The sequence below is a fragment of the Anguilla rostrata genome, chromosome 18 (genome assembly GCF_018555375.3).
Source record: "Anguilla rostrata isolate EN2019 chromosome 18, ASM1855537v3, whole genome shotgun sequence".
NCBI lineage: Eukaryota > Metazoa > Chordata > Actinopteri > Anguilliformes > Anguillidae > Anguilla > Anguilla rostrata.
In genome coordinates, this window is record NC_057950.1 from 31,449,303 (window position 1) to 31,521,391 (window position 72,089).

General features: G+C 48.5%; 6 non-coding genes and 2 pseudogenes across 6 annotated transcripts; 1 reads left to right on the top strand and 7 right to left on the bottom strand.

The window, feature by feature from the left end:
* Window positions 1-10,180: 10,180 nt before the first annotated feature.
* Window positions 10,181-10,297, bottom strand: LOC135245380 (U5 spliceosomal RNA). The gene has a single exon (XR_010327212.1). It is a non-coding gene; the product is annotated as a U5 spliceosomal RNA (small nuclear RNA).
* An 8,259-nt stretch (window positions 10,298-18,556) lies between these two features.
* On the bottom strand, window positions 18,557-18,670 carry LOC135245381 (U5 spliceosomal RNA). The gene has a single exon (XR_010327213.1). It is a non-coding gene; the product is annotated as a U5 spliceosomal RNA (small nuclear RNA).
* A 376-nt stretch (window positions 18,671-19,046) lies between these two features.
* LOC135245403 (U2 spliceosomal RNA) lies at window positions 19,047-19,230 on the bottom strand. The gene has a single exon (XR_010327225.1). It is a non-coding gene; the product is annotated as a U2 spliceosomal RNA (small nuclear RNA).
* Window positions 19,231-23,700: 4,470 nt separating this feature from the next.
* On the bottom strand, window positions 23,701-23,876 carry LOC135245398 (U2 spliceosomal RNA; annotated as a pseudogene).
* A 20,695-nt stretch (window positions 23,877-44,571) lies between these two features.
* Window positions 44,572-44,685, bottom strand: LOC135245421 (U5 spliceosomal RNA). Its single transcript, XR_010327238.1, has one exon. It is a non-coding gene; the product is annotated as a U5 spliceosomal RNA (small nuclear RNA).
* Window positions 44,686-45,057: 372 nt separating this feature from the next.
* Window positions 45,058-45,265, bottom strand: LOC135245410 (U2 spliceosomal RNA; annotated as a pseudogene).
* Window positions 45,266-49,584: 4,319 nt separating this feature from the next.
* Window positions 49,585-49,767, bottom strand: LOC135245397 (U2 spliceosomal RNA). Its single transcript, XR_010327222.1, has one exon. It is a non-coding gene; the product is annotated as a U2 spliceosomal RNA (small nuclear RNA).
* Window positions 49,768-50,260: 493 nt separating this feature from the next.
* Window positions 50,261-50,445, top strand: LOC135245407 (U2 spliceosomal RNA). The gene has a single exon (XR_010327227.1). It is a non-coding gene; the product is annotated as a U2 spliceosomal RNA (small nuclear RNA).
* Window positions 50,446-72,089: the final 21,644 nt, after the last annotated feature.

A 72,089-nucleotide genomic window follows, 5' to 3' on the forward strand; every position in this document is an offset into this window, starting at 1 on the left:
TGCTCCTAGCCCTGTTCACGTACGAGAGGGGGCAGTCTCTAAAGAGATGCCCCCTCGCTCCGCAGAGATTGCAGGGCTTTGGGTCACGGCATGCCCTGGTCTCGTGCTCGCCGCCACACGTCTTGCACTTGACCACTGCGCAGGCTGCGGCTAAGTGACCTAACTCGCCGCAGTTCCTGCACAGCTTGGGCATGCCGTAATAGAACACCACACCCCTATGTCTCCCCAGCGTGGTGGAGCTGGGGATGTGGCATACCCCCCCTGGTGCAGAGGGGTCAGGTTTGAGCTGGACCAGCCATTTCCTGGCTCCGGTCCAGACTCCGTCCTCATCAAGGACTCTCCGGGCTTTGGACTTAACAAGACCATACCTGCCCAACCACGTACTCACGTCGTGGTCCTGTACAGCCTCATTATAGAACTGTACATTGACCACCTTGTTTTTCGTGTCGTACAGGGGCTCTACATCGAAATCACTGAGGGGAGCCTTGTCCTTCCCCTCTCTATAGAGGTTCCAGAACCTCTCCAGGATATTTGCAGTTCTAAAACTTATTTCAAAAATATCTTCATTACCCGGAACCTTCACCAGGCAGTTCAGGTCGCCAGGCACAAAGCCCATAGCTCGCTGGAGCACTGCCCGGCTAAATTCTAGGCGGGTCAAACCTGCCACTCTCCTGTTTGCATTTGGGGCAGCAGCATTGCTTGCCCCCCAGTGGCTGCTGGCTCAGTGGCGCCCCCTATGGCTGCACCATTCGCCCCTTGTGCCACCTGAGGGGGGCCACCGCTGCCCCCTTCTCCGCTGTTTTTGAGGGTCATGCGGACGGCGTTGTGGCGTCTGACTCCTGGCTGTCCCCCTGAAGCTATCCTCCCTCTCACTCAGGCCAGACCTAAGTAGGAGAAAAGAAGCACAGGAACACCGCTTAGACAGTTGCTGGTCCGTCCCAGGGGGACCAAGCAGTGCTGGAATAGAGGGCGCCCTTGTCATTTTGGGGGGAAGGTCCTCGGGTCCCCCTATCCGTCTGCTCCTTGGCCTCGTCCTCCGGGTCCACCTGGTGGTTCTGCTGCGGCCTGGAGAGCAAGAGAGGGGAGCCAAGGAGCAAGGCTCAGCCAGTCTGGTGTGGTGTGGCCCAGAGAGCAAGCCCCTACGGGCAGCTCTGTACTCCCCTTGGGACTCCGGCAATGGGCGTTCCGCAGCAGTGGTGTGGTCCCCAGATGGCGGGAGTCTTCTGGCAGGGGGGCCTCAAAGCGCTGTCCTGGCTTCGGCGTTGGGGGCTCAGCAGGACGTGGTCACTGGTATCTGCCTAGCCCCTATGCTAAAAGGGTCCGGCCTGGTCCGCCGGTCTGGTGCTCAAGACACAGCCGCGGTCAAGCCACAGGTACTGCGCTATCACACCAGACCTTCAGAAAGAGAGAGGAGCATAGAAGAAAAAGAAAAAACTAAGCGATTAATTTTCAACTTTACCCTGTAAAGCCTGACATATCAAATAATAGCCAGAAAATTCTATTTTTTTGAAATTGAAGAGTTTATTGGATCCTTTGACAAAATCAAAAATTCAAAAACTAATTTGCATATATAATATTTTTTATGTATCATACTTGATTCACCAGGCATTTAAGGCAATTTATTGATTTTCAGTTTTTTTTTTTTTTTAACAAAAACATACATTTTTCATTGCATTTGGATCCTTTGGAACATTTAAATTGGTTTTGCTCTTTTTTTTCTAACATGAACCATTTACAACCTTTTTATTTCACATTGTGGTAGGCAACAAAACAGTTTCTGTCCTTGTTCAGGCAAAGATGGACTTTACATTTCCCACAGTAGACATGCGAGAAGTGATTGCCTGTGCAGTGCTTGCATCTCTGTCGGGTTTCCCATGTTGGGAAATGATCAATGCCATCCTTTCTCACATCAGCAGGTACACTAGCAGTTGGCCTTTTGCTGCTTCTGGTACTGGAGAGGATAGTGGTCTGCCACACTTGATTTTGGCCTTTCCTGCGCTTGTGAGAGAAGTGCCAACAGAAGCCTGAAACCTTTGCAGGGCCATGGGTTTCTTCTGGGGCTCCAGTTTCTTCTGGTCTCTTCTGTAGAGGTTCCATGCATTGATGACTGCCACTGTGACAGTGTGCCACCAAATGTACAAATACCATCTTCGGGATTTGAAGCTGAACTTGTAAAGTGCAGACAGCATATCAAGGAGGTCAACACCTCCCATGAATTTGTTGTATGATTCAACAATGGCTGGTCTGGGAACCATTATGTATCCCACTGGTTCGATGCCAACAAAAGAAGAAAGTAGGTTCACAGCTTTGTTGTCACACCATCTTACAATGATGTTGTTTTCCTGGTTTACTCTAAAATCGAGTGACCCTCTTCCCCTTTTCTTCAAATCATTTTCATCCATCATGTTGCATTCTTTTAGGCCTGCCCTGTTCATTTGTACTGTGCCTATGTAGCAACATAACTGATTATCATGCTTGTGCCGGTTGGATATAAAAAATACATCAAAATATCTCAATTTCCACTCCAAATATATCTTCATTTCAATCTTTAATTAGTTAAATTAAATAATCAAAATAGTGTATTTTACATTGTGGTAGGCATAATGCATACTGCATCATGAAATGCAATACAATGACGATTGAGGAATTTACAGATAAATTACCTTATATACCTGCTGTATTATATTTAATACACACATTTTCAACACGATTTTACTATAAAATAATGTACAAAATATTAAGTAATTATAAGTTTCTTCAGTACAGTGAATATTCATATTGAAATATTAGTAACAAAATAAATGTTATTCTTACCGTAACTTTTTCAAAATTAGAAAAGATTCCCCAGAAAAACACATGCCCCTCCCTACATGGAGGTAGCCATTTTCGGCATTACAACTGAAAGACCCCCTACTACCTGCAGTGCACCGATAATCCACCAGAGGGCAGAATACATGTATTAGGTTGTCTACAACAGGTTTTTCAGGAAAGTATTGATTATGTTGATGACCTAGAAGTCTCAGAAACTCATGTATCATATGTGATACAAATGGCGATATAGGGTTAAATAACATTGGGAGCGGAAACACTCTAGCCAAATAAATAAACGGGGGTAAAATATCTGCATTAATCGCCAGCACCTTCCTTGGTAATGTGAGCCTCCTTCCTCTCCACAAGTCTAACCTTTTCTTTACGTTTTCAATACAGATGTGTTTTCCCGTTGTTTTCCCGTTCTTCAGTGAGAACAGAGCTGTCCTCACCTCCTCCATCTCAACAGCTTTTCCCAAGTCCTCCTGCCTGCCAGGCCCAACCTCCCTCCAGAGTTTGACCACTAGGTGGTCCCCCTCCCTCACGTCGCGCTCCTCCCTCCTGAATAGAGCCGCGTAGAATTGGGCTGCAGCATCCAGTTTGTCCTGCTGCAGCACCGCCTCCCCCTGCTCTGTCACCAGAGCCTCTATAAAGGCCGCACCCTGCCGCGGCCGCACCGTTTATAAAGAAGGCCATCACCTGCTCATCCTTCTCCCTCGCCTCCGCCCCTGCCAAAAATGCAAATTTCCCCGCCCTACAGGAAAAGTACTCCCTGATTTCCTCTTTAATTGCTTTCACCTCCCCCATGTTTACCCGCCCTCCCCTATTAGCCACTCCCATCCAATACTGCAGCTCCCGCTGCAGAGCCCAAACCTTCTCCTCCTTCTCCTCCTTCCTTTTAGCTGCACAATACTTTATGCAGAATTCCCTGATCCTTACCTTAACTATCTCCCACCAATCCAACACAGAATCCTACCTTTCTTTAAAAGCCTTCCAATCTAAATAAAACTCCCCAAACTGTTCAAAAAATATGTAATCTAACAAAAATTCAGAATAAAATTTCCACATGTCTCTCTTCCCAGCCCCACCCCCCTCCAAAACAAACTGAATTTAATTATGATCTGATGACCAATTAGGCAACTCCCGGAACTTGCCCACATGACACTTTGCTGGGGTGAATAAGTAGTCCAGCCGCTTCCAACACCCCCTTGAATTTCCCCATGTATACCCTTTGTCTTTGTTTCCACATTCCCGGAACACGTCCACCAAATTATATTTCTTCAGCATGTCTTTCATAAAATAAACAGTAAAATCCCTCCTCCCTCCCAACATGCCTTCATCCAAAGAAAAATTAACCCCCCCCCTGAAATAATACACCTATTTGTCGCTAGTAAATCATAAAAAAACTTTTTAAAAGCCAAACGCTCAGTCACATTGCATGGTGCATGAGTATTAATTAACCTGTACTTACCCCCCTCCCATATAACATTAACACACACAAGTCTTCCTGGAACTACCGTTATGTATTCCTCAATAAACACTCCCCCTCCCTTAAACAAAATCCCCAGTCCATCAGTGTGCAGATGCCCCACGCTCCAAATTGATGGTCTCAATGTCCAGTCCTTGGTATACATGGCTACATCTCCCCCTCCCGCCAAATGACATTCTTGCAAAAATGCAACTGAAAAAGGGATAGAGCTAAAAGAACAAAAAAGCGCTGACCTCTTCCCCTGGTCCTTGAGACCTCTTGTATTTAAAAAAATAAATGTCTTAGGTGCCATAACTTGAACTAAACAAGGAGAAACTAACTCCCGTATCCACAAAAAAAGGAACCAAACCCTACCTGAACCCCAGCACATCCACAATCTCTTCTGCATCCTCGAACATGAGCTCAGGCTGCCGACCAGAGAAATCCCGCTCCACCTCCTCCGCCCAGTCGAAAGGCTGAGCCTTCGCCTTTGAGGGCCTCTCTCCTGCCGCCTCCGTCCTCTCCTTCTTCCTCTTTCCACCCCTCACCGGTCCTTCTCCATCTTCCTCCATGCCGGAGCCCACGCTGCCCTCATCCGCCATCTCCATCTCGTCTGAGTCAGTGTCCTGGACAACACTGTCCTCCTCCCCCTGGATAATAATAATAATAAGCTTTATTTATATAGCACCTCATACATAAAATGTAGCTCAAAGTGCTTTACATTCAGCGTCAAAGCAATTACAAAGAATTGAAAAGATAAAAATACAGAAATACAGAAATAAAATTTAAAAAATAAAATAAAATGCAGACAAAGAAATCAGTAAAAACAAAAATAAAAAATAGAGTAAAAATAATAAAAACTGTGCTAAAAACAGTGCTGCTAGATATAAGCTAGATTAAAAAAGTGTGTTTTCAGTTTCCGCTTAAAAATGTCCACAGAGCTAGCCTTTCTCATATGAATTGGCAGGGTGTTCCATAGTTTAGGGGCATAATGATTAAAAGTGGCATCCCCAATTTTCTTTTGTGAACTATTGGAAACCATTAATAAACCAGCTGCAGATGACCTTAGGGCTCACGAAGGGACATAAAACAGCAGGGAATCTGAAATGTAAGAGGGCAATAAACCATTTAGAGCTTTGTATACAAGTAAAAGGATTTTAAAATCAATTCTAAGATACAGGGAGCCAGTGCAGTGTAGCTAAAACAGAAGTAATATGCTCTCTCTTCCTTGTTTTTGTTAAAAGTCTAACAGCAGAGTTCTGAATTAGTTGTAATCTTTCAATTGACTTTTTTGGAAGACCAGTAAAAAGAGCATTACAATAGTCCAACCTACTTGAAATAAATGCATGGACTAACTTGTCAGAATCCTGTCTTGATAGAAATGGCCATACCTTGGCAATGTTTCTTAGATGGAAGAAAGCAGTATTTGTCACCTTGTTGATGTGAGGTTTAAAACTTAGATCAGAACCAAATTTCCTAACCTATTAAAGAGTGCATCCCTTTTGGCTTTGGGGCCAACTAAAAGTATTTCTGTCTTGTCTTCGTTTAACTTTAAGAAATTATTGCTCATCCATTGATTCACTGCGGACAGACAGGTAGTCAGGGAGAATAATGCATTCAGATCATCTGGCTCAACTGCAATGTATAACTGTGTCATCAGCATAGCTGTGGAAATTAACATTGTCTTAAAGGAAGCATATATAATGAAAAAAGAAGGGGACCAAGGCAGTTCCCTTGTGCAACACCAAAAGATATGTCACATTTTTCTGACACGTGATCTCGAAGATTAATATAAAATTGTCTCCCTGTAATATGTGTTCGGAACCAGTTAAGAGCGCATTCGGAGAGACCAACCAAGTTTTCAAGACAATTGATTAGGATATTGTGGTCAATCGTGTCAAAAGCTGCGATCAAATCTAAAAGAATAAGAACTGAAACCTTGTTAGCATCAGCACTAAGTCTAAGATCATTCACTATTTTAGTTAGAGCTGTCTCTGTACTGTGATTCGATTTAAAACCTGACTGGAACTTCTGTAGAGTACCGTTCTCATTTAGAAAGATGTTAAGTTGACTAAAGACTACCTTTTCAAGTATCTTGCTCATGAACGATATGTTGGATATAGGTCTGTAGTTACTTAAGACATTTGAATCTAAATTTGATTTCTTCAATGGGGGTTTCACTGCCGCAGTTTTGAAAGCGTTGGGAAAGATTCCAGTCTCCAGAGATGTGTTAATTATCTTTAGAGCAGGTGCGGAGACACTCTTAAAAACATTTTTAAAGAATGCAGTAGGAACTGGGTCAAGATGACATGTTGAAGGTTTACTCTGTGCTACTATCTTACAGAGCTCTGCCTCAGAAATGCTTGTAAAGTTTCTCATCATGGCTGGCTTATTACAGGGCAGATCATATAAGTTACCTGTGTTTCTAACAATACCAGCTCTAATGGTTGTTATTTTGTTATTTTAAAAATGTGCAAATTCCTCACACTTTGAGGTAGAAGCTTGGTTGAGAAGATCAGAGGCTGGCATGGGATTTAGTAATCGATCAATAGTTGAAAACAGTACCCTAGAGTTAGTACCATTCTCTACAATGACCCTTGAAAAGTGGGCTCTTCTTTCAGTGCGTACACCATTATTAAAGGTAGTAATGCATTCCTTAAGAATGCACCGATGAACCTCTAGCCTGGTTGTTCTCCATTTTCTTTCGGCTCTTCTACATAATTGCTTAAGCTCACGGATCGTGCTATTTATCCATGGTGCCACTTGATCACAAAGCTTCTTTTTAACCTTAACTGGAGCGACTTCATTCAACATGTTACCTAACTTGCTATTAAAGGCATAAACCATCTCATTTATCAAGCAGTTATCAGTACAGATATCCAAGGATTTTGCAAGCTCAGAAAACTTGTTCTGCTGTACCATCTAAATATCACTTCTGAATTTGAATTTCTTTTTTGTTACTGGAGATGTTTAACAGAACATCAAAGTACTCACAGTAATGATCAGAAACAGTAATGTGTCAGACATTGTCGATGCTTATCCTTAGCGATACTACCAAGTCAAGTATATTACCATGCTGATGGGTGGCTTCACTGACATGTTGAATGAATTCTAAGCTGTCTAATAGATTTATAAATTCCATAGTCTTGGAGTCAGCACTATTATTAATATTCATGTCTCCATTAAAAATTATTCTGTCATAACTAGTGAGCACAATGGACATAAGCTCAGAAAACTCAGGAATAAATATTGAGGATTGCTTAGGCGGCCTGTATAATGTTAAAATAAGAACGACTGGGTCAGCTTTAAGCACAATGGCAAGATATTCAAAAGATGAAAATGTACCCAAATCAATCTCAGTGCAGCTAAAATGATTAGAGAAAATAGCAGCTATTCCACCCCCTCTTTTGCCCTGCCTTACTGACTGAAAGAAGTCATAGTTCGGGGGGCAAGCTTCGATAAGTGTTGCCGCACCGTCATTGTTAAGCCAGGTCTCAACCAGAAACATAAAGTGCAGATCCTTATCCGAGATAATATTAACAAAAAAACTCTTATTTGTGAGTGGCCTTACATTAAATAATGCCATAGTAATAGGGCCTGAAACAGACAGAAGCTGACAGGGAGAAATCGGGCTCAGGTTGGATAGATTAGCAGTGCGTGTGGGATGTGCTGCTCTGCGTAGTCTGTGGGTGATAAGAACAGGCACTGACATTGAAGCAAGTGGGGGAATGGGGAGAGGGGGGAGGGTGGAGGGGGGAGGGAGACAGGCGGTCCTGGATAGGGGTCCATGCCTGGTAGAGGAGATGTAGGGTGGGGTGCCAGTGTCAAGATAGGGACCCTGAGGACAACATATTGCAGTCCTCGTGGCTCTGGTGTGATGGGCCACCCAGGTGGGAGATGGCCAAGCCTCTAGCAAAACATTAATCTCCAGAAGTTTTGACTTGAGGCAGTCAGCGACCTGGCGGACAGGAGAGATGGGGGGAGGCTCGGGGGGTGAGGTTCGTGGGAAAGACAGAGATAGTCTTTCCAGGCCTGTGGTCAGGTCTAGGACAGGATCAGATGAGTGGGAGGTGGGAGAAGCAGAGGGGAGAGAATGCATGCCCCTGTTGGTGATCCTTGAGGGAGAGTGCCGCTCAGCCATGGCCTTGTAGAGAGATTTCAAGCATTGCCCGTTGTTAACTCTGGGAGGGGGGGGGGGCATATGTTTGTTATCAGCATCCTTGGAGTTTGTGTTTGCGCCATAGATTAAGTTGGCGCTAAGGAGCCGCGTCCAACTCCAGTTTGTATTAATACCATCTTGTTTAAAAACTCAATTTCGGAGCCAAAACAGGTTGAAGTTGTCACAGATGTGGCACAGGCTGTTGTTAGCCAGGTATTAAGGCTGAGTAGCCTGCTGAAGGATCCAACTCCTCTGTTCAGAGTAGGAATTGGGCCTGAGATGAATGTCTGTATAGGAGGCTTAGAAAGTAGCTTCAACAGGTTGGAAAAATCATTTTTCAATAGCTCAGATCCCTGTGATTCCTTAGGGAGGATATCGTATAACCCTGCATGTACAATAACCTTCTGTACATAGGGTTTGGTGGAGAGGATTTGCGGTGTTAAGTCTGTTACCCGTTCAACTGTTGCATTTGGGATGAAAATATTTTCTATCATCTTGCTCTTTATGTTTCTGGTTATTGAGTCCCCAATGAGTAAAGTCTTATTTTTGTGAGTGTTAGTAGTCTGCCATTTCTTCACATTAGACACCGCTGGCGCTGGAGCTGGCGCTAGTGGGCTGCTTAGGTCCAGTAGGGCAGCTGGTGTTAGTGTTCGGACTAGCATCAGCAGACAGTTTAATATTCAGCTTTTGGATTTCACCAAGTAATTCATAGCTGTTTTCCAGTCAAAGCTGGATGGCCTGCTCCGCAGGATCGCCTTCTCTCTCCAACCCTGCTAATGTTGCCACCACCTCCTTCTCTAACTCCTTCTTCCCACTCTCCTCTGCAAGCTTTTCAGCATCTGCTGGGCCAGTTGCAGGCTCAGCCCTGGCCTTCTCCTTGCCCTCGGACTCCCCCACTCCTGCTGCCTCGTCCTCCTTGCCCACCTCCGCCTTCGCCGCCTGGGCCGGTCGCTGACCCTCCTTCTCACCCCTTCTCAGGGCATCGGCGTAGGAATGCCGGCGCTCTGGGCAGGCCCGCATCAGGTGCTCTTCAGAGCCACAGATGTTGCAGGTCCGGGACTCCCTGCACTCCGCCGCCATGTGACCCTTCTTTCGGCAGTCGTGGCAAACCACCGACTCGCACTGGTCGCTTGGACGGCCCAGGCCCTCTGAAAGCAATGTCCACAAATTCTTCCTTTCCATTTCTCTGAATACCCAGGATCTCTGTATCCGTCAGGTTGAAACGCCAGATGACGAAATCCCTGACAAAATCTTCTCTCTGCGGCAGACCGCCTGTCACTCCATTCCACTTCACCCTCGCCGTGTTCTTGATCGCTCTCCAATTCCCTGCCGCCATGTTTTAAGCTCGTCTGAAAACAGCTGTCATTGCAACTGGCACACTTGATCTTAGCCAAAAGGCCGAGAAGCGATGGCCTGAAAATTGACCACAGCTGGCTGCCGCCGCCCAGGGGGCCGGGAATCCGATCGCGGGGTCCGGCTGGACCCAGTCCCCGCTCTCCATTGGTCCAGGCCCCCTTAATGCTTCCCCCGGGACCTCTGGTCGTCACCTCAGCTCCACCCACGAAGCCCCTTGTCCCCTGCCACAGTAGCTACCTACATGCTGAAGACTCTATCGCTGTTTAATTACACAAACACTCACAGAACAGCTATGTAATTGCCTAGCTAAGTAAGCTAGGAGGCAGTCTATTTTCTATAACACATACAACTGATAAGTCATTAACAAGCTCTCTTAAGAACAGAAAAGTCGCCCCGTCTGGTGGACGGGGCATCCAAAAATAGCACAAACTCAGGAGCGTTCCTCTCCACGGAAATCTTTAGTAAAAGGCGAAAGATTTGTGCGTGATGAAGAGAAACTCGTGCACACATGGCCTCTCACAGTCACCAGCTGCCGTAGGCCCTCCCCGCCTGTGTTATCTGTAAAAGAGGGCACCCCTGCCTCACCCCACGACCTGCTCCACTGCTTCACCCAAGAAGCCATTAATCCGCACACTGCTATCGACCTGTCTGTACAGCGTGTGCAGCCAACTAAGAAAGAAAGGTCCAATCCCAAGACGCTTCAGTACCCTAAACGGAAACCTGTGCTGAACTCGGTCAAAAGCTTCTTCCTGGTTGATAATAACCACCGCTAGAGGTAAATTCCTTTCCTCCACCCAATCCAGAACATCCCTCATTAGCAACAGGTTCCACGTACATGAACGCCCCGGGACCCCGCACGTCTGATCTTGGCTCACTAACCTGCTCATTACTTGCTTTAGGCGGAGGGTTGCACCTTTGCCAAGATCTTATCTGTTGTGAGCAAGGTTAGTGGCCGCCAATTCTTTAGCTCCACACGATTCCCTGATTTAAATAGAAGTTCCAATATCCCTTTCCTCATGGAGTCAGCTAATAAACCTCTCTCCAAGATGGTCTTATGGACTTCTAATAAGTCAGGCCCCAGTAACTCCCAAAAGGTGACATAGAATTCTTTAGGAAGCCCATCATAGCCTGGTGTCTATCCATCCCTCATTGATCTCACAGCCTCTGTTACTTCCCCCATCATCAAGGGTGCTTCCAAAGACTGAAACCCCTCCTTCCCCAGTCTATTCCCTATGCAGTCCAGAAGGGCTGCCTCAACCTCCGGATCTCACTCACGCTAACAAAAAAAGGTCTGAAAAGAAGTCTCTAGTTATGTCCAGCATTGCCTGTGTCTCTGTGACAAGGCCTCCAGTGCCCACCAGACCATGCATGAAGGAGGCATTATGCCTCACCTTAACAGCCTGAAATAAAAGGCTGTAGGCTTTTCTCCCTCCTCAAACTCCCTGACCCTTGCCTGAAAGGCCAGGGACCGAGCTCTCCCCTCCCCTTTTTATCCTACTCTTTACCCCCTCATACATGGCCCACTCCACTGTCACCCCTGCATTTAGCTGCGCATGCAAATATGTAAGACATTTAGTCCACTTGCCTTACCTCCTTCCGTTCCCTCCTCTGCACAGAAATGCTGTGCCTCCAAAAGAACTCTCGGAAGCAGACCATTGCTGCCTCCCACCACTCCGCCACAGAGGGGTAAAGAGACCGCAAGGCCCGAACCGGTTGATAAAGGGCAGAAAACGTTGTATTAATATTACCAGATTTTAACAAACATTCAATTGCCAAAACCCTGGCCCCCAACTGTGATCTTTTACCCTAAAGGACATCTGAACCGCATTGTGGTCAGACATCCATAGGGGAAGAAGCCCGCACTTTAACCCCCTCTGCTCCTTCCCAACAAAAAAGTAGTCCAAGCAACTGGCCACCCCTCGTGAATTTCTCCACGTATGCCTTACACTATTTGGGTGAACCGCACAATACACATCTATGAGGGAAAAATCTCCCACTAAATTCGCCAGTGCTTTCCCTGAATAGTCTGTTTCCCTTGCCCCTGAGGCACTTACACCGTCCAGCGAGACATTAAAATCTCCCCCCAAGATGACAGTCCGGGCAGTGGACAGGCAACCTGACAGTTCGCGAAATAATTCTAGCTGTCTCCCGCTGTATGCATGAGCATGCATTGATGATTCTGAATTTAGCAGAACCAATCTATAACTATAAAACTATAATCTATAAAAATCACTCTGCCTGCTACCACCTCTACCACTTCCTCAATAACAAAAGAATGACCTTTGAACAATATTCCCACCCCATCAGCATTTACATTGCCCACCGACCAGCCAGAAGGCCCCCACACCCACTCCCTAGAAAAAGCCACAACATCTTCCTCATCCTTCAGATGGACCTCCTGCAGAAGGAAGACCTCCCCCTGCATACTTGCTAAAGATGCAAACGCTGCTGCCCTTTTCATGGGGTCCCTCAGCCCCCATATATTAACTGTAATAAAAGACAAATCCATTTAATCTAAAAGACAAAATTAACACGTCAAAAGTGAAACTCACTACAATACCAAAAATCAAACTCCCCCATCCTTCCCTTCACCCTGCGTGATCCCCACCTCTGGAGACATCCCCATTGCCTCCACTAAGCCCTCTACATCCCACCCTTCTAACAAGCCTGAGGGAGAACCAACCTCCATTTCCATTTCTCCCCCCACCCCAAGCTCATCCCGCTCTGATGCCCTGGCCAAAGCCGCATAAGCGATTTCCCACCACAATTTGTGGCTGCGCCTTCGCCCCACTTTGACAAACGTCACTCCCTGATGCTGCCCGCTTCCAAACCCCAACCATAGCCCATTCTGCCCCAGCCCCCTCCTCTGAAAAAAAATCTCCCCATGAAACTGGCGTCTGCAGATCCGCTGTGGTCAGTAGTGGCACTCCCTTTTCTGATGCAGTCACTTTCCCCTTTGGGACTTGCTCAGTTACTGAAGAAAACAGCTCTGGAGAAGAAACCTCACTTGAGGCTGAAAGCCTGGATCCTGGATCACTAGATGCCCCAGGTCCAAACATCCGGACATACCCCCTCGCACCAGTCATGTTATGACTTGGCACTGAAGCAGGGCTAACCCCAGCATCAGCAGCCACCACAGAACCCGGAATAGGAGCCGGTTCACAAATGTCGCACTGATGACAGAAACCAAAAACGAACAAAGTACTGATACTTGTGATCCACCGGCCTTACCAAAGAACTACACATATTACAAAAAAACAACACGTCAAATTTCAAGGGAAGACAGGGAACATCCCGCCCACCCTCCTCCACAGCCTGATACATCAGTACCCTCTGTACATACTCATATGACCCCCAAAAAAATTTAAAAATTGCCTTTGATAAGCCCTTACGCAAGCGCGCCGATAATGGGAAGATGTAACTGAGGAAAACTAAGGAGCGCAAAATGTCAGCCTTTAAAACCAAGACCTTCCCTGTCAATGTAAGTGATTGCTGCTGCCACAACCCCAGCTTTGTTCTTACCTTTGCGATCTTCTTGGTCCAGTTTATCTCACTGCTGTCACCCTCTACAAACTCAGCCCCTAAAATTCTTATGGGCCCATCGCAAAGAGACATGCCTCCCAAATTATCTCTCCTCCCTGCCCATGCACCAAAAAACTTAATCTGAGATTTCCTCAAATTAAGTGCTGACCCTGATGCTCTGGAAAAGTCCCCCACTACCCTCAATGCCTCGTCCACACTGCGGTCTGATGTTAGGAACAAAGACATGGCATCGGCGTACTGAGATACCTTCAAGGGGGCCCCACCACCTCCTGGCAACCACAATCCCTGCACTCTGTCACTTGCCCTTAGGGCTGCAGCCAATGGCTCAACATACAATACATAAAGGAAAGGGGAGAGCGGGCATCCCTGTCTGACCCCCTTCCTCTGCAAAATAACACCCCCTAAATTCCCATTAATCTTCACCCTACTACCCACCTTGCTGTACAAAATGTGTATCCAACGCAAGAAATTTGAACCAAACCCAAAATATTCTAATACACGAAACAAAAATGTGTGACTAACTCTGTCAAAAGCCTTTTCTTAGTCCAAATTAACCAACACCAACGGGATTCCCTTATCCTCCACCCAGCTCACCACGTCCCTGACCAACTGCAAATTATAAAAAACAGACCTGCCCCCCACCCCACAGGTCTGGTCCTCATGGATTATATGTGGCATAGCCAGCCCCAATCTGAGTGCCATAACCCTTGCCAGTAATTTAAAATCTGCCCCTAATAGTGTCAGAGGTCGCCAGTTGTTTAAGTCCTCTGGGTCTCCCTTTTTAAATAAAAGGGATAACACCCCTTCCCTCATTGAAGGGCATAATTCCCCGCAGTTAAAAATATCTAAAAAAAACCTTCAACAGGTCAGGCCCCAGGACATCCCAAAACTCCTCATAGAATTCTTTAGGAATCCCGTCTTTCCCAGGGACTTTTTTTCCCTTCATCCCTTTCAAGGCTGCCGTAAGCTCCTCCAGGGAGATGGGGAGCTCCAGCACAGCCCTGACTGCCTCAGGCACTTTGGCATCCAAATGCCCCAAAAATAACTCCCCCATCCCACTATCCACCTCCTGCCTCCTAAACAACTGCCTGTAAATGTCAGTGGCAATCTCCATCATGCCATCCTTGTCAGTCCGCAGTACGCCATCCTCTCCCCTCAAACCAGTCATTGCTGCTTTAACTGCAGCGGCCTTCACGGTTTTAAAGAAAAACGCACTGCATTTCTCGTCCTGTTCAAAGGCCACTTTTTGTGCCTTAAACTGGAAGACTTGTGCCTTCTCTTCACACCAGCGCCTTTGCCATAGCATCAGCCTCTCCACCCGCCCCGTATCCAATTCACCTCCTTTGTTCCAGTCCCCATATAGAGACTGCAACTGCTGCCTTACAGCCCGAAACGTGCTGAATTCCCTCTCCGCTTTCCACTTACCGAAACTCCTGGCAAAACTCCCAAACCTTTCCTTCACCCCGTCCCACCATTCCACCATTGTGCCAAAATAAGGCTGCATCCCTGCCCACCCTTTGTACAGTTCATAAAATTGTGCCTTAAACCCCAAATCTAACAAAATTCCTGTGTTGAACTTCCAATACCCCCTACTTGTCAGGAGTGGGTGCGGGAATGGACCCAAGCGCAGAGTAAAAAGCCAAAAGTCAAAAAATGGGGAAAACCAAAAGACTTTAATAACTAAACAGGGAACACAGGGAGCCGAACGCCTCGCAGGGCGACTAAGAAAAACACAACAAAAACCTCAAAAATTCACAAGGAAACAAAAATACAAAATACAAAAAACGTGGGGAACAGGGCAGGCAGGCAGGCAGGCAGGTAGCAAAAAACTCACAGGTAACAGGCAGGAACAGGAACAAAGGGTACAGAAACAAAAGGATCCAGCGCCTGAGTGAGGGAGAGGGAGACTTAAATAGGGGCGACGCAGACGAGACACAGGAGGGCACAATGAGCAATCAAGCACAGAGAGGGAGGGGAAACACGAGACAATTGGAAACTAATAAATGGATAATGCGAACCAATAAAACAATTAACAGAACAGAAAACCGAGGTGCCGCCATCTGGCGGCCCAACAGAGAAACAACACAGGGGGAAGACACAGAACCCTGACACTACTGAACCCCAAAACAGAAATATTCACACTAACTGATAATAACAAGTGGTCTGTAAACCATACCGGGACAACATTCGCCCCAGTGATTCCCTGCCCCTTAGGCAAAAAAATAAAATCAATACGACTCTTGCTTCCCCTGGTGTTCCCCCAAGTGAAACCAGCACAGGAGGGATGAACCACCCGAAAAGAGTCACACAACCCAAACCCATCTATAACGGAACTCAAAGCTCTTAAACTAATATCCCTCCCCTTATCAAAGGAAATATTAAAATCACCACCCAAAATTAAAGTTCTGTTACTGCACAAAATAGTTTCTAAGAAAAAAGGTCTTTCCTTCCCACGGGGTCTGAAGGAGCATATACATTTATTACCCTAAATTTGACCCCTTCCCAAACAAAATCCACCAACAAACCCCTCCCTTGCACAACAGAAAAACATTCCTCTTTTAAAATCCCTCCCACCAAACAAAATACCCACCCCTGTGGAATGCACACCTCCAACCCCCCATCTGGATTCATCCTTCCCCCACTCTTTGGTGAACGTCTTGATATCCTGTGCATCCCTCAAGTGCACCTCCTGCATTATACAAATCAAACCTCAAAGTAGACAGATAAGCAAAAACCCCTCCCCTTTTAACTGTGTCCCGCAATCCACGAACATTGACAGTGATAATATTAAAAAGTACCATGATAATGATAATTAGCCAATCCAACAAACCATGAAAATAACAAAAAAATTCACACCCCCAAAAGAGAAAATGGTAAATGGTAAATGGACTGCATTTATATAGCGCTTTTATCCAAAGCGCTTTACAATTGATGCCTCTCATTCGCCAGAGCAGTTAGGGGTTAGGTGTCTTGCTCAAGGACACTTCGACACGCCCAGGGCGGGGTTTGAACCGGCAACCCTCCGACTGCCAGACAATCGGTCTTACCTCCTGAGCTACGTCGCCCATGAAAAAAAAACTATTCATCCTTTTTACCCTCCTCCCCTAAAGCCTTAGACCCGGTCAGTCCCGGAGGCATCCCCATGGCCTCCACAAGCCCTTCAACATCCCATTCCAGAAACCCAGAGGGAGACCCTACCTCCATATCCACTTCCTCCCCTTCCTCTGCCAACACTACAAAACGGTTAGCCAGGGCAACCTGGTGTTCTACTTTTAACACCTTATGACTTACCACTTCTTCAGAAGCAGCTCGCTTCCCCAATGCCACCTTCGCCCATTCTGCAACCGAGCCCCCCTCAGGAGCCTCGACATCTCCCCAGGACATAGGAGATGCCAAGTCCATGGATGTCAGCAGTGCCGCCCCCTCAGCTGAGGGAGACAGATCCAGAGCAGGGGCCGACTCTACCACCTGGGAGAAGAGCTCCTGGGACTCCCCTGTCGTGGACGATGTAGGGATAGGCACCCCCACCTCAGCAGATGCCTCCCCCACAGGTGCAGCTGAGCCCTTGGGCCCAAAAATCTGGATGAAACCAGCACTTTCTGCCGGCATCTCCCTGGCGACTGGACCAGAACCAGCAGCTGCCGCGCTCTGCGCTGGAACTGGACCACCCTTAGCCCCAGGACTAAGGAGCCCTGCAGCTGCAACAGCCGCAGAAGAACCAGGCCCATTGGCTGCATCTGGAGATGAAACTGGAGCAGGAGCAGGATCCAAAACCGTAGAGTCCTGCGCGGGGACTCCAGAAACCCACGGAACAGGCAACAACAATGCAGCAGGGCCAGGGACCTTTGCAGAAACAGGAGAGGGCACTGAGGCAGATCCCTGCATCCCAGGAACCACTGACTCCTTGACCGCCTTCTCAGGACTCTGAGCAGAAACAGCATCCTACGTAGCTCTTGTAACCAGAACCACTTCTCCTGCCGCAAGCACTCCCACCGCACCAGGGGGCGCCCTTTGCTCCTTCGCTCCCCCGTTTGAAACACCACCTGCCCCTTCAGGTCGCGCCATGTCAGCGTAGGAGCGTGCTCTTCCTGGACACACCCGAAACAAATGCTCTGTGCTACCACACAAACTGCACTTTTTCAGGGCATAACAGTCTTTTGTTTGGTGGCTCTCAGATGTGCAATGCCTGCACTTTTCATTAGTGCAGTGCCCTTTGAAGTGGCCAAAGCTCCCGCACTTCCTGCAGTACACAGGCTGGCCTGGATAAAACAAATATCCCTTGTCAGGGCCCAAAGAAAAGTTTCCAGGCGGGTGTGCAAAACCCCCCACACCTAAGGGATCCTGCGGAAAGCACACCATGTACCGCCGCCTGCCATTCCAAAAGCCATACTTATTTTTTCGCTTCAGCCCTTCCCGCACATCAGCACAATACCGATTCAAAAAACACAAGATGTACAACCCCTTTGTTAAAGAGGAAGACATGTGCACAGTCAGCAGCCTGAGAGGCTTAGAATAAAGTAGGAAAACCAAAACTCCTTCCAGCAAGGCTTAATTTCCATGTAAAGTGTGAAAAGATTAAAGCAATCAGGCTCAGAACAAAAAGTGAGGTCAAAAAAACCATGGTTGGAAAAATCTTGCAAACAAAAAAGATTCCAGCTTGACATAAAATAAACTTTTAAGTATTTTCTCCACAAAAAAATCCAAATTAAATACCTTGCGGCGCCTTTCTTCCATCTCAAATCTTACCGTGTTTCGAAGCCGCACCCGGTGGGCCGGCACGCCGTTGTCATGCAAGTCCATCGCCTTCTCTGATCGCTCAAGAATGCACTTGATCTTAGCCAAAAGACAGAGAAGCGATGGCCTGAAAATTGGCCATAGCTGGCCGCCTCCGCCCAGGGGGCCGGGAATCCGATCGCGGGGTCCGGCCGGACCCAGTCCCCGCTTGCCATTGGTCCGGGGCCCCCTCAACGCTTCCCCCGGGACCTCTGGCCGTCACCTCAGCTCCACCTACAAAGCCCCCTGTTCCCTGCCACGGTAGCTACCCACATGCTAAAGACTCTATCGCTGTTTAATTACACAAGCACTCACAGAACAGCTATGTAATTACCTAGCTAAGCAAGCTAGGAGGCAGTCTATACTCTATAACACACGTAACTGACAAGTCACAAATCAGGGACACGCGGCAACAAGTCATCAACAAGCTCTCTTAAGAACAGAAAAGTCGCACCCGGCGGACGGAGCATCCAAAAATAGCACAAACTCAGGAGTGTTCCTCTCCACAGAAATCTTTAGTAAAGGGCGAAAGATTTGTGCGTGATGAAGAGAAACCCGAGCACACGTGGCCTCTCGCCGGCACCAGCCGCCGTAGGCCCTCCCGGCGCGGAGGTGCAGGCCCAGAGCTGTCCGTTGGCGCCCCCGCACGTTATCTGCGGAAGAGGGAGCGGAGACACAATAACCGCCCGACTGGCAGAGGGCGCAAGCGAGCCACGGACCACTGCAAACCAGCTCGCTAGCTGACTCACTTAACCAACTTCACTTACCCAGCTAGCGAGCTAGCTAGCTAAGTAACTAACAGAGAGAGAGAGAGAGAGGATAAAACTATTTCTTTAAAAAAAAAAAATAAAAAAAAACCCGCAAGGACTCTGTTGCTTGCCTACCCATGAAGAGCAGCAGCAGCAGCAAGATATTTTGCCCTTCCTTTGCACTCAAAAATCGAGGCGCACCGTTCCCGGACGTACTGCAATACCGGGTCGATGCGTGGAGCGGACGGAGCAAGCTCCTTCTCCGACTCCCAGTCCCAAAAATCCGTTTAATATGTAGTCCCCATATAGGGGACGTATCAGATATTAAACTGATAACAGATTTTTTAAATTTTTTATTTATTTATTGAAGCACTTCACATAATTACATACATTCCACATTACATCAACATACTCATGATACATACGCATAGCATCCATACCCCATCCACATTGCACACTTACTACTTTCACCTTACATACATTTTGCAACACCTACACATACAACACATACCTCTCATACTGTACACTATTAAAACATACCAATTACCCAGTACGCTCAAGACTTATAACACCCCAAACCAAATTACATTCAAAACTTACATTAATGCAAACATGTTATGCACTTAACGCGCATATAACTACGTCTACACATACAACAACACATGCAACAAAAAATCCTCACGTACACAACTAACATGTTAATAACACCACTACACTCAAACGTAACACAATGCACATCCACACAAATCAAATTTATATGCTTAAGAAACGTTCACTACCTAGAAGTGCTCTGCAACAAAAGGCCAAAAAGCAACCCAAAAAAATAAAATAAGTAAATAAATAAACACAGTGACTTAGCATCCTAGCCACCTCGAATGTTACCTCACCTTCATTGTGCAAACTCTAGTGCGAACCATTTAGAGTATAAAACCACTTTCCAATCCTCCCTAGTATCCCTTTACCCAATCCCACCGCGCACCACCCTGTCCACCCTTATCCGTTCTGCTACCCTCCCACAGAACCTGTGGAAGAGCTGGCTGGGACTTAATGCCCTTACCCTCGTCCCCACTGCCGCCATCCTGTCTTTCCACAGCCACTTCACCACTACCACTCTCCCAGTCAGTGACAGCCGCCTACGTGCCCACATCCCCAGCCGCGATCTCACCAGGGCCAAACTTGGGGAAAGAATTGGACACCCAACACTTTCAGCCCTCCCTCGCACCTATCAAATCCCCCACAAATCCCCCAGCTCCTCTCTCCACTGCCCGCAGAACAAACCGAGGACTTTGCCAGGTTCACCTTTGAACCTGTCCCCGCTGCAAACTTGTCCACCAGAACACGCACCCTCACCAGCGACCGGGAGGAAGCCACGAATATATTGAATATTTAAAAAATATCCCCAGCAGCCCCTGGGATCCTCACCCCGTCGATGCCTGGATCCCGACGCACCAGCTCTGCGAAGGGCTCCATGAACAGGGCGTAGAGCAGCGGGGAGAGCGGGCACCCCTGCCGCTTTCCCCCAGCCTGCTCCACGGCCCCACTCACGAACGCGTTGATCCGCACAAAGCTATACACCCTCCTATATAGCATGCGCAGCCAAGCCATAAAACGGGGACCGAAGCCCATGCGCTCCAATACACGGAACAAGAAAGCGTGCTGGACGCGATCGAAGGCCTTTTCCTGGTCAGTGCTGACCAGGCGCGCCCAATCTATGACGTCCCGCAGCAGAACCAAGTTCCAGCTGTAGGAACTCCCGGGCACACCACAGGTCTGATCAGGACTAACTAGGCCGTTCATCACCTGCTTCAGGCGAAGGGTGGTTGCTTTAGCCAACACCTTATAATCCATCGTCAGCAAGGTGAGAGGGCGCAAATTTTTAAGTTTCGCCTTTAAACAGTAGTGCCAGCACCCCCTTCCTCATGGAGGCCGACAGGCCCCCCCCCCTCCAAAACAGCCTGAAACACCTCCAAGAGGTCAGGCCCTATGAGGTCCCAGAAGGCACCATAGAACTCCTTCGGGAGCCCATTGTGCCCCGGTGCCCGCCCGTCCGTCCCTCAATGAGCGCAGTGCTATTGTTACCTCGTCCAAACTGAGACCTGCCTCCAAAGTCTGCACCACCTCCTCTCCTAACCGGGCTGCCACGCAGTCAAGGAGCGATTCCTGCACCTCCGGGTTGCGCACTCTCCTGCTGAAAAGATCAGAGTAAAACCCCTCCGCGATTTCCAGCATCTCTGGGATGCCTGTTACGAGCCCCCCTTCCCCCCTCAGACCAGAAATGGTAGAGGTGTTCTTCCGCGCCCTAGCGGCCTGAAAGAAAAAGGAGGTGGGCTTCTCTCCCTCCTCCATCTCTCTCAGCCGTGTCTAGAAAGCCAGAGCTTTAGCTCTGTCCTCTAGAAGGCTCCTGACCCGCTCCTTCACCCCCTCATAGGCCTCCCACCTCACCACCTTACCGTTATTGAGCTGTGCGTGCAGGTACGCCAGCGTCTCGAGCCACCATCTTATTTCAGCGCGTTCTCTCCACCACTGCCCGACGCTGAAACTGCGGCAGAACTGCCCAAAACGCACCTTGGCTGCCTCCCACCACTCAAATATTGAGGTGTAGAATGGCCGCAAGTTCTGCACCGATTTATAAAACCTTTTAAAGGCGGATTTAAAGGCCTCTGAATTGAGCAGGGACACGTTCAGCTTCCAAAAGCCTGGGCCCCACTTGGTCCCGTCCACCCGGAAAGACACCCGCAGCATATCGTGATCCGATGCCCACGATGGGAGAAGTGCGCACGAAATGCCTGCCCGCTCTTTCCTAACAAACACGTAATCAAGGCGACTTGCCGCCCCTCTGGAGTTCCGCCAAGTGACCCCAGACCCCCCAGGATGTACCAGTCGGTAGGCATCGACCAGGGCGAAGTCCCGCACTTGCTCTGCCAGGGCCCTTGCGGAGTAATCTCCCCTACTCGAGCTGTCCCCCACCCCATCCAAAGAGACATTAAAATCCCCGCCGAGAAGGATCTGTCTTGTTGTGGATAGACACCCTGTGTCAGTCCTTTAAAAATGCTCAGGCGTTGTCCACATTGCGTGGGGCCATACACATTTATAATAGGAAACTTATAATTATAATTAACATCTATGTACATCACCCTGCCCGCGTGCACCCACACCACCTCTATGACAAAATTGTGCCCCTTAAATAAAATTCCTACACCATCTGAGTGCCCACTGACCACCCCGATGGCCCTCACACCCACTCCTTTGAAAAGGCCGCCACATCCTTCTCATCTTTCAAATGGACCTCCTGCAGCAAGAAAAATTCCCCTCGCATTGCAGCCAGTGAGGAAAATAAAGCAGCTCTCTCTTCATGGGGTTCCTCAAACCCCGTACATTTAAAGTGATTATACTCGCCTCTATAGCGAATAACCAAAAATGCACTCACCAAAATAAATGGAACCCAGAACCCACCACCCCTGTGCTCATTCTGGTCCCTTTTTGAGGAACCCTCTCCACCCTCTGCCCCCACTCCCATCCCCAATGCCTCCACGTCCCAGCCCTCCAGCAGACTGGATGGAGACCCGATGTCCATTTCATGGTCCAAAACTGACTTCTCCCCCTCCGCTGCTCCCCCTAGAACCTCAAAACGGTTCTTCAGAGGGATGCCAGGACCGTCCTTTGGCTCTCTCGCCCTCTCCGGGTCTCCTGAATGGGCACGCTTGCGCACAGCCACCTTTGCCCATTCTGCTACATCCCCCCCTTCTGGGGCGGGACTGTCCTCCCAAAGCATTGGTGACTGCACGTCCACAGAAGACGAGGATAGAGACAACCCAGGTAATGCTGGGCTTGGAACTGGAGGTGGAAGCAAAACCTGCCCCGGAGCCGAATCCGGAGCCGGAGCCCGCGCTGGAGCTGGAACCGGATCAGGAACCGGAGCCGACGCTGGAGCAGGGACCGGAACTGGATCTGGAACTGGAGTCAACGCTGGAGCAGGAACCGGATCTGGAACAGGGACCGGAGCTGGAACTAAGACCAGATACTGAACCGGAGGCGGATCCGGGGCCAGAGTCAGACCCAGAACCGGAATCAGAACAGGAGCCGGATCTGGAGCAGAAGCCGGAACTAGAGCTAGAGCTGCTTCCGAATAAAAGGTTACATCAAAAAAATCTCTATTAAAAAAATCCAATCCAAAATCTTTTCTTCTATCCGATCCATCATCAGCAATGAAGCGAACGGTGTTCCTCAGCCGCACCCGGTGGGCCAGCACTCCTCCCTCATAGGTTGACATCGCCTTCTCTTCTCTTGTCTTGATGTTAGCCAAAAGGCCTAGAGGCGATGGCATGAAAATTGGCCACAGCTGGCCGCCGCCGCCCAGGGGGCCGGGAATCCGATCGCGGGGTCCGGCCGGACCCAGTCCCCGCTCGCCATTGGTCCGGGGCCCCCTCAACGCTTCCCCCGGGACCTCTGGCCATCGAAAGATTTGTGCGTGATGAAGAGAAACCTGAGCACACGTGGCCTCTCGTCGTCACCAGCCGCCGTAGGCCCTCCCGGCCCGGAGCCGCAGGCCCGGAGTTGTCCGTCGGCGCCCCCGCGCGTTATCTGCGGAAGAGGGAGAGGAGACGCAATAACCGCCCAACTGGCAGAGGGCGCAAGCGAGCCACGGACTGCTGCAAACTGGCTCGCTAGCCGACTCACTTAACCAACTTCACTTACCCAGCTAGCGAGCTAGCGAGCTAGCTAACTAACTATTTCTTTAAAAAAAAAAAACCCCACAAGGACTCAGTTGCTTGCCTACCCATGAAGAGCAGCAGCAGCAGCAGCAGCAGCAGCAAGATATTTCGCCCTTCCTTTGCACCCAAAAATAGAGGCGCACCATTCCCGGACGTACTGCAATACCGGGTCGATGCGTGGAGCGGACGGAGCAAGCTCCTTCTCCGACTCCCAGTCCCAAAAATCAGTTTAATACGTAGTCCCCAGATAGGGGACGTATCAGATATTAAACTGATGAGAACAGATTTTTTTGATTTTTAGATGTTTTTATTTTTATTTTATTTACACAAGACGTATCTCCACATCACAAAAACACGGGGCATACCTGCCTTTTATTTTGCGGCACTGGCGGCCAAAACAAACCAAAAACCAAACTAAACCTGGCCTTCACCATACAATTCTAACTTCATCAAACATTTTGGTACATGATTCCTTACAGTTAATCAGAGCAGGCCTAGACCCCCCTTCCACCGCTCTCTAGCAGCATGCTGTCCCCATTTCTTTACATCCCATCTGATTCTTTCCCTCAAGTCTCCCTCCACCCTTCTTACCACCCCTTCCACCCCCCAGTCCTTCCCGGCCTTCACCAGCCCCTGCCGAGCCTCCCACAACCCTCTTTTGAATAAACTGATTACCAGCTAAATCAGGTTTCTGGTCCTCCTATTTCCCACCACCCTCCCGATACATCTCTCTATTCTGGCCCATGTGAGGTTAAAACCTCGCTCCACCTTGCCTATCGTGCTCGCTGCTCTTGCCCACACTACCCCAGCAAACGGGCACCCCTAAAAAACGTGCCTGATTGTTTCATCCGTGCACGAAGCTCTCGGGCATGCCGGAGACCTAGTCAGTCCATGCCGGTACAGTACCTCCCTCACCGGTAGCCTTTTGTGAAGGCACAACCAATTAAGGTCCCTCAGACCGTTGTCGAGGCCCTTTGGCTGTATCTCGACCTACACCTTTGGGGCAACCCCTGGCACCGCACCCCCTATCACCCTCTTCCTGGTCTCCTCATAGAGCACTTTCACCCCCTGCTCTGCCCTCCATGACAATGCCTCATGCGGTCGCCAGCAACTTGTACTTCACGGTGAGCATTGTGAGTGGGCGCCAGTTGGCCAGCTCAGTTTCCTCGTCCTTTTTATGTATTAGGGAGATGACCCCTTTGGCCATTGTCTCCCCCAATCGACCAGTGACCAGCACATCCTGTAACACTCCCAGGACAACTGGTCCTAGTATGTGCCAAAATGTACAGTAAAATCTTGCTGGCAACCCATCTATTCCTGGGGCCTTCCTCTTCCCCATCCTCCTAAGTGCCCCCTCTAGCTCACCAAGAGTGAGTGGGGCCTCCAGGCCCTCCACCAACTCTGCCGGCACCCTCTGTTTTAAAAACTCCACATACTCCCTCCCTTTCTCCCCACTTACCTGTCTTTCCTTAAAAACTTCCTTAAAAAATTCATTTGCCACCCTGGTCATCTCCCCTGGTTCCGTTGATATTTTCCCAGCCCTGTCCCTAATTCCCGTAAAAACTTGTCTCACCTTTCTGGCTCTTGCAGAGCTAAAAAAGCTTGCAGAGCACTTCTCGTTTCTCTCTAAGAACTCATGCCTTGAACGCCTAATGTAAGCCCGCGCCCTACCTTCATAAATCTCCCTGAGCTTGCCCTTGAGCGTATCACAGCCCGCCTGGTCCATGGCACTCCCCTGGTTGCCCACTCCATATTCCCACTCTAACTGGCGCTGCAGGTCCTTCACGCCTTTCTCGCCTCCTCGCCCTAGTGAGTTACGCCACGTGGGTCCTTCTAGACGGGGTGACACAACCTTCCCCCCGTCCACCAGGTCCAGTTTAGCCAGGAGACTTCTGAGGCTCTTAGCACTAGTATCTCCCGCTCTGCCCAATTCAACATTAAAATCCCCCCCCCCACAATTAGTTGCCTGTTAGTGGCTAGATGAGGCACCATTCTCTCCACTGTGTCCTTTCTCTCTGCTGAAGTTTGTACACTCCCACCACCCTCAACTTCGTATTCCCCGCTGTGGCATCAACCCCCATTACCCTCCCCTGCACTACAGTAAAAACCCTCTCTACCCTTACCTGCCTGTCCCCAAATAATATTCCCACCCCCGTGGAGTGAACACCCCCCACACTCCACACCGCGCCCCCCCTCCTCCACTCCCTCGTAAACACTCTTATATCCCACTCATCCCTGAAGTGTGCCTCCTGTATAAAACATATATTACATCTTACAGAGGCTATGAAGTCATATACCGTCCTTCACTTAACACAGTCTCTCAGTCCTCGCACATTCAGTGTCATAATGGAGATCTCCATCAGTAATGGGGAGTCACTGACGAGCAGGGTTCTTCTCTTCCCCTCCTCCGCAGCCATTTTTTTGTTCTGGGGACATCCCCATGGCCTTCTTTAACCGCTCTACATCCCACCCCTCTATGAGTCCAGACGTCGAGCCCACCTCCATATTGAGGTCTGAGCCTGACTGCTCACCCTCCCCCCCCCAGCATCGCAAACCTGTTTGCCAACGCCAGTTGGCACGCTGCCTTTTGGGCCTGCGGACCTTCCTTTGCCCCCGACCTGTTCCTCTTCCTCCCAGCCGGTCGGACCCAGATTCATTTTAGATCCCGTTCCTGCCGCAAAACGCCCAGCCAGTTCTCCCACACGTTTCAGGGAGGCGGTGGACGACACGAACAGTGTGGTATCATCCGCATATTGCTGTATTTTCAGCCGTTCGCCCACTGCTCCCGGATCAACACTCCATCCACCCCTGGGTCCTGGCGCACTAACTTGGCAAAAGGCTCCTGTGGTGTGGGGATGGCTGGTTTAAGCAGCCACACCTGCCCTGGGTCAAGCTAATTAGACCTGGCCAATTGGATAATTGGTTAAGAATTAGATAATTGGCCAGGCTAATTGGGCCCAGGAACAGGAGTGGCTGCACCTGTGCGTAGTGAGGTAATCACTGCGCACAGGTTAAATCTGCCATCCCCACTCACACGGGGAGCTTCGGTCATAACTGGGTTACATCTGCTCACTTTGGCTGTTACCATTTTGCCAAACCCTCGTGAAATAAATCTGGACTGTTTGAACATCTTCTCCCTGTGTCTCTGTGCTGGAGGGCCCCAAGGAAAGCCACTTCGGTGGCCTGTGGCAGGCGTGTTTGCCACAGTGGCGCCCAATGTGGGGCTGCTCCGGCACAGCAAAGAGGCACAGGAGGGCCAGCCAGGAAGCACACTGGAGAAGGGGCAGCTGAGGTGTTCCCGACAGGGCTTCGGGCGGATCCTCCGGGCCAAAAACAGGGAGCGGAAGATGACCAGGGAGGGGAAGGAAGCGATCCTGAGCTGGGACGCTGAGGAGCTGCACCTGGCCGGGAAGGCAGGTCAGCTACGGGCGGTGCACGAGAGGTGGTCGCGCCGTGAGCTGGACTTGGCCGGGAAGGCGGGTCAGCTACGGGCGGCGCACGAGCGGTGGCCGCGCCGTTTTGCTTCCTTTCTCGTCCGTTTGGTTGTTTTTAGTTCTTTGTTTAGCCTGGTTGGTTTGCCCGGAGCCCATGAGGGGATAAGCCTGCAGCCGCCCGCCAGCAGAGCCGACTGGCGGCCACCACAGCCACGAGGGTTCCTGGTCCCCAGCGCCACAAGAAGGCCAGCCCACCAGCCCAGCCACCCCACCACAGCCCCTGGAACAGCCCAAGCCGGTGACGCCCCCACCAGCCAGCAGAGCAGCCCAGGACTTCCTGTGCTCCGGGAGGGAGGAGGAAGAAGGGCTGCCTTGTCGTCCGGGGGAGGGTCACAGCATGTACTGGACTGTTCCAGGGCCACCCACCCTGACTGGAGTGGTTTTTTTGTCTTTTTTTGTCAGCAAGTTCGAGCTGCACGACCTCCCGGGGACACCGAGCGCCAGAACACCCTTCCTCATGGAGTCCAAGGTCCCCTTCTCCAAGAGGACCTTATAGACCTCCAGGAGATCGGGGCCCAGCAGCTCCCAGAAGGTGCAGTAAAACTTCTTGGGGAGACCATCGCTCCCCGAGGCTCTCCTATTCCTCATGGAGCGCACTGCCGCCGTGAGCTCCCCCAAAGATAGGGGCGCCTCCAGCAACTGAGCTTCCTCCTCCCCCATTCTCTTTTCAATGGCCCCCAACAGGGCCTCCTGCACAGCAGGGTTACAGTCCCGCTCAGAGAACAGGCCTTTGTAGAAGGTCTGTGCCACCTCCAGCATCTGCTGCGGCCTGGTGACAAGCCCTTCGTCCCCCTCCAGGCTATGCATGGCTGCGGAATCCCGCCTTGCCTTCATTGCCTGAAAGAAATAAGCAGAGGGCCTCTCCCCTTCCTCCAATTCGCGGACCTGGGCTTGGAAAGCCAGGGACCGCACCCTCCCCTCTAGGAGCTCTCTAATGTGGTCCTTTACCCCCTGGAATACTTCCCACCTAACGCTCACCCCAGCATTAAGCAGTCCATGCAAATACGTCAGGGAACTTGTCCATCTACTTACCTGAGCCCGGGCCTGCCTTCGCTCCGCTACAGCAAAACCAATACAAAAGGCCCTGATGCAGTCCTCCCACCACTCCGCCACAGAGTGGTAAAATGGCTGCAAGGCCCGCACGGATGGAAAAAAAGCCTCAAAGCTACCCCTAAAACTCTAACTTTAAAAGTGACACATTAAGGCGCCAGAAGCCTGGCCCCCAAGCCTGCTCATCACTTACAAAGGACACAGAGACCGCATCATGGTCTGGCATCCACATCGGCAGCAGGGCTGCATCCAGCCCGGTTTGTCCCTTTCCCACAAAAACATAGTCCAGGCGACTGGCAGCCCCCCTCGAGTTGCGCCAGGTGTTACCCGCCACTCCCGGATGTACCTCCTTCCATACATCCACCAGACTTAATTGTTTTACCAGGGCTGCCAGGGCCTTATCCGAGTAATCCGCCTCGGCCTCCATCCCCCCAGCACCTCCCCGCCCGTCAGCCCTATCCAGAGAGACATTAAAATCCCCACCCAATATTATGGTCCGAGCAGTACATAAAACGCTGGGCAAATCTCTAAAAACCTCCAACCTTCTCCCACTCTGTGCTGGTGCATAAACATTTATGACCCTAAATTTAGAGCCCCCTATACAAAAATCCACCCACAAAACCCTCCCCGCTATCTCCCACACCACCTCCTCAATCCAAAAGCTATTCCCCTTAAATAAAATACCCACCCCATCGGAATGCACATTGCCCACAGTCCAAGCAGAGGGCCCCCAACCCCACTCCCGGGAGAAGGCCTCCACATTCCCCTGATCTTTTAGATGGGCCTCTTGTATTAAAAAAACATCACCTCTCATTACAGCCAGTGATGTAAAAACTGCCGTCCTCTTGACAGGGTCTCTCAGGCCCCGTACATTCAAACTGATGACAGTGAACCCCATAATAGCATTTTAAAATTTAAACCATCCCCTGTGAACAAACCACACACCAAAAATTAAATCGAACCTCCCCTTCAGCCCCTTCCCCCCCCCCCCCCCCATCCTTTCCCCCTAACCCAAGTTCCATCCCCATGACCTCTACAAGGCCCTCCACATCCCATCCCTCTAATAACCCAGAAGGGGACCCCACCTCCATCTCCAATTCCCTCTCCGTACCCAGAGTATCCCCCTCTGATGCTCCCGCCAACACCTCAAACCTGTTTGTCAAGAGTATCTGTGGTCTCGCTTTCACCTTTCTCGGGCAGTCCTCTCCCCCTGAGGGGGGTCGCTTCCTCAACGACACCACGGCCCAGTCCGCCACTGCCCCATCCTCCATCGTCAGACTGTCTCCCCACTCTGCCGGCGAAGCCAGATCCGCTGTGGTCAGGAGCGCGGCCCCCTCTTCCGAAGAGGTCAATCCCTCTCCTATAACCCTCTGCCCTGACGACAGAAACAGCTCCTGTGACACATCCACTGCAGAACTGGAATTAGATCTTCCCGCCACAAAGACCCCCACTCTGCCTGGGGCCTGCTCCCTTGCTGCCTCTGCCGTGCCCCCCTGGAGCAGCAGTCACTGCCATCTCCTCCACTGGGCCAAGTACTGGAACTGGAGCAGGAGCGGACCCTGGCCCCCCCACCGCCCCATCAGCCTGCCGTCTCTTTGAGGCCTCTTTTCCTGTACTCCCTGCTACCCCCAGCCCTCCAAGGCTAGCTGAGCCCCCTGGTGGCCCCACATTGCGATCCAAACCTTCTTGATCCATACGCAGCGTATCCGCATAGGACCTCCTCCGTTCCGGGCATGCCCGGAAAAGATGTTCAGTACTGCCACACAGACTGCATGCTTTTGGAGCCGTGCAGTCTTTGGTGGCGTGCTCCCCAGACAGACAGTATCTGCACCTGTCTGAGTTGCACACCCCCTTCACGTGCCCGAAGGAGCCACATCGCCGGCAGTAAATTGGCTGGCCCGGATAGTTCCGGTATCCCCTGTTGAGGATGATGGAGAAGGCCCCGGGCGGGTGGGCATATCCTCCCACCCCCAGAGGATCCTGCCTAAACCGGACCATGAAACGCCGCTTCCCGTTCCAAAACCCATACCTGTCCTTCAATTTCACTCCCTCTCGCACATCATTGCAGTAGCGCCTCAAAAAACAAATGATGTCTTCCTCCTGGACATAAGGATTGTACATGTGGATCGTCAAGGGCCGAATAGCTTTAGAGTAAAAAAACTCCACCTGCAGTCCTTGTAAAGCTGGTGCTTACTTCCTCTCCACAAAACGGGAGTGCAAATTAAAACATGCTGCCTCAGAAAAAAACATAACGTCAATAAAACCTCTGCTAGAAAAGTCCTGCAGACAATAAAAACCGTACCTGCATCCACCGCCAAGGTCTTCTTCAGAACTTCCGTGACAAAAAAATCCAATGTAAAACTTTTCCTCTTCTCCAGGTCGTCCATCTCGAACCGTACCGTGTTTCTCAACCGCACCCGATGGGCCGGTACTCCTTCCTCCAGAACCGCCATCGCCTTCCCGCAGTCTTGATCCGTAGCCAGAAGGCCGAGAAGCGATGGCCTGAAAATTGGCCACAGCTGGCCGCCGCTGCCCAGGGGGCCGGGAATCCGATCGTGGGGTCCGGCCGGACCCAGTCCCCGCTCACCATTGGTCCGGGGCCCCCTCAACGCTTCCCCCGGGACCTCTGGCCGTCACCTCAGCTCCACCCACAAAGCCCCACGTCCCCTGCCACGGTAGCTACCAACATGCTAAAGACTCTTATCGCCAAAAATAAACAAACAATTGAAATTGTGCATCCTCACCTCTGCTCCTCCCCCACCCGAGATGGGAACCCCCCTGATACCCCCACACCTCCTTATCGCTTCCGCCAGGGGCTCAATATACACAGCATACAGAAGTGGGGAAAGCGGGCACCCCTGCCTTACCCCTCCCCTCTGCCTTACTACCTCTCCCAATTGCCCATTAACCACCACCCTGCTCCCTACCCCTGTTTACATTATTCTTAACCACCTACTAAACCCAGCACCAAAACCACACTGTGCTAAAACCCCAAACAAAAACCTGTGATGGACCCGGTCAAACGCCTTCTCCATGTCCAGGTTTGCCACAATCAGAGGTAAGCCCCGCTCCCTCACCCATACCAGTGCATCCCTTATTAGCTGCAGGTTATATGTGGCAGCTTTCCCCTCTACTCCACAAGTTTGGTCTTCGTTAACCAGGAAAGGCATAGCCAGCCTCAACCTCCCTGCTAACGCCCTTGCGATCAACTTGTAGTCGACCCCCAAGAGCGGGATTGGTCGCCAATTCTTCAACAGCTGCTCTTCCCCCTTCTTAAATAGGAGTGTCACCACTCCCTCGTGCATTGAGGGGGCGAGCTCCCCCTGCCCAAAGACCTCACTGACCACCTCAAGGAAAACAGACCCCAAGAGCTCCCAGAAAGTTACATAAAATTCCTTGGGCAGCCCATCCCTCCCCGGCGCCTTCCCGTTTTGCATTCCCACGAGGGCCTGCTTCACCTCCTCCATACTAAATGGCAGTTCCAAGGCTGCTGTCACCCCTTCCGGCACCCGCTCCTCCACCAAACCAAAAAACCTATCCCTTATCTGCACATCTACCGCCCTCTCCCCAAATAGTTCCCTATAAAATTTAGTTGCCACCTCCACCATCCCTGATACATCTGTGTACACCCTCCCATCTACGTCCCTCAACCCCTCCATCACCCTCTTCACCCTGGCTGCCCTTACCTTCTGAAAAAAATAGGCGGAGCATTTCTCCTCCTTCTCTCTTTGATCCCCCTGACACTTGACAGCCAAGGCTCGCGCCTCCTCCTCAAAGAAGGCCCTCATCTTAGCCTTCAACCCCACCCATTTCTCTAACTCGAACTCTCCTCCCCAGTTCCATATTGTATACATGTTTTCCAGCTCCCTCTGTAGCCTCCAAAAGTACCACCGCTCCCTCCGCCTCCTAGCCCTGCAGTAGCCCTGTGCTACCCTCCTTGTCCTCCCCTTCACTTCCTCCCACCATTCTACCACTGTAGGGAAGAAAGGCTTCAGTTTCAGCCACCCCAAATATTCCCTTTTAAATACCCTTCTAAAACCTTCCTCCTTCAGAATACTAGTGTTTAGCTTCCACCACCCCCTCCCAAACACTGTCCCGTCCCACTCCAACTCCACTGCCACGCCACTATGGTCCGAAAAGCAAAGTGGCGCCACCTTCACGGAAACCACCCGCTGCCCCCCCGGAACAAAAACAAAATCTATCCAGCTATTCGCCCCCCTACGATTTCCCCAAGTCAACCCCGGATCGCCTGGGCAACACAACCGGAAAGCGTCCATCAAGGAAAACTGACTTATTAAATTTCTTAAATACTTTAAAGTACAATCTGGTGCTTCAAAAGAACTATCAAAATCACCCCCGAGCACCAAAACTCTACTTGTCACACATATAGTCTCCAACTCCAAAAAAAAACTCCTTCCTCCTAGTTGGCCTTGTGGGAGCATAAACATTTACACTCCTCACTTTCACACCCCCGCACTCCCCATCCACAACCAAAACCCTGCCCTGCACAAAAGAAAAACTGAAACAACAAAATCCCTCGTTCCCAACAAAATTCCTACTCCCGTAGAATGGGCCCCTCCTACACTTCAAAACGAACGCCCTTTCCCCCACTCCCCCGTAAACAAAACACAGTCCTCCTGGGACCTCAGGTGAACCTCCTGCAGGAAACAAAGAGAACCGCTGCATTGCCATAAATCGAACCCCCCCCCCCCCCCTTTTCACACTATTCTCCAGCCCCCGCACATTGCAGGTCAATATACGTAACGGCTCCATGTTTATTTTCATGAAGCTCTACACCAAAACCACACAGCGCCAACCCCACAGACCACGCTTCACGGTACCCCCCGCCCCACCTCATCCAAAAACAAATAGGGCAAATCATTCGCCGGCCCCGGCGACAACGGCCCCACGTCGTATGCAGTGATGGATATGGGAGAGGGTGGGTCCCACTCCAAACTCTCCATAGAGCCCTCCGACTCCGATGTAAAGTCAGTGGCTATCACCCCGAGCCTCACTCTCCTTTTCATCATCCTTCCATCCCCGCTTTCTCCTATCACTGCATCCAGCAGATGCCTCTCCTCCACTGCCTCCGCCCAGTCCATGTGCAGGCCCCGCTTGATGCCCCCTTCGGGTATCTTCTCCTCGTTTCCCGAGGTCCCCTCCCTGGCTCTGGCCATCTTGAACCCTGCTTCCTCTTCTACCCCTCCAGTAGGGGCCACCATTGTCGCCACTATCCCCTCTCCGCCCGCTCCTTCTGCATCTTGCGTGTGGGGGACCACCCCTGACGAGGCGAGAGAACTTCGCTCCATCTCTTTCTCCACCCCAGGGGTTGAGAGTGTCTCCTCCGCCTTCCCTGAGGCCATCTTCTCCACTGGAGTCGAGCGGACTCCCCTTGCCTCCTGTGCTCCCTCCGCCGCCTGCTTTTCCTCCACTGCTGCAGGGGGCGCTGCAGCCAAAGGAGAAACTCCTTCCTGGCCTGGCTCCAAGCCTGATTTTCCAGGCACTTGCTGCTTCTCCCCCTCCTCCCCACCAGAGGGCGCCGCTTCTCCCCTCGCCGCCTCGGCGTAGGTCCGCCTCCGGGCCGGGCAGTTCCGGAACACGTGTTCCTCGCTCCCGCACAGGTGACACTTCCTTCCTTTCGGGCAGGCCCTCGCCACATGGCCCTCTTCCTCGCATGAGGAGCAAACAAAGGGCTCTGTACAGTCCTTTGCCATGTGCCCGTATTTCAGGCATCGCCTACAATATGTAGGCAACCCCACGTAGGACAGGAAGCCTCTGTTGGAGCCGATGGTGAAAACGGTCGGTAGGTGCCTCAACCCTCCCACCGCGCTACTATCTCGTTGCAGCCTCACTAAATACTGCCGCTTCCCCGACCATACGCCAAAGCTATTTCTCAGCTTTACTTCTGACTTTAGCACAACACAATACATGCTTAAAAACAACTCCACATCTCTCGCTGGTACAAAAGGGTTGTACATGAGCACATTGACTGATTTTACATTGTTAGAAAACAATGGTTCAACAATAATTCCCCGCAAACTTCACACGTTCTTTGTTTGAACTGCTCAAAAACCTCCAAACACAAATTTTCTGAATCCAATGTAACATCAGAGAGTCCCCTCGCCTGAAAGTCCTGAACACAAAACATTTGGCTAGCAGGAACTTTAAAAAGGTTCACGTACCGCAAATCCATCATCTCCCTCCTCTGCGCACTTACCACCAGCCAAAGTGTGTTCTTTCTACGCACTCCGCTGCTCCCAAATTCTGGCCCGGGATCCGCCATGGTCTCCGGTCTCCTTCTCCTCCGCGTTGATTGCTATCCAAAGTAAATTCCTCTCGATAAGGACAGATTTTTTTAAAAAAAATCTTTTTAACTCAGCTCGTATCTCCATCCGCTAAGCTCACAACTGCAAGCCTACACGATCATCAAGCGAAGTGACCAAATCAGATTTGAGCACAGAGCCACTTCACGCTTTTTTTTTTTTTCTTTTCTCTATTTTCTCTTCTCTCCTCAGCGTACCACCTCCTCCACCCCAGTCTTCCTTCACTGCAGATGACTTTGCAGCATTCTTTGACAAAAAGATTGCAGACATCCGCAGCTCCTTTGCCCCCTCTGCGTCCTCCGCCCCCTCTGCGTCCTCCGCCCCCTGTTTCTCCACATTTTCTCTCCTCTCAGACACTGAAGTCTCCCAGCTTCTGCTCACCCACCGCCCTACCACCTGCGCCCTCGACCCTATCCCCTCATCTCTCCTTCAAACAATCACACCAGACATCCTCCCTTTTGTTGCCTCCCTCGTGAACTCATCCCTATCTTCTGGATGTTTCCCCTCATCCTTCAAGAAGGCCCACATCACCCCGCTGCTGAAGAAACCCACACTGGATCCTTCAGTCATTCAGAACTACCGCCCGGTATCTCTCCTCCCTTTCCTATCCAAAACACTCGAACGTGCTGCATCTAACCAGCTCTCTGCTTTCTTCTCTGAGAACAACCTGCTTGATCCCCACCAGTCTGGCTTCAGGCCTGGCCACTCGACTGAGACTGCACTCCTCTCGGTCAGTGAGTCACTCCATGCCGCACGAGCAGCCTCCCTCTCCTCTGTCCTAATTCTTCTAGACCTCTCCGCTGCATTTGACACTGTGGACCACTCTACCCTCCTGTCCTCCCTGGCAGCATCAGGGATCCGCGGCACAGTCCTTGACTGGATTGAGTCCTACCTCTCTGACCGCTCCTTCCAGGTTGCCTGGGCGGGTAAGGTATCACCACCCCGTCCCCTCACCACCGGAGTTCCCCAGGGCTCAGTCCTTGGTCCCCTTCTCTTCTCCATATACACCAGATCCCTTGGCCCTGTAATATCTGCCCATGGCTTGTCCTATCATTTCTATGCCGACGACACGCAACTCTTTCTCTCCTTCTCCCCATCGGACACACAGGTCCCCGCCCGCATCTCCGCTTGCCTGAGGGACATACAGAGCTGGATGGACAATCACCACCTGAAGCTCAACCCGGGAAAGACGGAGCTAATCTTTATTCCTGCTCTATCCTCTCCCCTCCTCGACTTTTCCATTTCCTTAGGGGACACCGTAGTGACATCATCACCCTGCGCCAAGAATCTCGGAGTGATGATGGACAACAGGCTGTCCCTCTCCAACAACATTGCAGCAGTAACCCGGGCATGCAGATTTTTCCTATACAACATCCGCAGAATCCGCTCCTTTCTCACCACCTACTCAACCCAGCTCCTGGTCCAAGCAATGGTTCTTTCCCGCCTGGACTACTGCAACTCTCTTCTGGCTGGACTACCGGCATCTGCCACCAGACCCCTGCAGCTCATCCAGAATGCTGCGGCTCGTCTGGTCTTCAACCTCCCCAGACACTCCCACGTAACTCCCCTGCTCACTACCCTCCACTGGCTGCCTGTTATAGCTCGCATCAAATTCAAAACATTGGTTCTAGCATACCAGGCAGTCAAGGGATCAGCCCCAGCATACCTTCACAAGATTTTCAAACCCTACATGCCAACCAGATCCCTCCGTTCTGCTACCTCAGGACGCCTAGCACCTCCCCCTCTTCGCACCTGCACTTCCAGAACACGTCTCCTGTCTGTTCTGGCCCCACGATGGTGGAATGACCTCCCTGTGGAGGTCAGAACAGCTGAGACTGTGACCCATTTCAAACGACGACTGAAGACCCACCTCTTCAGGCTGCACCTCCCCATCCCTCCCTTCCCCCCCTGTAAATGACTAAACTTAGGGGTGTAACTAGGCAGCTGTTTAATAGGTGACTTAGTTGATGCGCCAGTCTTAACGACTACTTGTATTTTTATTTATTTTTATTTTTCCATAGATTGTGTTGTTGCCGTTCTCGTTGTTAGTGTTAATCAGTTTAACCACCAGGGTCCAAGTTGAACTATGCGGTTGTTCCCTGTACTTGGACCGGTACTTCTCTCTAGGGGTTTCGTCATACTTGTTCCTGGTTATGGTTATACACTTTGTTGTACGTCGCTCTGGATAAGAGCGTCTGCCAAATGCCTGTAATGTAATGTAAATGTAATGGAGCTAACCAACATCACCGTCTACACAAAACCCAAAAAAACACACCTTTTTGGGCCATCCCAAGTCTTTCCATTTTTCTTTTCTTTTTTTTTTACATTTGTACTTTATTCTTTTCCACTTTTTCCTTTCGTACTTTACACGTTTTTTTTCCCTATTACATTTCTTTTGCCCATCCAGAGAAATACCAGTGGCTAAACAAAAACCCGCTCTAACCCTCCCCATTTCTCCTGCGCCCACTCCCAGCCCCGCACTACCCCATCCGCCCTTATTCTTTCTGCTACCCTCCCCTGGAACTTATAGAACAGCTGGAGAGGCGTCATCACCCTCACCAGCCTCCTCACTACCTCCCTCCTGTCCTCCCACAACACCAACTTCCCATACCCTAACACGTCCCACACCAACTGTGCCTTGGCTGAGCCCAAACCCTTCATATTTCTCCTGTAGAGGAGCTCCTCTCCCCCTACCTTCCAGCCCGAACCCAGCCCACTGCAATCGCCCCTGCACCAGGCCCCAAAAAGCCCTGGCAAAGGCCCAAGTCCAAAAAGCGTGCATCACTGTCTCGGTACTCCCGCACCCCCTAGGGCACAGCGAGCTCTGAGAACACCCGTGCCTGTGAAGCACCTCTCTCACTGGCAGTCTCCCTAAAGCACAACGCCAATGGATGTCTTTTACCCCACCCGGAGCCCTTCCGCTGCTCACCCTGCCCCAGTCTATCCCCAGAGGTACCACGCTCGGGGCAACAGCCTGACGCGCCACCACTGCTTTGTACCACTCCCTGTGATTCAGCACCACCTCCTTCACCACTAAAGCCGGATCTCTTCTCAGTGCTAGCAACACCGCCTTATAAGCTGGGGTCATCTGCTCTGCCCTGGGCACCACATGCGACAAAGGTGCTAGCCGCCGCAGCGCAAACGACAAGTACAGCCGCACAAAGTAAAAACACTTGTGTGGCACCTTCAAGAAGGCACTTGCATGCCAAGCTGCTGTACAAAATCTCCAGCTTCAACGGCAATCTAATGACATCACGCCCCCCTTTAGCCACCGGCATGTACATAAGCTCTCGGCTCACATACTCGTAACTCCTTCCCCACAGGAACTGAAACACAGCCCTGGTGAGAGCCAGCCTTACCCGAGCCGGAGCCGGGAATACGTACCCCAAGTGCAACACTAAAGGCAACAAAGCTGCCTTAACTGCCATCACCCTAGCCGATAACGACAAGTGGCGCTGCACCCACCTCCCCAGGCACATGCGCACCATGGCCAACTTCGCCTCCCAATTCCTCTCCGCACTATGTTCTGCAAAAGATTTCACACCCAGTATTTTCAAACCATCCTCACATTGTGCAAAGCCACCACCATCACCTGTATCCTCCCTCCATTTACCACAATAAAAACCGATGACTTGTTCAAATTCACCTTTGATGTGCCTGATGTGTACACTTTAATCAGGGCCCGTACACGGCTCAAAGAGGCCTGCGAAGATGCAAAAATGGTTGTGTCATCCGCATACTGCAGTATCTTAACCCTCTGGGGTCGAGAGCTTCGCCGGCGGAGCTCGACAAGATGAAATTAACTTTCATTTCTATTTGGATGATTAACTTCACGTGCTGTTATCATACAGACGCAACAAAAACATTGACAGAAACCTTAGAATCGCGACTTTCCAATGCGCCCATTAGCAAATAATATAAATTGTTTTAAATGTTCCAAATTTGATTAATTAGATCATGTATGCTTCGCTAAACTTTACTCATTACTATGTGAATTTCGCTCAGCAGGAAGTCCGCCCAAATCGGATTCACATGTTAACAACATTATAATTACTCTCCATAGAAGGAGACTAAAGGAGGGGCGATGTGAGATCCATGTGAGAAAAGTCTGCGAAAGCGGGATAGAATGTCACAGAGTGTCGCCTAATTCACTTCTTTTGAGGTGAACATTTCGTTTAATTTCGGAAAATGGTCCGTCCGGAAGCCGACACTGATGAAGAGCGGTGTCATTTCGAACAGCGAACTGATCCAGCTGAGGATCAACTTCATGCGTAAGTATATTTCTTATGATCATATTGGTAAATATGTCTACTGTATTGCAACGTATCTGTGTGTTTTTAGGAATATCCAGCAATGTGCGCGTTTGTAAATTCCCACACTACGAACGATTCGAACTATTGCATCTCAAAATTATAGGCTAGGCTCTCTGCGTCTGGTTGTGTTAGAAGTATCAGGTAGACTGTATGTTTTTCGATCATATTCGTAATAAATAGTTCATGCCTGGCGTGTAGTGGCGTGGCTAGGATTCTAAAACTGATGTCCTTGCACAATCGATATTAGCATACTCTAAGTAAGTTCGGGAAATAGCAATAAAATAACCACTTAGCTAAACAGACCTAGTCTAGTTCAGATTGAGGCATTGTTATTGATGAGTTGCATGTAGTTTAGTTGGAATATAAGTGTTTATTTAGTTAAGGTAATGTTTTTTTGTTGATAGCTTGCATTATTTGTAAATGTGTGCTGTATTACATTCTCTGTGTGTTTGTAGGAATATTCACTAATATGCGCGCTTGTAAATTCCCACACTACGAATGATTCTAACCATTGCTTCTCAAAATTATAGGCTACCTCTCTGCGTCTGGTTGTGTTTGTTTGGTTCTTTGTTTGTATATGATGTCACATTTCATAAATTTTGTTTTCATTAGTTAGTGATTTGTCCCTTTTTTGTAAAGCACATTTAATTTTCACCTGTTGAAGGAAATGTGCTATATAAATAAAGTTTGATTTGATTTCACATTTCCTAACAATTTTGTTTTTATTATATTTGCAGAGATGTTGATCAGGAAACACGGCCTAGTTCACCACTAGCTAAGAGGCCAGGCAGACGTTGCAAGAGTACACCAGTCTCATCTCATCTTCCATGCAGTTTACTTCAATAAATGTTCTAAAATCAAAAGTTGTCTTTGTTTCTGTCTTCTAAATGGCTCACTGAGTCTTTGTCTTAGTGGTGGGGAGGCATGCGGCCAGGTGTGAATAGCCTACTTAGCTGGCAGGTATTCCTACCCAATGCATATTCATTACAGAAAGGCCATTTGCCCTCCCATTCTCACCTGGTGTTGAAAAATAGTAGTCACAACACTAACTTTTAGCAATTTATTTTATATTTCTCATTGGATTTGCTAAAATATTTTGTCATCTTTTGATACCCAAGACCTTGAAGAACACATTTCAGTGACCAAAAGTCTTATTCACAATTGTTTAGTGTGTTTTATTACAACATTCCTGTGCATGTTCAAAACTACTGTTTACAGTTTGTGTGTTTTTAGAGCAGTTTACAATCCACACATTATTATGACCTACTTACTGCTGCCATATTGTTGTAGCTGAGTTTGTGCTGAAAACAAAGATATGAAACACTTTGGAATCACTGTATATAAAGTTGATGAAATTTACACAAATGTCAGAGCATCGCACAATCACCAGTGTGCCTCATTTTACCCTTAGACCCCAGAGTGTTAAGTCTCTCCCCCGCAGCCCCGGGAATCAGCACCCCATCCACCCCTGCGTCCTGCCTCACTAATTCCCCAAAAGGCTCTATAGCCAGTACATAGAGCAGCGGTGACAAGGGGCACCCCTGCCGCACCCCCCCGGCCTGCATCACCGCCCTACTGAGATGCCCATTGATCTGGATGCAACTGTGCGCGCCATTGTACAATGTGCGCAGCCATCCACAGAACCCACTACCAAATCCCATCCTCTCTAACACCCGGAGGAGGAAGCGATGCTGGACCCGGTCAAAGGCCTTCTCCTGGTCCACACTGACCAAGGCTAAAGGCAGGTTTCTCTCCTTGACCCAGTCCAGCACATCCCGCACCAGCACTAAATTCCAGGTGAGGGAACTCCACAGGTTTGGTCACCACTTACCAAAGAGCTCATTACCTTTTTCACCCTCATAGTTAGCGCTTTAGCAATTACCTTATAATCGCTGTTTAATAAGGTTAAAGGTCACCAATTTTTCAGGTCCGTTTTATCCCCCTCCTTATGCAACAGCACAACCACGCCCTTCCTCGTCGAGACGGACATTACCCCCATTTCCAAAGAAGCTCTATACACCTCTACCAGGTCTGCCCCCAGCACGTCCCAGAAGGCCTTATAAAACTCCACTGGGAGCCCGTCTGACCCAGACGCTCGCCCCTCTTTCATTGACTGCAAGGCCTCCCATACCTCCTCCACAGTCAACGGAGAGTCAAGCTCCCTGACCTCCTCCTCACCCAATCTGCTGGTTATCACCCTAAGACAGGCCTCCTGGGCCTCCAAATCACACGCCCTCAAACTAAAAAGGTCTGAGTAATAGGCCTCCGCCGCCCTCAGCATAGACTGCATGTCAGTGACCAAACCGTCATCCACCTTAAATCCCTTTATCACTGAGGCATTGTGCCTAGCCTTCATGGCCTGGAAGAAATACGAAGAGGGTTTCTCCCCGTCCTCCATTTCTCTAACCCTGGCCTGAAAGGCGACCGTCCTGGCCCTCTTTTCCAGCAGCTCTCTCAACCGGTTTTTAATCCCGTCATATGCTGCCTGATCCACGTCCCCTCCAGCATTAAGCCAGCTATGGTGATAGGCCAGTGAGCATTCCCACTTGTGTTCCTCCGCCCTCTCTCTCCTCCTCACTGAGCTGGCGAACCTCCTACAAAACACCCCAGACCCGGTCTTTGCGGCATCCCACCACTCCACAACAGAGTGGTAGAAAGGCCGCAGAACCCTAACTGCCTTATAAAAGACCCTAAACGCATGCTTGAACCCTTCCATGGCCAGCAGCTCCACATTCAGTCTCCAATACCCTGGGCCCCATCTCTGATCATCCGCCTGTAGAGTAAGCTTTAGCATATCGTGATCTGAAAACCACGAGGGGAGAGCAGCACATCCCAACCCCTTCAGATCCTTGCCTACAAAAAGATAGTCTAGGCAACTAGCTGCCCCTCTGGAATTGCGCCATGTGACGCCCTCCCCTCCTGGGTTCATCTCCCGATATACATCTGCCAGACTGAAATCAGCCACGACCTCCGCCAGCGCCCTGGTGGAATAGTCCACAGTCCCAGCACCCCCGCCCTGAGCACCAGCACCAGCCACCCGATCTAAGGACGTGTTGAAATCCCCCCCCAAGATTATAGATCTGGTTGTAGACAGGAGCCCAGGCAGCGTCCTGAATATCTCCAGCCTCTCCCCTTTTTTTGTAGGCCCGTACATATTTATGACCCTAAATTTGATTGATTGAAAACAAAAATCCACCAAAATCACCCTCCCCACCACAACACCCACCACATCATTAATTCCAAAAGAATTCCCCATAAACATAATCCCAACACCACTGGAGTGCACGCTCCCCACTGACCACGCCGAAGGCCCCCAGACCCACTCCTCCGAAAGCTTTTGGGCATCCCTCTCATCCTTCAGATGCAACTCCTGCAATAGGAATATATCTGCCTTCATTGTTACCAGTGAGGAAAATACAGCGGCTCTCTTAACTGGGTCTCTAAGACCACGAACATTCGCAGTCACCACTGTAATGTGCATAGTTATGTTTTTATTAATAAAACCATAACCACTTAGAACCCAGCCCCAGCTCCATTTTCACCATCTACCGCACCACTAGCATCATCCTTATTGCCTCCCTCCTTCCCTTTGCCCCCCTCCCCCTCTTCTCCCCCCTCCCCCCCAAAACCATCCCCATGGTCTCCACCAAAGCCTCTACCTCACCCCCCTCTAACCATGAAGATGGAGATCCTATCTCCATCTGCATTACCTCATCTAAGTATGAAGTGCCCAGAGACTCTCCCTGAGGGCTCGCCAGCACCTCAAACCGATTCCCCAGAGTCACCTGTTCGCCCGTCTTCACCTCGTCCCCTGTCTTCACCTTCCTGGGGCAGTCCCCCTCTCCCAGTGTCCGGCGCTTCCTGCGATACCGCCACCCAGGCGTCCATCGGCTCCTCACCTGAGCATGGGCTGTCCCCCCATTTCGGCGAGGCCAGGTCTGCAGAAGTCAGGAGGGCGGCCCCCACCTCGGTCGAAGCAGAGCCTGCTCCCAAACCTTTAACTGAGGCAGAGAACAATTCCTGCGAAGCCCCAACAGCTGCCCGTCTCCCAGCAGGAGACTCCACAAACTCGCCAGCAGGCAGCGCCCCCGCCCCCCCATCCTTACACAAAAAAGCCCTCGCCCCAAACACTTGCACGTACCCTGCCCCAGGTATTTTAGCTGGGCCAGGCACAGGAACATTCTTATTATCCAGGTCAGAAGTCACATCAGGACCGGATCCAGTAGCCAGATCCGGATCTGCTACCGAAACCACCGCAGGAACAAGCCCAGCTGCTGGATCCAAAACCTGGACTGAATTCAACACCGCCACCGGCCCCGGAACCACACCCGGCCCGGACGCCGGAACCGGAGTCTCACCTTAGCCATTGTCCTGTGCCTGCGTCCCCACAGACCCTGGAACAGGAATGAGTTCAGAAGCAGATTCCGCCCCTGCCGCCTGGACAGGGCCTTCCACCGGTCCAGCTCCCGTACCACCTTCCCCAGAGGCAGAAGCCCCAACCAGCGCCAGAGCTGACCCCGGCTCCTGTCCCTCTCCAGGTTTTCCAGCAGGCGTTGAGGCCTCTGCAGAAGCAAAAGGCTAGCTCTGCTGCGTAGGCCCCCTAATGGCACCTTTCCTCATGCCAGGCACAAAATCCCTTTCTTCCAGCACATTCCTGAACCAGCTGGCGTAGGAGCGTGGCCGATCAGGACACGCCCAAAACAAATGTTCCCCACTTCCACACAAACTACACGTTTTAGGAGCCCTGCAGTCCCTTGTTATGTGCTCAGTGGACTGACAATGTCTGCACCGTTCTGTACTGCAAATGTCTTTCAAATGTCCAAATATATGTACACCGTCTGCAGTACAGGGGCTGTCCCGGATAACTTAAATACCCTTTATCAGGGCCTATGGAAAAGAAACCCGGAGGGTGCACATAGCCTCCCACTCCCTGCTGATCCTGCTTAACCCGCACCATGAACCTTCTCTTGCCATTCCAAATCCCATATTTGTTTTTAAGTTTTACCCCTTCACGCACATCAACACAATATCGCTGCAAAAAACACACAACATCCTCTTCTCGTGCATTAGGATTGTACAAGTGCACTGTTAAAGGTCTAAGGGCCTGAGAGTACAGCAACAGCACTCTGATGCCCTGCGAAGCCGGCGCCTCCCTGCGCTCCAAATAGCGCGCGTGTAAATTATGGCAAGAGACCTCAGAATGAAACGTAACATCAAAAAAGCCTTTGTTTGAAAACTCCTGCAAACAATAAACTGAATTCACATCAACATCCAGCCCACCCTTCAGCACATCTTTTACAAAAACATCCAGGTCTATCTTTTTCTTGTCCCTGTCCTCCATTTCAAACCGCACCATGTTTCGAAGCTGCACCCTGTGGGTCGGCATGCAGTCTTCTCCTGACATCATCGCCTTCTCTATCTCCAAAATCTTGATCTTAGCCAAAAGGCCGAGAAGCGATGGCCTGAAAATTGGCCACAGCTGCCCCCCGCCGCCCAGGGGGCCGGGAATCCGATCGCGGGGTCCGGCCGGACCCGGTCCCCGCTCGCCATTGGTCCGGGGCCCCCTCGACGCTTCCCCCAGGACCTCTGGCCGTCACCTCAGCTCCACCCACAAAGCCCCACGTCCCCTGCCACGGTAGCTACCTACATGCTAAAGACACTTATCGCTGTTTAATTACACAAGCACTCGCAGAACAGCTATGTAATTACCTAGCTAAGCAAGCTAGGAGGCAGTCCATACTCTTTAACACACGTAACTGACAAGTCACAAATCAGGGACACGCGGCAACAAGTCATCAACTCTCTTAAGAACAGAAAAGTCGCACCCTCCGGCAGACGGAGCATCCAAAAATAGCACAAACTCAGGAGTGTTCCTCTCCACGGAAATCTTTAGTAAAAGGCGAAAGATTTGTGCGTGATGAAGAGAAACCCGAGCACACGTGGCCTCTCGCCGTCACCAGCCACCGTAGGTCCTCCCGGCCCGGAGCCGCAGGCCCGGAGTTGTCCGCCGGCGCCCCCGCGCGTTATCTGCAGAAGAGGGAGAGGAGACGCAATAACCGCCCGACTGGCAGAGGGTGCAAGTGAGCCACGGACCGCTGCAACTGGCTCGCTAGCTGACTTACTTAACCAACTTCACTTACCCAGCCAGCTAGCTAGCTAACGAAGAATGATAGAAAGAAAGAAAGAAAGACACACACACACACGATAAAACTATTTCTTTAAAAAGTTGCTTGCCTACCCCATGAAGAGCAGGAGCAGGAGGAGCAGCAGCAGCAGCAGGATATTTCGCACTTCCTTTGCACCCAAAAATAGAGGCGCACCGTTCCCGGACGTACTGCTATACCGGGTCGATGTGTGGAGCGCACGGAGCAACCTCCTTCTCTGACTCCCAGTCCCAAAAATCAGTTTAATACGTAGTCCCCAGATAGGGGACATATTAAACTGATAAGAACAGATTTCTCATCCCTCACTGGCAAACGTCCGTGTACCCCCAACCAATTCAGGTCTTTAAAACTATTATCTAGACCCTTCATCTGGGTCAACCTCCATTCCCTCTGCTCTCCCCCCCACACCCGCACTGTACAAATCCTGTCTAACAGGGCAGCATATAATGCCCTGTGATCCAACACCAAATCCCTGTCCCTGCACTCAGGGTACCATTTCACCATATGCTGGTACTGCGGGGGCAAACGCTCTGCTTTTGGGAAGCGGTTGTCCCAGCCCACCAGAAACCTCAAAAAAACTGATAACCACAATCTAACAAAAAAATATGCCGGATGTCTCTGTGGATTTGTGATAACCTCACACATCCCCACATAACACAACACATCTAATTTCAGCGAAATATTAGGTACCCCCCATGCCCTGATACATTAAATCCCTGGCTATGTACTCATACCCCCCCCCCACAAGAACTTAAACACAATCCCCTGCACTGTCCTCCTCCACTTCGGGGGCAGAGGAAAAACCCGCGCCAAAAACAAAAGTGACGGCAAAACCTCCGCTTTTACAACTAAAATTTTTCCTTCAAAACTTAACTGCCTCACCTGCCACAACCCCAATTTACCCTTTATTTTACAAATTTTCCTCAACCTCCTCCTTCGTCCCAAAATCAACCCCCAAGACTCTAAACGGTCCCGGACACCCTGCTAAACCACATAAACCTCCCGTTCTCCCCTCCCCCTCCCCAAAATACTTCACTGTGGATTTACTCAGGTTTAATTTTGAACCCGAGGCCTTTGAAAACAAACCAATAACCCCTAAAGCCCTTTTTAGGCTGACCTCATCTTCCAGTAGGAGGGTGGTGTCATCTGCGTACTGCGAGAAGTTTTACCACCCTCCCCCCAGCCCCCGGCAACCTAAGTCCCCTAATGCCAGCCTCCCTCTTTATGACAGCCGCAAAGGGCTCCATATAAGCCACATACAACAGGGGGGACATAGGACACCCCTGTCGCACCCCACCTTCCTGCAAAATCAAAGCACTTAAATGGCCATTCAAATTAACCCTGCTACCCACCCCTCTATACAAAATGCCCACCCACCTTAAAAAATTAGGTCCAAAACCAAACCTCCCCAAAACTCGAAATAAAAACTCACGTGAAACCCAGTCAAAACCTTTCTCTTGGTCGAGACCCACCAGCATGAGCGGCAACTTCCTGTCACGCGCCCAGCTGATAGCATCCCGAACCAAGTGAAGGTTCCAAATCATCTGCCTACCCCCCACCCCACACGTTTGATCTTCCCCAATAATGTGAGGCAAAGCCTTCTTTAACCTCCCCGTCAAAACCTTGGCCAACACCTTACAATCGACACACAAAAGTGTGACCGGCCGCCAATTCTTCATCTGCTCCATATTCCGTTTCTTAAATAATAAAGAAATAATTCCCTCCCTCATTGAATTAGTCAAACACTCCTCCCTGAAAATTTCCCTACACACCTCCAATAAATCTGGCCCTATTTTCTCCCAAAAAGCCTTGTACAACTCCACTGGCAGGCCGTCCCGCCCTGGGACCTTATTTGACTGAAGGCCTCAGAGAGCTTCACTCAGCTCTACCAGCGTAATGTCCCCCTCCAAATCTTCTCGGACCTCATTAGGGACCACCTTCTCCAGGCATCCCAAAAATGTTTCCCCCTCCCCAAAATCAACTTCCCTCTTCCAAAATAAATCTTTATAAAACCCTGTAGCCACCTCCACCATTCCCCCTGTCTCAGTCCTCACAACCCCATCAGCCCCACGAAGGCCCTGAATACCCTTCCTCATCCTTGTCTGCTTAACTAAATTAAAAAAATATGCTGAAGTTTAGTTTTTTTCAAAAAATTCCCTTTTAGATGAAAAACAAACCCTCCTTGCCCTTTCCTCAAAAACCCTTCTTAATTTACTCTTCAAATCCATATACCCCTCCCATGACACATTCCCTTTTAAATTCCCTGCAACAAAATAATTCTCCAGTTCCCTTTGTAACCTAAAAAAACCTCCTGGACCTTTGTTTGCAATAATTTATTACAAACCACTTAATTCTTACCTTTGTCCAGTCCCACCACTCCCTTACAGAACTAAACAACATTTTCATTTCCCCCCACCCCTCATAAGCAGAACTAAATCTCTCCAAAAACTCCCTCTCCCTTAAAACAGAAACATTCAATTTCCAAAAACCCCTCCCAAAACTAGTCCCCTGGACAGACAGTTTTGTTGTGAGTCTGTGATGGTCCGAAAACCACACCGGATTAATCTCAGAGGAGACTACATTTGTGCCCCCCGTAACAAACAAAAAATCTATTTTACTTTCAACCCCCCTGGAATTAGCCTACCCCATGTAGTCCCTCCCACTCCCGAATTCACCTTTTTAAATGTGTCGACCAAAGAAAAATCCCTAATCACCTTGTTTAAGTGCCCCAAACTAAAATCACCTGTGCTCTCTAACGACACATTAAAATCCCCACCCACAATTAACATTCTATGTGTGATTAGACAATTTGCAATTTCACCGAACACATCCCTCCTACCAGCAGAATCAGTGGGAGCATAGACTTTTAAAACCATTAAACTTAAACCCCTCCACTTTACATCCACCCCCAACACCCTGCCCTGCACAACAGAAAACGATTCATTGATTTCAAAATCCCACCTTTTGAACAAAACCCCAACACCTGAGGAATGCACTCCGCCCACCCCCCACCTTGATTGCCCTCCTTTCCATTCCTCAGAAAATAATTTAACATCGTCCCCATCTTTTAAATGAACCTCTTGTAACAAACAAATATCAAATGACAGCAAAGACAAATAATCAAACATCGCGCCCTTCTTAAATTTATCCCGCAACCCCCTAACATTTACAGTGACAATAATTAAATCCATTAACATAAAAAAGAAAAGAAAAACACAACTCACATCAATGTGCCCCCTCCACAGTCCAAGGCCAGGAATGGGGCGTCGTTGGGTGACCCCGGCGGACTGTAGGAGTGCTCCTCACTCATAGGGGACTCCGCTCCCCCTGCGCCCACTCCCTCAGACCGACCGCTGAGAACTTCTCTCATACCTCCCGTAACCCCTGAGGGCCCAGGCTCCACCTCGTTCTTCAGCTTCACCGTACCGAAAGGAGAAAGACCAGAGTACGCCAACTCCGCAGGCGAAGGCACCGCTGCGTCCTCCGCCTTCCTCATCGCCCTCTTCTTCTTCCTCCCCGCCCTGGACACCCAGCCGTCAGCGTCGGAGGAGTTGTCACCAGACTCCGACTTCGCTGCTCCTCTCTGCCTCCTCAGGCTCGCCTCGTCCACCTCCATCCTGGACTCCTCCCCCAACACCTGCGCCTCCTTCTCCTCCACCTGCTCCTCCTCCACCGCAGTAGCCGCAGCTTCTGCCTCCTCCCTCTCCGCTCTCAACTCCCCCAGCACCTCCTCCAGGGGCCGCAGGTCCTGAGGGCCTCCGCCAGGAGTGCCCTCCCGCCCAGCCGCCGCGTCCGCGTAGGACCTCCCCTTCCCCTTCCCAGGGCAGTCACGGAATTCGTGGCCCGCCTGCCCGCGGCTGTGGCACATCCTCGGCTTGGGGCACGCCGCCGCCATGTGTCCCCTCTCCCCACAGTTCCTGCACACCGCTTGACCACACGTACCTGCCATGTGCCCGAAACTCCGGCACTGCCTGCAAAAACTAGGCTGCCCGGAGTAAAACAGGTAGCCCCTCTCCGCCCCGATGGAAAAATAAGCTGGGGGGTGCACCAGCCCGTCAAACCCCTGCAGGTCTTCGTTCAGGTGGACCCTGAACTGCCCTTTCCCCATCCAGATACCGTCGTTGTCCCACAGGTAATGAACCCCCGGCAGCACCTTCCCATATCTGGCCAGGAAAAAACCCACCATCTCATCACTCACATAAGGGTTGTAGAGGTGAGTGGTAACCACCTTGTGGTTCCTCTTCTCCAGGGACTCCACCAGAAAAAAGGACAAAGGCTCCTCTTCTGCCTTCTCCTTACACCTCTTCATAGCCACACCAAACCCCACTCCAGAAATGAAGGTGACATCAAACGCCTTCTCAGCTGTATTCTGCTGCAGGCAGTACACTCCCACAGGATCCACCTTCACCACAGCACCCTGCACCTTCTTCACAAAATCCCCCCTGGCCATCATATCTTCCTCTTTCGTAAACGCAAAACGCAGCGTGTGCCTCAGACCAGCCCCAACAGGCTGGATAAATCCCCTCGGAGTCATAATTGAAACTGCTTGCTACACTTGATCTTAGCCAAAAAGCCGAGAAGCGATGGCCTGAAAATTGGCCACAGCTGGCCGCCGCCACCCAGGGGGCCGGGAATCCGATCGCGGCACCCAAAATTCCTTTGCACCCAAAAATAGAGGCGCACCATTCCCGGACGTACTGCAATACCGGGTCGATGCGTGGAGCGGACGGAGCAAGCTCCTTCTCCGACTCCCAGTCCCAAAAATCCGTTTAATACGTAGTCCCCAGATAGGGGACGTATCAGATATTAAACTGATAAGAACAGATTTTTTGTTTCTTACATCGTATACATGTATACACCGCAAAACAAAACCACCCATTCCCATACAACCCAAGAAAACCCCGCCCTTAACCAAAACTGAACCATACAATCAGATCCCACCCAACAAAATCCCTTATACACACGTAACACAGTCCCCTTAAACACATTCTACTTAGTCCCCAATACCTACCTATACAAAACTAAAATAACCATACACTCTATACAACAATCAAAATCACACCTACTCCAACCCCTCCCAAAACCCCTTCCACTTTTCCCTTGCGGCATGGAAACCCCACCTCTCCATGTCCACCCGGAACCTCCACCCCAACTCTCTTTTTTTACATGGTATATTACTTTAATTTCTTTATTATAGGAGGATAGTGAATTGCATGCAATAATGTGGTGTTAAAGGTCTGTGTGAAAATTAATATGTAAAGTTTGGGTGTATGTAATCTGATTTATACTGTAAATAGTTTTGTTGTACATAATGATGTAAATACCAATGTCTGTAACTGTGGTGAGGGTTTTCATAATAAAAAATAAAAAAATTAAAAGATCTGTTCTTATCAGTTTAATATCTGATACGTCCCCTATCTAGGGACTACGTATTAAACTGATTTTTGGGACTGGGAGTCAGAGAAGAAACTTGCTCCGTCCGCTCCACGCATCGACCTGGTATTGCAGTACGTCCAGGAACGGTGTGCCTCTATTTTTGGGTGCAAAGGAAGGGCGAAATATCTTGCTGCTGCTGCTCTTCGTGGGTATGCAAGCAACGGAGTCCTTGTGGGTTTTTTTTTTGTTTTATTGTCTTTTTCTTTCTTTCTTTCTTTCTTAGTTAGCTAGCTAGCTAGCTGGGTAAGTGAAGTTGGTTAAGTAAGTCAGCCGGTTTGCAGCGGCCCGTGGCTCGCTTGCGCCCTCTGCCAGTCGGGCGGTTATTGTGTCTCCTCTCCCTCTTCCGCGGATAACGTGCGGGGGCGCCGACGGACAACGCCGGGCCTGCAGCTCCGTGTCAGGAGGACCTACGGCGGCCACGTGTGCTCAGGTTTCTCTTCATTGTTCACGAGTCTACTGCTCTCTGCTGGTTTTCTAGCTGAGGACATTGGGCTCGTGGATTCCGAGGTGTAATTTGAGCGGATGTGCCTCTCTCTTTCTCTCTCCTCCTCCTACGCTCCTCTCTCTCTTTCTGAAGGTTTGGTGTGATAGAACAGTACCAGTGGCTTGACCGCGGCTGTGTCTAGAGCATCAGACCGGCGGACCAGGCCGGACCTTATAGCGTTGGGGCTAGGCAGGTACTAGTGGCTTGACCGCAGCCTGCTGAATCCCCAACGCCGAAGCCAGGACAGCGCTTGGAGGCCCCCCTGCCAGAAGACTCCTGCCATCCGGGGACCACACCACTGCTGCGGAACGCCCATCACCAGAGACCAGAGGGGAATACAGAGCTGCCCGGAGAGAAGGCCCGTAGCGTCTCACTCTCTGCGCTATTCCAGCTTCGTTGAACTTTCGCCCTTGCTCCCTGGCTCCCCTCTCTTGCTCTCCAGGCCGCAGCAGAACCACCAGGTGGACCCGGAGGACAAGGCCGAGGAGCAGGCAGATGGGGGGAGGTTCTCGGGTCCCCCTAACGACGGCAGCGGCGCCCCGATCCAGCAAGACCACCTGCTTGGATCAACGCCTGGCGCCCTCTACCGGAAGGGAGGTCCCACTGTGCCCTGAGTAGGTGACCCTAGATCAGCTCCCTTGTTGCTGCACAGCTTGGTCCCCCTGGGACAGATCAGCAACCTGCTAAGCGCTGTTCCTGTACTTCGTTCTCTTTTATCTGCTTAGGTCCGGCCTGAGTGAGAGGGAGGATGGCATCAGGAGCCCAGCCAGGAGTCCGACGCCATAACGCCGTCTGAATGACGCTCCAGAACAGCAGAGAAGGGGGCAGCGGTGCTAGTGGGCCCCCCCTGGTGGCACAAGGGGCAAAGGGCACAGCCGTAGGGGGCGCCACTGAGCCAGCAGCTACTGGGGGGGCAAGCAATGCCGCTGCCCCTTGACCCACCTTGAATTTAGCCAGGCAGTACTTCAGCAAGCTAAGGGCTTTGTGCCTGGTGACCTGAACTGCCTGGTGAAGGTTCCTGGAAACGCTGACCAAGTTGGTGTGATTACAAATAGCAACATTTGAAACACACGGAAATCCCAGAGAGTGCAAAAAAGATAGTGTTATTGAGTTGCATGAGTGAGATTACATGTATTGCTGTGTGTACCAGTGTGTTATAATGCTTTTGCATTGTGTCATTGTTCCTATTCAGAAATTTCACTATTTCTGCAGGGATGAAGATGCTGGACCCTCCACCTCTGCTGCTCTAGCAGTGCCCTTTGCTGCTCCTCCCTCTCCTGCTCCTCAGGCCCGCAAGACTGGCGCCCTCACCGCTGCCATTGTTACAGCTTCTGCGACTGCTCCCGCTCCTTTGATGTCTCCACCTGTCACTCGAGCCCGCAGGGCTGCCACCCCTGCTGCACACCCCCATAGAGGTTCAGAGGCTGCTGCTGGTTCTTCCACTCCTGCTCGTCCCCGCAGGGCTTCATCAGGAACAAGTGAGGCCAAAAGAAGAGCCACAGAGCCTGATTCAGAGGGGGAATAGCAGGACATCCGTGTTGAGGATGAGGAGCCTCATCAGTTCCCCTTCAGCCCACAGAGGACCCCTGGAGTTCAGCTGGATGTCACAAAAGAATACAGCCCCTTGGAACTGTTCCAGCTGTTCTTTAGCAAGGAGGCCATTGAAGTTCTTTGTGACAATACCAACAAGAACGCACAGCACAAGCAACGGAAGCAGTGTACAGATGTAGATGCTAACGACATGCTGCACTACCTGTCCATTGTCCTTTACCAAGGTCTGATGAGGCCCCATTCTGTTCGGGACCTGTGGAGGACGGATCGGCTTTACAAACTTCCCTTTCCACCAAGTGTGATGCCAGGCTACAGGTTTGTTGCCATCAGTGCCTGCCTTCACATGAGCGATCCAGCAGCAGACATCCTCAATGACCAGCTGAGAGGGCAGCCTGGTTGTGACGGCCTGTTCCGGGTGAAGCCACTGCAGGACCAGATCCTGACCACATGCAGGGCTTTTTACCATCCACATCAGAGCCTTGCCATCGATGAGCGCATGGTAGCCATGAAAGCGCAGCACGGGATGAAGCAGTTTATGAAGGATAAACCAACAAAATGGGGCTTCAAGCTGTTTGTCCTGGCTGACAGCAAGACTGGCTACACATGTGATTTCAACATCTACCAGGGAAGAGGGCTCACCCCTAGTGGAAATGGGCTGAGTTATGACGCTGTCATGAACCTGATTCGGGTGCCGTACCTTGGAACGGGTTACCACATCTATGTGGATAACTTCTACACGAGTGCGGCTCTCTTCAGGCAGCTCTACCGGATCCACTACGGGGCCGGTGGCACCATCAGGCAGAACAGGATTGGGTTTCCCAGGACCACGGTGAACGCTCTGCCCAAGACAGCTATGCGAGGGGACATGCGCTGGATCAGGGATGGATCCCTGCTGTATGTGAAGTGGAGGGTCTGTAGGGATGTCACTATGTGTTCCTCCATTCACAAGGCGTACAGTGGGAGGACAACACAGCGGTGTGTGAAGAGCCCTGATGGCAACTGGTCATGGCAGGCTGTTCCAGTCCCAGAGCCAGTTCTTGACTACAACAGGTACATGGGCGGTGTTGACCTGTCAGACGCTCTAATCCACTAATACAGCATCACACAGGAGACCACACGCTGGTATCGGAAGCTGTTCCTCCACTTTGTTGACATCGCTGTGGTGAACAGCTTCATAATTCAAAAAGAGCTGGCTCAGGAGAAACATCACACTCCCCTGACCCAGAAGTATTTCAGGGAGGTCCTATGTGCACAGCTAGCTGACGTGGGCAAGGGTGGCAGCACAGAGCAGGTGGAAGAAGAGGAGATGGCGATGGTGGCTCACCAGCCACAGGAGGCAGCAGTGGAGAGAAGGTCACTTGGGCTGTTTCCCTGAACCAGTGACAGATGTGAGCTCCTCTGATGTCTGTGACAAGGCCACAAAGGGGAGGAGGCACTGCGTACTCTGCCACAGCAGGAATCTGTACAACAGGACAATTTATAAGTGCCGGTCCTGTGATGTACCCCTCTGCATTGTGGCAGACCGCATCTGCTTCACAGACTGGCATGACCTCCAGAGGAGTCAGGCACTGTGAAGGACTGTGCATGCAGCCCCAGTGTCTTGTGTACATAGTTTTCACCATTTGAGTTTTCACCTTTCATTTACTATGCCTCCTAAAGTCCAACCCCTCGTCCACGTCGTAGGAGGTGGTAACAGCACATTATTGTCTTTCAGGTAGCAGCATTCTTTTTTCATCCTTGGAAATGCCTGCTTTGTTGAGTTACTGTGCTGGCTAATGGGGCTCTGGTGAAAAATTGACTAATTTCAGTGGTTTATAATGGACAAAAATTATTTTATTCATTTTCGGAGAGGTTTTGGATAGGTTTTTGGACCCTGAGATCCATCCCCTATACTGATGAAAATATGGTAATTCTCATATTGGTAAGTATGGAAAAAGTATGGTGGTGGGGGGCAGAGGAGGTGTCCTCCTGCTGTCCTCCTTAGGTCGGGATCTCTTATATAAATTTAATGACCCTCTGAAACAGGTTTCGAATGCCAGCTAGCTTTATGACAGGTTTGCCGTCACTTGTGACCTAGCCTATATTAAAATTCTTGGCTTTAGGTCAGAATGGTCTCATGGCATACTTATCCTGGCTAGCTAGCTAGCAACTATTGAATTGTATTCGAAACAGCGGTTACTATAAACGCAATCGTTCACAAACATACAGATGAAAATGCGTCCCGTAGCCATGAGTTAAATACGGAACGTCTATTCTACTGTCCAAATAAGGGACGATGCCGATTTGTGCAATGACTGGCAACCGTAAATAAAGCTAGCAGCAGTAAATAGAAATGTGATTCAACATTGCCATCAATTGGGAAATTGGACATTGAAAAGGGGAGGGGATGTAACAATAATTCAAAAGCGAAAGAATAATGTTGCTGTTCAAACTGCTTTAGAATGGTGGATTTGGTAGCACATTGATTTTAGAACTGTTAAAAGGCCGAGGTGTCCCTTTACTGAGAAATAATGCCCACCATTGGGCCAATCAGAATCGAGTGTTCAGTCAAGCCGTTGTATAAATGATAATGTGATATTTGTTCCTTATGGAAGATGGGGATAAACTTTGGGTGCATTACTTACCTTAGTTGTAAATTCGCATTAGGTTGCTAGTTGGATTATTGCAACATTTGAACATAAGAAAGTAGAGATAAGTAGCCAACTAGTGTAAAATAACATGAAGCCGTGTGTTGGTTTTCTTCCTGTCCTCCCCAATTTTTTGAGTCACCAGCCGCCACTGACAAACACACACAAACTTAGCATTTAATTTCAAACTAAAGGTGAATTTCTTTTGCATTTTTTTGTTCAAATTTATTTATTAAGATAAACCCCTTGAGATGTACCATCTCGTTTTCGAAGGCGTCCCAACATATATCACAATCACTACGGGGGGGGCGACATAGCTCAGGAGGTAAGACCGATTGTCTGGCAGTCGGAGGGTTGTCAGGTCAAACCCCACCCTGGGCGTGTCGAAGTGTCCTTGAGCAAGACACCTAACCCCTAACTGCTCTGGTGAATGAGAGGCATCAATTGTAAAGCGCTTTGGATAAAAGCGCTATATAAATGCAGTCCATTTACCATTCACTACATAACAGAGGAGTGACAAAATACATAATAAATAGAAATACAATTATCAATACCACAACGTACAGACAGACAGATGAGAAAAAAACAAAAACAAACCACATACATTAATTAATGAAAACACTGAAAACATTACAACCATAAGGTGGCCAAAGTGGATATAGATAAACACCAAATACCATCAGGTATAAACATAAGGTATAAACAGTGACAGCTTCATTTATAACAAGAGCAGTTCATCTCAAAGTAAGAAGACTTGGTATGTTTAAGCATACCCTATGATGAAATGGATCTAATATCAACAGGTAAATTATTCCAATCTGCTGGGGCTTTAAACATAAAAGCTCTTTTGCCAATTGTTCTCTTATCACAAGGGACAGAGAAAGTGAGCTGAGCAGAGTGCCTAACTTGATAATTTGAAGTAAAGGGTACAAGATATTGTTGTAAATAAGGAGGATAACTGAAATAAATGAATAAATTTAAATATAAGATGAAACCAGTGAATGTGTCTTCTTACATTTAGAGATGGCCATTTAAGTGCATCATACAATGTACAGTGATGAGTGAGAAAAGGACATCCAAGGACAAATCTGCAGAGTCTATTATATGCTGTGTTAAGTGAAACAAGGTCTGATTTTAATGCGTTTTGATAGACAATATCACAATAGACAAGAATCGGAAGAATAACTGCATGTAAAGAAATTTTGAGATCGATGTAAAACATTGATTCCAAAGTTGACTACCTGAGACATGATCAATGTGTGATTTGAATGAGAGATTGGAATCAAGCCATACTCCAAGATATTTCATATTATCAACTTTTTCACAAATATGATTGCATTTGTGGCATTTTTCTACCTAAATGATGAATATATTCTATATTGTACATGGTACAAGTGTCTTGCTTCATTTAAGCTGTTTTCCCAGTCTCAGTGATGCTCATGTCTGGAGTTATAAAGCCTTAAATAAAAGACCCCCTAAATGGGCTGAGACTCAGATCTGGCTTCTGTGCAAGGGGATTAATTAATCTCATTATGAAGCAGTCTATTGGGTTCCATTATGTATGTGTCCATGATCACATTTTGAGCCTTTGTTTGCTGGTTTAATAACAATCAGGTTCTCATTGTAATTCCTGTAAGACCTCCTCCCACCCAGGCTAAAACTCAAGGGTGACTGTACCTTTGCAGTCTTTGCTCCCAACTGCGCAACAGCCCAGCTCAACATCAGGTCTGCCTCAGTTATTAAATCTAGCCTTAAAACACACCTTTGCCTTAGCATTTCCAAAGGTTTCAAATGTTTTAGGATTTGCCTGCCTTGGTTTGTCCATAATGTATACCTTTGTGTGCATTTGTTTTATTGTTCTTGTAATAGATTTAAGGCTCATTAAAAAAAAAAAAAAAAATGTAAAAACAATAACAAGTCTTAAATATTTATATTGTTAGGCATCCAAATGTTTTTATTGGTGCTCTGTTGTCCCATCTGAGGGTGAAACAGGCTTGATAAACATCTCTTTACTAGTCTCATTATTCCTGCTGGAAACAGATTATGGAACACAATTTACTATATTCAGGTGGTGTACTGCTTGTGATCATTTAAAATGGTATTTGCCCCTTAATTCAAAATGGTCTCACCGGTTTTTATTTGTATTTTTAAACTCGACCCCCAGGCTGAGCTACATTTGAGAATATCTTGAATTTCCAAAACTGCATTGCTCTTTTTTGGTTGTAATCATTTTCTATTTTCCCTTTTCTCTTTCAGTGATGAGAAATTAAGGGTTTTTTCCCTAAAAGAAAGGTAAGCAGTCTAAAAAGTTAGTGTGCCCCTAGTTCTTGTTCTGTTCCCTCCTTCAAATAAAATACCTATGCACTTCTAAAATTAAAATTCAGTTACAGAAAACAGAAAATAATATTTTTATTTTCTAAAATATCTTAAGTTCCTCATTTAAAGATTAGTAGTTTTGTTTTGTTTTCTACTTAAAGACTCTTGGTTATTATAGCATTTTACTAACATTTCACACACAGCATGCTTCATCAGAGGAAAACAGTAGGAACTGAGACAAAAAGTGAGCTGATATAGTAACTATCCGTTTCACTCCATGTGAACTTTATTAAGACTAATTACAGAGCACCTTTCCCCATTGGATAACCTGTTATTGTGTTTAACGGTTTAGGTATTTGGAGGTTTAATTGATTGATTGATGGGTATCCCCACCCAGAACCTCAAATACCTTACTTGTATGGAGATCCTGAATTCTATCAAGGCTACATTTAACTAATTGATACAATTAAACCAGGAATTTCTCCTGATGGCTTTGGCCAGGTGAGGTGAAGGGAAAATATCGACTTCGAAAGTGAGGATCTCTTCATTTCTACAGGTTTCGTTTTCAGTATTCTCAGAAACTTGGATATATATTGTGGGAGAAACTAACTTCAGCCTGGGCCAGATGGACTGAGTGTTCCCTCCACACTGTTGATGCTTCCTCAAAAATAACAAACACAATCCACAGAGTCTGATGTAATTAGGTTTATTGTGAACAACTCAAAGTAACATACAAGAAACTGAGGCTGGTCTGCACGAAGCAGCTCTGAACACAACTCTAAATGCACTCTTCCTTTATACTGTTTTCTAGCTCCACCTGTTGTGGAGCTTAAACTCAAACCTCTCCTAACTGGCTTATCCCACATTATCTTTTACAACTGCTTAGATTTTCCACCAATATTTCCAAGCCCCCATCCCTTAATATAAAAAATAAATGGTTAAATGTTCTAATTTGTGCCAAACATTTACATATTCTGTCCTGATCTAACCCATCCTACATCTGCATGGCATTATGCCCTACACATGACATATACTGGTAATACAATTTACTACAGTAATTTAATAAGGGAGGACTACAGTAGACTGCGATGATAGATAATGACAGTGGTATGCAATGAGTGATAGTAGATAATATATATAATAAGTGATAACGATAAGCAATGACTGTGAACTCCTCTCAACCTTCCTTCCACATTTCTCCTTCCACATTTTCAAATTAAACCATCGTACAGCGGGCTCCCTCCCGTCACATACCTTTCTGACAAAAACATGTTTTTTCCCAAATTGACATTCAGCTACAGCTTCTTTCATGGTGACCGATGATAAGGTAAACAGTACCACGCTGTACACTGGCCTTGACGGCAGATGCAGCTCCAGGCCCTCAGACAACAACCATTATATCCTGCATTCTCCAAAGGCCCACGGCACAGGTTGTGAATCCTACTGCACTCTTAGCTAGTGGTGAACTAGGCCGTGTTTCCTGATCAACATCTCTGCAAATATAATAAAAACAAAATTGTTAGGAAATGTGAAATCAAACTTTATTTATATAGCACATTTCCTTCAACAGGTGAAAATTAAATGTGCTTTATAAAAAAGGGACAAACCACTAACTAATGAAAACAAAATTTATGAAATGTGACATCATATACAAACAAAGAACCAAACAAACACAACCAGATGCAGAGAGGTAGCCTATAATTTTGAGAAGCAATGGTTAGAATCATTCGTAGTGTGGGAATTTACAAGCGCGCATATTAGTGAATATTCCTACAAACACACAGAGAATGTAATACAGCACACATTTACAAATAATGCAAGCTATCAACGAAAAAACATTAGCTTAATTAAATAAACACTGATATTCCAACTAAACTACACGCAACTCATCAATAACAATGCCTCAATCTGAACTAGGCTAGGTCTGTTTAGCTAAGTGGTTATTTTATTGCTATTTCCCGAACTCACTTAGAGTATGCTAAAATCGATTGTGCAAGGACATCAGTTTTAGAATCCTAGCCACGCCACTACACGCCAGGCATGAGCTATTTATTACGAATATGATAGAAAAACATACAGTCTACCTGATACTTCTAACACAACCAGACGCAGAGAGCCTAGCCTATAATTTTGAGATGCAATAGTTTGAATCGTTCGTAGTGTGGGAATTTACAAACGCGCACATTGCTGGATATTCCTACAAACACACAGATACATTGCAATACAGTACACATATTTACCAATATGATCATAAGAAATATACTTACGCATGAAGTTGATCCTCAGCTGGATCAGTTCGCTGTTCGAAACGACACCGCTCTTCATCAGTGTCAGCTTCCGGACGGACCATTTTCCAAAATTAAACGAAATGTTCACCTCAAAAGAAGTGAATTAGGCGACACGCTGTGACATTCTCTCCCGCTTTCGCAGACTTGGCATTTCTCACATGGATCTCGCATCGCCCCTCCTTTAGTCTCCTTCTATGGAGAGAAATTATAATGTTGTTAACATGTGAATGCGATTTGGGCGGACTTCCTGCTGAGCGAAATTCACATAGTAATGAGTAAAGTTTAGCGAAGCATACATGATCTAATTAATCAAATTTGGAACATTTAAAACTATTTATATTATTTGCCAATGGGCGCATTGGAAAGTCGCGATTCTAAGGTTTCTGTCAATGTTTTTGTCGCGTCTGTATGATAACAGCATACAGACGCTGGGCTGCACAATTCTTTTTCCCTGTTGCTCTGACTAATGCCCGTAATGGTGATGTAATGACCGGGTAATCACAGAACCATGGCCTGCTGTACCCTGCCATTCCTAGGAAAGAAAGCATTTGTCCAACTGTTTGGGGCTTGGGTGCCTTGGCGATGGCTTCAATGTGTGACGCCGAAATGTGTCTCTTATCACCGCCCAACTGTCTGCCCATGTATTCAACCATTTGCTGCCAAAATTATAGTTTATCTTTACTGACTTTCTGGCTTCCTGTCGCCAGAGCTGTTAACACGGCAATCAAATCTTTCTTGCATTGTTCTTTGGTGTGACTGTAGATTAATAAATCATCCACTTACAGCATTTGAATATATCGAGCACCCTGATCCAGTAAGTCCTGTGCTAACACCCTATTGTACACTGATGGGCTTTCACAATATCCTTGTGGCATTCTAGTGTACGTATACTGCTGGTCTTGGTACACGAATGAGAACGGTTACTGTGATTCTGGATGTAATGGTACAATGAAAAAAGTGGAACATAAATCAATTACTGTGTACCATTGTGTGTCTGGTGGTATGCTGGACAATAACATGTGTGGGTCTGGGACTATAGGTACCTCTGCTTCAACTATAGAGTTGATGGTGCTTAGATCATGCACCAAGTGATAATCCTTTGAATGTGGCTTTTTAATTGGGAGGATTAGGGTGTCGCATGGACTTTTAGTCTTTACCAACACTCCGGCCTCTAACAGGCCATCAATTGTGGGCTTTATTCCAGCTATGCCTGCTGCCTGAGGGGATACTGCCTTTGGTATGGCAAGATAATCCCGTGCTTGCTGCGCTGACCTAACATAGCCTACATCTGTCTTGTGTTTTGACCAAAGATTCTCCAGTACCTTTTGTAACAGCGTTTCATGCTCTGGCATGATGGGCATCTGCATTAGTAACCTATCATTTAACAGAACCCTTTCCGCCTGTCCCTCATCATATGTTTTCATTGAGATCCTGATGAACTGTTTGTCTGGAGAGACATGAAGGTATTTGTTCACTGTTGGTATCCATTCTCGGTCCTAATTCATGAGATTCTCGGCCTTCTGCTATCATTAACGTCACGTGGGGTGGATCCCTGAACCTGAAACCATTGGGATAGTGACGGTGGCAACGTTACTGCGGCTGCTGCTTCTTGTGGTCCAATGTAAATGTCATCACTCACGATTGGATATTGATGTCTGTTGATAATGTCATCCTAGCATTCTTCATAGTCTTTGTGCATTTGCTGATCATCGTACATGTGGGTGCAGTGCAATGCCAGTCGAGGTTCAGCAGCCTTTCCAAGCTGGGCTCGCACCCATAGTTCCCACCATCTCCATTGCTGTTGTAACATTGATTCCTGGGGCAAACGTAGCCAGTACACCATAGGTTGCACGGATCCACCTTGTTGAGGTAACATGGGCATAGTTATATTTTGTAGGTCGTCTGGGATATCTACATAAATTCCATCCTGTGTACACATGATGTTAGCTTTCAGCAGGCACAAGATGTCTCTTCCTAGTAGGTTAATTGGAGTATGGGCTGAGTATCGCAGGGATGCAACTATAGTTCTGTCAGCAATTCGCATTGGGACAGGCTGTGTGAGTGGAATTATCTGTGGTTTCCCAGAGAAGTCAATAGTTTTAATATATGAACTAGAGAGGGGGAGGCCAGAGCCTGCTTTCCCAATGCATGAGTAAGTTGCACCTGTGTCTACCATAAACTGGTGTTCTCTTTGGTTGATAATTACAGGTATGGTGGGTTCCTTTTGTGGTTGTGTGGAGACTATTGGTAACATCATTTCCCCTCTGGCTTCTATGGGCACCCCTAGCTTTGCCAATTTGCTGCTGGTCCTGTTCATGGGTTGAATAGCGCTGGCCCTTCCCATCGGTTGGTTGGACAGTCCCTCCTGCAGTGCCCAACTTGATTACAGCCCCAACACACATCCTCTTTGGGCTGGCCCTGTGATGATTGCGGTCCTTGATTAGAGTAGTTTGGCGGCTGCCTGGGTGAGCCTCTTCCCCTGCCTTGTTTGGGTGCTCCGCCCCCTCTTCCTCTTGTCTGCCCTCTTCTCATTGGAGGTCGATAAGCACTTCCGGATTGATTAACGTATACGTGTATAGGTGGAATTTCTGGGGCTGGGGCAGCTGTTGGAGTCACTGAGGTTGATTGGGTTGGAATTGGCATCTGTGCTTGGGATCTTTCCACCTGCAGCATTGCTGCAACCACTGGAGCCACAACATTCGGATTTGGCATAGGTTGTTCAGCTACCACCACTGGGTTACTACCACCACTGGGTTTTGCCTTTGTCTGTATTTTCCTTGTCCTTCGTGAGTTTGGTCAGTTCACCCAGCTGCAGCCTTGTGAGCTTACTGGCCAGCTGCTTATTCTGTTCATCTGCATCTTTCTTTTCCTTCTGGTGTTGCTCCACATGATGTGTTATATGCTCTGAAAACATCGGCCACTCCATCTCCATTAATCCTACTACCTCATCCAGGTGTTTCTGTACTGGCTGCGGCAGACTCTTCTTGACCATCAATTTGAACATGTTCTGGGTGGTGGCGTTTGCGTTCCATGGACTTCCTGTTTCTTCTCTCCATCTGCGTTTGAAAGTGTGCAGGAATTCCTGCATGCTGTCTCTCTCTTTTAGCTCTTCTCCTTCCTGTCTTGAGGGGTCCAACTTGTCTGGACAGTCACCGAAGCTCCGCCCACACTACACTCCTGTATCCACTGAATCCCACATGATCCACTGAGTTTCCTGTTGTTACCCTGTCCAATCTGAAACTGCGTTTCCACTAAAAGTACCCAGAACTTTTAGTCCCAGGAACTACTTTTCAAGGAACTAAAAGGTTCCTTCAGCCTACTGTTGTCTGCGTTTCCACCGCGATCTAAAGTCCCGCGAAGATTAGGCAAATTAGTCCGCTGACGTGTAAAATAGGGACGGCTGTTTTATACATCATTTTTGTGCGCGACTATACAACAACTATGACGCCATATAAAGCGACGGACAGGCATCTTTATTTGTGCGACACTGCAACAACAGTAAGCATGGAGGAGATTCAAGTCGTGCTGCTGTTGATCATTATTTACTGCTTTGCAAATGGGGTAATTGAGTCAACGCTGGAAAAGAGACGAGCAGTAGTAGCAAAGCGGATTCAAAAGCTCGAAATGCTAGCCTTAGAACAAGTAAACTGATTTTACAAGCTATTGCGAAGACTGACCGAGAGATGACTGAGACGGACTTGCGCCACCACGCACAAAGAAACAAGAAAGGTAAGAGTTTAACATATCAAGTAAATCACAATTGTGAATAATGTTATTGTAGACTACATTGACTTATTATGAATGGCACCTTGTGTGTTTCAGATATGTGAGTACTACAGAATGCGTCGTGTTTCGCCACCCGTTTGGGTACACAGTAGAGCAATGGAGTGGTGGGAAATCGTGGTTCCAACTTTCACCAAGGCCCAGTGGATAAAGAATTTCTGGATGTCTAAGGACACATTTCTGTACCTCTGCCGTCTATTGCAACCAGAACTGGGGAGACATGACGCAAACTACCGCTATTGTGTACCCATTCAAAAAAGAGTTGCCATTGCACTGTGGAAACATGAGACCAACTCAGAGTACAGGAGCATCTCATTTATTTGGAGTCGGCATGACTATGGTGTGTCACTGTGTACACGATTTCTGCTCCTCTGTTGAGAAGGTACTCATGGCAGAAGTTATTCAATGCTCTAACAGTGAAAAATTAAAGGAAATGGCGACATATTTTGAGCACAGATGGGGGTTGCCACAGTGTGTAGGTGCAATTGATGGATCACACATCCCCATTCTTGGACCAGAGGGATACCACCCAGAGTATTACAACCGCAAGGGCTGCCATTCGATCATCCTGCAGGCTGTTGTGGATGAAAGGGGTCTCTTTTGGAATGTTTTTACTGGAGTTGCAGGGAGCCTGCATGATGCCAGGGTGCTGCGCTTGTCAGGGTTGTGGGGTCTAGTGGATTTGGGTTTGCTACTCCCTGATGAAACGAAGAACATTTGTGGACATGATGTGGGGTACTGTGTCTTTGGTGATGCAGCCTATCCTTTGAAAAGCTGGCTGATGAAACCTTTCACAGACAATGGACGACTGACACCCCAGCAACTTGTGTACAACCACAAAATGAGCAGAGCCAGGGTGGTGGTTGAAAACACTTTTGGCAGACTGAAGGGCAGATGTAGGTGCTTGCTAAAATGAAATGACTGCAACATACACAAGGTCAAATCCATGGTGATAGAATGTTGTGTTCTGCATCATGTGAAATGAATGGTGATGAGTACAGAGAAGAATGGGGTGCCACTGCATTAAACCAGCCCGACAGGGCACTGTCATCCACTGCAGAAGCCGAGCGGCTAGACACACATACAGGTCTAATGAAGTTTCTGAACACATTGTAGTAAAATTGTAGTACAGTGTCAGATTACTGCTTACCTAGCTGAAGATGTTAAGGTCAAATCCATGGTGACAGCATGTTGTGTTCTGCATAACCTGGTGAAGAGGTTATACCCCTGTACCATTTCTTTTTATCAATAAAAATTTGTTACAGCTGCACAACTATTGTTTTAACTTATTAAACACACCGCCTGCAATTCAGCATAAGGACCTTTACTTTACATTACATTACATTACATTCATTTGGCAGACGCTTTTATCCAAAGCGACGTACAAAAGTGCATTTTCATGATCGTAGACAACTGCTGAACACGGGTTCAGTGAGGTACAATTACTTATTTTGTACAGCTATTTCTAGCCGAGAACAATGAACACTATCCTGGTCTAACATCTGCAAAGCCAAACTAGGCAGAAGAATAAGCTACAGTATTAGGACAAATACAATTTACCAAGAAGTGCATGGATGGGGAAACATGTAACAAGTGACAGGAAAAAGGGTTTTTTTTTTTTTTTTTTTTTTTAAATATATACAGCGTGGTGGTGGTTATTCTAGGTATAGTCTGAAGAGATGAGTCTTCAGGCCACGGTGGAAGATGGATAGTGAGGGGGAGGTTCGGAGAGGGACGGGGAGTTCGTTCCACCACTGGGGAGCTAGGGTGGAGAAGCTCTGTGATCCCTTTGGGCGGGTGGGAGGGGTTACAAGACGCCCTGCTGCCGCAGAGCGGAGTGGTTGAGCAGGCATATAGAATTGAGTCATGTCCTGCAAGTAGATGGGGGCTGTCCTGTTGGCGGCAGTGTAGGCAAGGGTCAGGGCTTTGAATCGGATCCTGGCAGCGACCGGTAGCCAGTGAAGTGATCGCAGCAGAGGAGTGACGTGGGAGAATTTGGGGAGGTTGTAGATGAGTCGGGCAGCGGCATTCTGAATCATCTGTAGTGGCTGTATGGCACAAGCTGGCAAGTTTGCAAGGAGAGAGTTGCAGTAATTAAGGCGAGAGGTCACCGTAGCCTGGACAAGCAGCTGGGTGGAGTGCGTTGTCAGGTATGGTCGAATCCTCCTGATGTTGTATAGGAGGAATCTGCAGGACCGTGATGTTGCCTTGATGTGCTCCTTGAGGTCCAGTTGGTCATCCAGGACCACCCCCAAGCTCTTGGCAGAGTGAGAGGCAGTCACTGTGGTGCCATCAACAGTGATTGAGAGTTCACGAAGCAAGGAGGTCTTGTACGGGAAGAAGAGCAGCTCAGTTTTGTTGAGGTTGAGCTTCAGATGGTGGCTGGCCATCCAGGTGGAGATGTCAGCCAGGCAGGAAGAGATCTTATCATTGACCTGTGTGGCCGAGGGGGGGAAAGAAAAGAAGAGCTGTGTGTCATCTGCATAACAATGATAGGAAAAGCCATGTGAATTAATGACTGAACCAAGAGATCTGGTGTATAAGGAGAACAGCAGAGGACCCAGTACAGATCCCTGCGGCACTCCCGTAACAAGTGGATGAGAAGCAGAGGCAGACCCCTTCCAGGTGACCTGGTAGGTCCTATCTGCAAGATAGGAAGCGAACCAAGACAGGGCAGTCCCGGCAATTCCCATCCCAGCCAAGGTGGAGAGGAGTATTTTATAGTTGACCGTGTCAAAAGCTGCAGACAGGTCAAGAAGGATCAGGACAGAGGAAAGGCGTGAGGCTCTTGTAGTGGCAAGTGCCTCTGTCACAGCTAGGAGTGCAGTCTCTGTTGAGTGCCCGGATCGGAAGCCAGACTGGTGAGGGTCCAGCAGGTTGATCTGATGGAGAAAAGAGGTTAATTGTTTAAGAACTGCTCGTTCAAGGGTTTTGGACAGAAAGGGTAGAAGGGATACGGGTCGATAATTTGTTACATCGGAGGGGTCTAAGGTGGGTTTTTTGAGTAGTGGGGTAACACGAGCCATCTTAAAAACAGAGGGAACATGACCAGAGGAGAGAGAGGAATTAACAATGGAAGACAGATAGGGAAGGAGCTCGCTGGAGATGGATTGGAGAACTTTAGATGGGATGGGGTAAAGTGGACGGGTGGTTGCGCGATGAGAGGTGATGAGTTGTAATACATCGGAGTCCTCCAGCATTTCAAAGGAGGTCAGTGTGGCTGTGGGTTTGTCCTGGGGGGTTGGGGGGCTCACTGGATGGGTGAAGGAGTTCCGGATTGTAGCCACCTTTCCTTCAAAGGCGGCCAGAAAGTCATCTGCGGAGAGGGAAGAGGGAGGTGGGGGTGGAGGAGGAATGAGGAGGGAAGAGAAGGTGGAGAATAGTTTATGTGGATTAGAGACACATGCACTGATCTTGGATTGGAAAAAAGAGGCTTTTGCAGACGTGAGGGCAGATGTAAAAGTCGCCAGCAGGGTATGGTATGCGGTCAGGTCATCAGAGGATCGGGATTTTCTCCACTTCCTCTCTGCAGCCCGCAGTGATGTTCTGCTGGAGCGTAGTGACTCGGTCAGCCATGGGCAGGGGGGTGAGGAGCGTGCTGGTTTGGAGACAAGAGGACAAAGTGAGTCGAGGGACTGAGAGAGGCAGGAGTTGAGGGTGGAGGTGGCACCCTCAACTCCTACTTATTTTACTTATTTTACTCCTGCTTATTTTACTTATTTTAACCTATGCACTCTCACCGGTTTTAAATACGGAGCTTACTAGTGTATAATGATGAAATTGACAGCCACTACTTCCTCAGAGTGTTGTAAATATTAGAATATGGTAACACAAGCATAAGCATGACGTGCCTTTTTACATATAGTAATATATACTTATAGTATTAAAGCTAGTGTTAGAGCTTCTTCAGTCTAAACATCCCATCATTGAAAAATGGCACAACTTAAGTACAATCTCTAAACAATGGTGTCTAGCCAGGAGGAAAGGTTTCATTCATGTGCTAATTCATGCATTCCCTGGTTCCTTTTCCTGGCTAGATCAATGACTCTTCACATATTATAATTTCTAGTCACCCAGGGTTGCTTTCCAATGGCTCTCGGCACCTAAAGTCTCGGGGTAGAGCTTGCATTGAAAGGGTACTCAATACCCAGACGGAAACAGGATGGGTGTGGGGACTTTAACAGATTATAACTATGAAAACTTTAAATAAGACATTACTAAAAGAAAACACCAAAATCTAACAAATAAATATTTCAGCAGTAAGCAAGACAGTCTGTGCGGGAGTTCTCAGTGTTTTCAGATTTAAAAGAACAGCCACTATACACACATTTGGATCTACAACTATTTATTTATGCAAAAATATAAGGGTGCAAAATACAAATGTGCAAGGCAAGAAAGTGCAAAATAGATGGGGGGGGGAGGGGCAGTCTTTAGTCCAGTGGTGGGGCAGTGTGGCTGTTTCTTTGGCTCAGCGACTGGGCAAGCTGGCCAAGAACATACAGAAGCCCGTCCTGAAAATTCCTCTGGAGCCGTCTGGTTTCTTCTGCCTCGGACTGGAGGAACGCCAACTCTCGCCTCCTCCTCTCTCTTTCCTCGGCCTGGCTCTCAAGTAGCAGCTGTGTATACTGGTCCCGCTGCTCCTGTCCTCGCTGCAGGACGGCCCAGTTAGCCTCGTCCATGTCCCTCAGCACGTCAAGGAAGTCTGCATCCCTTTTCCTCTTTCCTAAGCTGAAAAATAACACCAAAACACACCACAATAAATAAATACACAAGCACAGTTTGAAGTAGCAGAACATATGTTCTTAGCCAGCAATTGCATATAGTGAATTTTTTTGTAGCATGCATAATAATCTTTATTTATATAGCACTTTTCAAAACAAATGTTACAAAGTGCTTCACAAGGCAATAAAAACATAACAGATTAAATAAAAGTAGAGACAGTAAGAATAACTATTTAGACAGAACAGCACTAAGGTAGATAAATAACAAATAATAGAATATTACCGAGATGAAACAAGGTGATAAAATCAAAGAAAAAACAAATGAAAACAATAATAAAATCCAGTAAAACTGATAAATATTAAGACTTTAGCTTGCAGGCAAAATGCTCTATACCTCGGCACTTGTTTGCTTCAGCAGGAGACATGGGACAAGGGCTGCTAGTGGTCGCAGGGGTAAACACACTAGTGTCTGCAGCCTGAAGTTCAGTGTGCCCGCCCGTTTCATCTGAAAAACACGTTGAAAAAAATAATAAACTTTAGGTTTTGTCTCACTGCGACGACGTTAACACGATATCATTTTGTAAGATTGATTTAGCCAACTCTTGCATTATGAACACCACGATTCTATACCATTAGCGGTTGGCGTGTAGTTAACGTTAGCTTTTGGCTATGGTAACAATAGCATGACAACAGTTAGCGTTATAACATTTAACATGCATCATGTGGGCCGTATGTGATTTACCTTCAGCTATAGACCGTATAAAAATATGATCATCCATTTCCATGTCTTCCACTGCGGCTTCCAACAACGCAGTAGCGGAGTCTTTCGTTGCCGCTGCGCCAGAGAAGGCCAGCCTGTGACCCAGCAACGCACCCAGACGTCAAATCACTTGCTGGTCCGCTGGTCAGAGCCGCTTTGGTTATTCTGGTCCTTAATTTTCTTATAATCTTGTTTTAATTTTTTAAGCTTCTCCCGGCACTGTTTCCCGGTGTGAACAATGTTCAGCTCGCTTAACATGCGGGAGATTTTTGCATACACCTTATCATTGTGGGTCACCATTTCCAATTCTCTCTGGATTTCGTCTTCAGCAAAAATACCCAATAAGGCCTGTACTTCGTCGTCGGTCCATCTGTCGTATGATTTCTGTAACTCTATCATAAGTGTCGAAGCACAATGAACAAAAAACAAACGGGTGCTTCTTTCTTCTTCGGAAAACAAACTGGTTTGCGGCTGCAGATTTTTAAAAATGGCGATTGAAATAAACAAAAAAAAAATGCTGTGACTACTCGAAGAGGAATTTCATTCCACTATGAATACCTGCATCTAAATATGCGAATAGAACGTGTGGATAGGTATTTACAATGGCCATGTGTAGAGCAATTTAGACCAGAGGAGCTCTGTTCAGTTCATTCTGGTTTTATCGATACCTCTTTTAGCCAGTAGAGGACCGTATAAGCTTTCCAATGGCATATTGGTGCTCATTTAGTTTCTCTCAATTGCTTAAACACAATTCCTGAAACACTACTGGAAACAAATCCCACAATATTAACTCATTTGTTCAAAACACTATCATTTTTGATTACTTACATTAACACAAAATGCTAATATAAAGCACATTTCTGCGAACTAGTGGACACAAATGTCAGTAATTGACACAAAAATTCATTCATTAAGTCACCCTAATCAAAATGGATTATACCATTTCTCATTTGATTGCCATCACTCCCACATCTATTTATATATATGTTCATTGCGCAAATCCTTACATGCAAAATAGTACAAACAACAACCAATACACTGGCACTCAGGATCTCCTTATGATAATAGGTCTACATGTATGGCTCCCTTTTAAAAATATAAATGTCTGAAATTTATCCAAAATTCAGGCAAATCTTGTATCCACAAATTAGTTAATTTTCTCACCGCTCAAAGCAATCAATCACACGTTGTCCACTTTAGCAACAGGTGCAATTCTCCAACAATTAGATCAGAACACATATATCCGGCTGAACTACTAGTGCATTTGTGCCTGGATGAAAAATGGAGGGAGAAGAGCACGGACGTCTTGCAAGAGGGAGAGGTATCAGAATCCGTGGTGGTCATGCGAGAGGAGGGCAGAGGGGACAGGGGGAGGCAAAGTCAAAGACTGGGAAGAATTTCGAATGACATACGGGCTACAATTGTGGACCATGTACCTAACCATGGCCTAACCATGGCCTAACCATGGCCGAGGCAGATCAGAGGGCCCAATCCAATCTCAGCCGATACTCAGTGGCCTCAATAATCCGGACATTTAGGATTGAAAACAGGTACGTGATCATGCTACATATTTCTTTACAGTATTCTATATACGCTTGTCAAGTTTTAGAATTTAGATTACACTGAATTTGTTTATCAATTCTTACTGTATTATATGCATTTATAGAACTGAAGCACTACCCCATGCTGGAGGAAGAAGCAATGTTTTCACACCTGAACAGGAAAATGAAATGGTCAACATGGTGAGGGCAAATAATGCCATTGGAAACATCAACACAGTGAGCCTTTCCACAATAGACCGGGTGTTGAGGAGAAACCAATTATCACTCAAACAACTGTATACTGTTCCTTTTGAAAGGACTAGTGACCGGGTGAAGGAGCTCAGGCACCAGTATGTACAGGTAAGGCCTCATCAATGTACACTACTGTAATGTCTTACCATTGCATAGTAACGTTACATAAATACCTTTGTAGAATATATAACCAACATTTTGGATGTACTGTAGGTGTGCATTACTTTACTGTACTCTAGTAGCATGGTTTTTTAAACTATATGTTTTAGTATCTTTTGCAGAGAGTAATGGAGTTGGAGGCCAACGAAACGCCACAAATATTTGTATATGATGACGAGGCAGGCTTCAATTTAAGAAAAGTTTGACGACGTGGCACAAATCTTATAGGTCACCGGGCCACGGTAGATGTGCCAGGTCAAAGCGGGGGCAATGTAACGATGTGTACTGGCATATCAAAAAATGGTGTCATTGTCCACATCCCCCTCATTGAGCCCTACAACACCCAGCGTCTACTGGCTTTATTGTAGGTCCTTTATGGCAATCTCATTCCTGAGGATGAGAGGGGGTTGGTGAGAGCTGAATTGCCAGTGTACGTAGTAATTTGGGACAATGGCAATATCATATCAGGGAGTGACTGCTCATATCAGGGAGTGACTTGATGCCCATCAAGGATGGCAATGCTGTTCCTCCCACCATATTCACCATTCCTCAATCCAATTGAGGAATTCTTTTCAGCATGGAGATGGAAAGTGTATGACCACCAGCCTCATACCCAGATGCTAGAAGCCATGGATGCTGGGTATGAGGACATCACACTGGAAGCTTGCAGAGGATGGCAGCGGCATACAAGGAGATTACAGCTGGACTACCTCCGATTTACAGTGTATCGTTGTTTTGCTTTACTGTAAATGCTTGCATTTGTTCTGGTTTTACTACAGTAAAGTGTGGGCAGGAGAAAGCGGGCCCCGGCCTGGGCCAGAAACGCCGAGGTCGCTCTCCTCCACACTGTTGAATGCTTCTTCAAAAGATGCACACTTCTCAGAGTCTGATGCAACTGGGTTTATTGTTAGTAAATCAAAGATTACATAAAATAACCCGGGCTGATTTGCGCAGTTCAGTACAATTATCAATCACTCATAAGTAAAGACAATACATCAGATCATTCTCCAAGCATTCCCAAAACACACACCATGTGCGCGCACACACACCCCCTCCCTCTCGGGCCAACTGCCTCTTATATCCATTTTTCTAACTCCTCCTGTTGTGTAGCTTAAATCTAGTACTTCCCATTTAATTTTGTTAATTATGTAATGTTGTTGACATCATTATTTTTATCTGACACCCAATTCTCGGACACCATTGTTTATCACCCCCTCCCTAGTGCTCGTCTCCCGCCTGTCTCACCCTCCCCCTTCTAT